Source organism: Rosa chinensis, chromosome 4 (genome assembly GCF_002994745.2).
Source record: "Rosa chinensis cultivar Old Blush chromosome 4, RchiOBHm-V2, whole genome shotgun sequence".
Classification (NCBI taxonomy): Eukaryota; Viridiplantae; Streptophyta; class Magnoliopsida; order Rosales; family Rosaceae; genus Rosa; species Rosa chinensis.
Genome location: NC_037091.1, coordinates 4,848,197 through 4,920,285, shown reverse-complemented (window position 1 = coordinate 4,920,285; position 72,089 = coordinate 4,848,197). Strand labels below are relative to the sequence as shown.

Genomic DNA, 72,089 nt, shown 5'->3' with positions numbered 1-72,089 from the left:
AGAGGGTTGATAATTTCGTGATGGCGAAGCCCACTTGATTGGCGGTAAAGAGCCAAAACGAAATGTCTGTTCGACCTCTTCATGGAAGACTTGGATGCCACATTCCTCCTTGCATCGCGAGCATAAGACCACTGGTGAAGCCTCACTGACCGGTCTGGCCTTCTTCTTTGTTGGGACGTCATCCTTATCTTCTTCTAGACCCTTTGCAGTCAGGTCCAGGGTTGGTTTCCTCTGGTTCTTTTTGGTCCAATTCACATCGACCATATTGACCCCGGTGTCAGGAAAAGGGTTCAGGTCTACTAGCGCTGCCGCGATCGCCAGAGCTTCCACCTACAAACTACCCTTATTGAGCCATACCTGAATCTGATCCTTCAACTTCGCACAATCAGCTGTGTTATGATTCCACAAGTTGTGGAATTTGCAATACTTTTTTCCTTTCAGCTGATCTAGTCGAGGGAATGGTCCAAAATCTGTCTTCACCATCTTCGCGGCTATCATCTCATCTAAAATCTCATGTGCCTTATTGGCATCATATGTGTATGTCATGAACTCAGGTTTGGTGAAGGCTACAGATTTGAGCTTGACAGGCTCCTTGGATATTTTCAACTGCTTGAGGGCTGAGTTCTTCCTTCCTGTCAGCTCAAACGTGGAGACATCATTCTCCTTTTCGTCATCTTCATCCTGGAAAACTTCTTCACCTTGATAATAAGGATCATATGTGGTCGGCTGATAACTTAGGGCCGCCACTGTACGATGTTTTCCAGGCACGTAGGTACCCTTAGACCCATTCTTTCTAGAGTCGGTTTCTCTGAGGAGATGCTCAAAGCTCCTCACCTCCATGATAAGCTCCCCCATTGATTGGATCATGTTGCCATGTTGTTTCTTTCGCTAGCATGGCTCCAAGCCCTTGATCGCCAACTTGACCAGTTCTTTCTCAGGCAATACCATACTCAGCTTGGCCTTCTGAATCTGAAAGCGTTGAAGATAAGCAACAGTGGATTCGGTGGGCTATTGGGCCATCTGGGTTAGAGAAGCCAAGTCAACTTTAGGTTCAATAGCCCCGAAAGTTTCTCGGAAGAGCTTTTCCATTGCAGGCCAATCTGCTACTAATCCTAGTCAGAGTTTAGAAAACCATCTGAAAGCAGCTCCAGAAAGAGAGGTGTCAAAAATCCTGCACTTGAGTATGTCATCATTCTGATACTGGCCGTATTGCACCCTAAACCTGGCCAGATGAGTAGCCGCATTCTCAGTATCCTCTCCTGAAAAAGTAGAAAATATGATATTTTTGTAGCCTCTGGGAAAGGGCGCAAGCATTATATGCGGTGGGATGGGCCCCACATAAACCCTATCAAAATGGGCCCGAGAGTTAGCCAACCTAATCATCTCCTCAACCTCTTTGCGTCTGACATACTCTGGGCTAGGAGGATGAGGTATTACCACAGTCTGGTGAGCAGTTTGCATGGGTATAGCTTGGCTAGCAGTCGCTGTTCTTTCCTCCAGACGGATAGTCCGGGGGATAGTGGGTTGCGGAAGAGTCACCGCTGGCATGGTGACATCCTTTACTAGAGCTATTATCTTGATTGGATTGCCTGTCTGATCAATGCCATAGTAATTTCCTAGAAGTTCTTCATACACATTTTCCGCCCCGTCACTGTCGTATTGAGTAAACACAACAGGATCAGGAGTACCCTCACCGATTTTCAGAGTCTTACTTTTCTGCACTGCCAGAGGTGTAGACTTCTCGTTGCCTCCAATTACCATAGCTTTATCCTTGTTTTTAGTTGACGAAGCGGCAGCGGTTGCAGATGGTGTAGCGGGGTTGCTGTTAGCCTTCTCGCGAGCATAAGGTGGTATGTATTTACCAGCGCCTGAGGGTTGACCAAGCGAACCAAGAATGGCATTACAATCTCCTAAAGCCTTGTTCAGCACTTGTTTAGCCTGGTTCAACTCAGAGCTCTGCATGGCGACTTGGGTTGCAAGGTTGGAACCATCTTTGCGCATGGCCGCGATGTCGGCCCCAGTTTCCTTGCTCTAGGTGTTAACAGTGTTAACAGCATTAAGAAGTTCCTGATATTGTGCAAGGTTATTGTCAGCAATCTTATCAGCATGCACTTTGGCTTCATTAGTAAGGTGACGTGCATGCTCTTTGGCCTCTTGGGCATTCCGCTTCATTTGCTGATCAAAATCATGCAGACGCTATTCTGTCCTTGCAATTGAAGCAGCTAACTGTCTCCGATAATTATCATTGTTGATCGTAAGGATGTGGAGTCGCTCATCAATGCTAGCATCCTCTGGGATGACGAGGGCTTCGAACTCACTAGCTTCAGTTATCTGGCCAGCAGCGGCGGCCACAGTAGTTGCGGGAGCATTGACTACTTCGCTCGTTGAGATAGTAGCCGAACTTTCACCCTCAGTAGTGGGCGGCTGATTTGTTCCCTGCTCAGTTAACATGTTGGATGATTGTGGGTTAAGTGAGAACTTTTGAATCACCTATTCTTCAGAAAGACCACCACAGTCTGCATGAGAGTGCGACCTGTAACTGGAGGTTGGGTGGTTTGGGCAGTTAACGTAAAAATTTTGGTAAGGGTTTGCGCCTGACTTCCCAATGGTTGCAATCACGAAGAAACGCTATGCAGGTCCTACTGGGCGTGCCAAAATGTTTGGCTCCAAAACCAGTCTGGTTGCAAATAATCTCTTTTGAGCGTGTGCGCAGGCATGCCAGCACCGTGGGGTGCAGTCGTTGGAGAATCCCTTGACCTGACTTCTTCTCGAGCGTTGTGGACAAGGAGAGCACCAACCTTGTCACCAGGTTCTTTTCTCTGACTTCCGGAAAAGGACTTCTTGCCTTACGGGTAAGGGTTTTGGTTGTGATTTCTTGCGTTCACCGAATTGATACTTAGTGTTGTAGACTAAGCAGAGCAATCACTGGGAAGTTGGGAGAAAGCACAGGGTTTGCTAAAGCATGACTTTAGCTTCTCTGGGTTGCGAGGGCGTTACCCTTGCTTCGCTGGTTTGCAACTAGGTTGCAGGTACGTTTGCTCCGAAGAGGCTTTGATAATCATTGAGATTGATTGATTGAAGAGTCGTCGTTTTTTCGTCATTGAAACCTGGTATTTATACTCTAGGGTTTCGACTGTTCCTTGCCATAGAAGGATTAATTATTGATTGAAGTTTCCTATTCAATCTCCACTACCTAATTCCAATAAGGGCTTGTTTTCCTTATGGATCTTGGAATGGGTGATGCTGTGACTCAAACCCAAGTAGGCCTATTTTTGGGCCGCAGGTATCGGCCCGCTATGCTAAATCCCTCTTGCCAAAAATACTTTTGGGCTCAAATAGGACGTGATGCCGTTCTCTCAAGCCTGCTCTTTAAAGTTCACCAAGATGGACTACGTTGCAAAGGTACGAGATTTTCCTTCGTTTTTCAATTGGGTTAATCAGAATCTGAAGAAATTGAAGCTGAATATGTTCGAATTGGGAATGATCGGTGCATGATCCGGAGGAGGCGTCGAAGTCGATACCGATCCTACATGTGTTGCTAGATCAAGATATGTTCATTGCACTGTTTCGCATTTAATCGAGAAAGTTTAAATCTTTTTGACTGCTGATAGTTACATGCTGGCATATAGTTAATTTGGCCGGGGTTGTATGCAAATGGAAAATGCTGGGATGTTTTGAAATTGTAATTCATTGCACTGATTCGCAGTTCACCAAGAAAGTTAATTTGTATGTTGCTCCTGCTGATGTCAAATGGTCCTATTATCTAAGGAAAACTTACATTTTAGCATAGATCGAGTTAATTAGGGTTACTTGGAAATGGAAAATGATAGTTATTGATCCCTTGGTAACCATTTAAGCTAATTTAACGGAGAAAAGAAACAGGAAAATTGCATTATTGCTCTACAACAGCAGTTGCAAACTCATATTCATGGGATACTGCAGCTGCTGTTTGTGCTGTGTACCTCGGGAAAGCTGTTGCTGGAGGGACATATGCGCTCCTACAAAGGAACACTTTTGAACAAACTCAATGAAGATGGTAAATCTATTTCTTAATTTAAAGTACTTGGCTGCATGAGCGTTGCAGCAGGACTTGGACATGTTCCAACATAATGAGAGTTTAATCTGGTAGGTTCCATTTGGACCTATATACACACACCATTTGACATTCCATTGATTTGAATAAGCTTTATAGAAAATATGTTCGATGAAGTTATTGAAAACTAATAGTCTGCTCTGCTTTTCACTTGACTGGTAATAATATAATTATATCAACTTACTTCTACCTTTCGAATCATTTTAGAAACCAACATCTAGATTTCCCATCAATTGCATATCCTTTTTTGTCTAGTAAACGATGTAACAAAGACATTTCATATTAAAAAAACCCTAAGCGCCGCTGCACCTTTGCGCCACCATTAAGCCTCTCTACGGCCACTAAGCTTCGATCATGTTTCAAGGCAACGTTCTTGTTTGGAATTGTCGTGGCATTGTTAATTTTGAGTCACAAAGAGCCCTCATAGACATCGTCCAAGCACGTAAACCTAGTTTGATCTTTTTAGCAGAAACCCTAGCGCAGAAAGAACACATCGATGCTCTTACCAGACGCCTTGGTTTCAAAGATAATATCTGTTATCCACAGGAGAGGGAGTCTCAAGGAGTAGCGCTGATATGGAATGATGATACACACGCCTCTCTCCGATCCCAGTCCCCTAATCACATTGATGTAGTTGTTGGTAAACCAGACGAAACACACAAATGGAGATTCACTAGTATTTATGGGGTTGCAGCCCGTGGAGAAAGACACAGGACTTGGACTCTCATCCAAGCTCTTGCTGCTGAACCCTACACCTTGCCATGGCTTATGGCTGGGGACTTTAACGAGATCATGTCGAACAATGACAAATCAGGCGGCCCCCGAAGAGCAGCAGCGCCAATGGCTACGTTTCGAAGAACCATGGCCGATTGTGACCTCCTGGATATGGGCTTTGTTGGTAGTCGCTTCACCTGGAGCAATAAGTACACCAAAGAGCGTCTTGACCAAAGTTTTCAAACTCCACCATGGAGATCTCTTTTCCCGTACAGTCGTGTCATCACCCTAAACCCTAGTGAATCCGATCATTGTCCGCTCTTAATCATTGTGAGCGCTGAGAAGCTTAGGTACAAGAAAGCCACCAATCAGTTTCGTTTTGAGGAGTGTTGGCATGAAAACCCTAGGTGTGGGGAATTAATACAACAGGCTTGGTCCAAACCTTATACAGGCAATGTACTTCAGCAGGTGGCTTTCAAAATCCAAGACACCGGGCAAAACCTCATGCAGTGGCACGCAACTGAGTTTGCAAAACAAAAAGTAGAACTGCGAGTTATTCAAGAAAAGCTTAATGATATTATGAAGAGGCAGTACTCACCAGAACAGTATGAAGAGCAAAGGTTGCTGCATGTGAGGCACAATCAACTGCTATCTCAGCAAGAGAAATACTGGTGTCAAAGATCCAGAGCAATATGGCTTAAAGATGGTGACAGAAATTCTGCTTTTTTTCATCGTAGAGCTACTAATCGCAGAAGCAAAAACCTAATTAGGGGACTTTATGATGAACAAGGTCAATGGCAAGTGGAACCAAGTGAAATTCAAAGACTCCTCCTAACCTATTTCAGGCATGTGTTTTCAACTGAAAACACCAACTCAGAGGCTATAGCAACAATCATGCAAGCAACACCACGTAAAGTATCTCCTGAAATAAATGAGCATCTTATGCAGCCCTACTCCGACGAAGAAATTAAGAGTGCACTTTTTCAAATGCATCCTTCAAAAAGTCCCGGCCCTGATGGTATGTCTCCTTTCTTCTTCCAGAAATATTGGCATATTGTGGGATTTGATGTTTGTGTGGCAGTGCGTGGATTTCTAGAAACAGGAGATATGAGGCGTTCCACCAACTTCACTCACTTATGCTTGATACCAAAGATAAAAAACCCTAAAGAAGCTGCCCAATTCAGGCCAATTGCTCTAAGCAATGTCATCTGCAGGATTTGTTCTAAGGTCGTTGCAAATCGACTTAAGTTTTGGCTATCTCAGATCATATCTCCTCTGCAGAGTGCATATGTCCCACATAGACTAATCTCTGATAATACCTTGGTAGCAAATGAAGTCGCACATTTCATGCACAAACTTCGTCAACAAGTAACTGGCTTTTTCTCCCTCAAACTCGACATCAGTAAGGCTTATGACAGGTTAGAGTGGCCATACTTGCAGGCTATCCTCACCAAATTAGGTTTCCATCCTAATTGGATCACTATGGTCATGAACAATGTGACCTCGGTCAGTTACTCCATTTTAGTGCAAGGTGAACCAACTTCACACATACTGCCTACCAGAGGAATCAGACAGGGTGATCCATTATCACCGTACTTATTTATTCTCTGTGCAGAAGGTCTCTCTGCTCTCATCACACAAGCAGTGCAATCCAATGTTATTCAGGGACTTACTATGTGTCCTCAAGCTCCTACCCTTCATCATTTATTTTTTGCGGATGATTCCCTTCTATTTGGCACAGCTAATGCCGCAGAATGCCTTGCTTTTAAGCATATTCTTAATATATATATGAGCAAGCCTCTGGCCAGCGGGTTAACTTCCAAAAAGCAGTGTCGTTTTTAGCAGGAATGTCCACATTGATCTTCAAAATAGTCTAGCTTCTATTCTTGCGGTGGACAGGAGGGATGAACATGATAAATATCTCGGTCTACCAATGAGAGTTGGTAAATCCAAAACAGCAAAGTTTGCTTATATCAAAGACAAGTTGTCCAAGAAGTTGATTAATTGGAAGTCCAAGATTCTTAGTTGTGCTGGCAAGGAGATACTAATCAAGGCAGTTGCTCAAACAATGCCCCTATATGCCATGAATTGCTACTTGCTGCCTAAAAGCCTTTGTGATGATATACATCAACTATGTGCTTCTTTTTTTGGGGTGACACAGAGGAGAAAAAGAAAATCCATTGGAGAAGTTGGGAGAGACTATGTTTAACCAAGCATGAGGGAGGTATGGGCTTTAAAAACATTTATGCGTACAACATTGCAATGCTGGCTAAACAGGGGTGGAGGATTCTCTCCAATCCTCACTCTCTAGTTGCTCAGTTGTACAAGGCTAGGTACTTTCCACAATGTTCATTTTGGGAGGCTGAAGTGGGTGATTCTCCTTCGTTCTCCTGGAGGAGTATACTCCAAGGTATGGCAGTGCTTAAGGCGGGTGTCCAATGGAAAATTGGGGATGGTGAACAGGTTGATATTTGGTGTGATCGCTGGATTCCTGTACATGCTTCGTATCAAGCCACTAGACCCCAAAACACTTCTTTTAACAAAGTTGCTGATCTTATTGATGCTCCAAACCGGCAATGGAAACCGAGGGCAGTGCATGGTCTCTTTCCAAATGATATAGCCTCTCGCATTCTCTGTATTCCTTTGAGCAGAAATCATAGTCCAGATAGGTTAATTTGGAGTCCGGAAAAGAGAGGATGTTACTCTGTTAAGTCGGCATATTGGATTGCAAGTCATGCAAAATACTCTCACGTCTACCTCCAATGGTGATCCATACAAAGAACTTTGGCGATGTTTATGGAAGGCCAAAGTACCTGGAAAGGTAAGCATATGCGTGTGGAGAGCGTGTAACAACCTACTCCCCACGAGAGAGAGATTACTTACTAAAGGTTATAGTGGAGACACCAGATGTATACTCTGTAACCTCCAGTTAGAAGATGTGACACATCTTTTCTGTATGTGTCAAATAGCTTCAACTATTCTTTCAGGTCCACCATTTCATTTACAAGCTACCCTACTGCCATCGATCAACTTTAGGGATTGGATGTTGGAACGGGCATTAACTCTAAGCTCAGATCTTTTTGCACGTTTAATGATGATAATATGGGCCCTTTGGAAGAACAGGAACAATGTGCTCTGGGCAGGAACCAGGCAGACAGCTCAAGATGTCATATTAAGCAGTTTTACATGGTGTGATGAGTATCAGAGAGCTCGAGGTACTGTGAAGCAGCCTCACAAACAACAAAGAACAAGATGGAAGCCTGCTGAAGATGGGGCCTTCAAACTGAATGTGGATGCAGCCTTCTTACCTCAACAAACCACAAGGGGAATAGGGGGAGTGTTAAGGGATGCCTCAGGAAATTTTGTTGCAGCTTTTGCAAGACCAGTTCAGCATGCTGCATCTCCTAAGCAATGTGAACTTTTAGCCATTAGAGCAGGAGTAGATTTTCTGGTTTCCCTTCAAGTGTAGCAGGCTGTCATCGAGAGTGATAGTACAGTGGCTATTGCTGAAGCTCTCAGCCCAGATCACAGCATGTTAGCTAATGGAGGTTTAATAGATTATATACAATGTGCCATGCAATGCATCCCCAGCATTCGCATTTGCCATCAACCCCGATCTAGTAATTTGGTAGCACATAGATTGGCGGGAATAGGTTTTGAGGCAAACCACAACTCTGTATGGTTGGGACTAGTCCCTGAATGTATTCGTGATGTTCTCAGTCACGATCTCCAATACCTCACTTGAGGTTTTTTTATCAATAAAAGTCCTTTGTTCAAAAAAAAAAAAAGACATTTCATATTTATCCTGAAAATTTTTAGTAGTAAAAGTTGGGAGCCTTTGTTTTTTTGTTTTTTGTTTTTTGTTTTTTCTTTTCTTTTCTGAGGGTCAAGAAATTTTTGTTGTATAAGTTGAGAAATTTTAAATACACATCCCTATTATTTTATATTTTAAATTAGATTTTGTAGGTAGGTTAAATGACCAAAACAGACATCTATGCATTAGAAGAAGAAAAAAATAGTCATATTTTTCTTATATTATTCTATTTATATATAAATAGTTAGATAAATGTAACAAATTTCTATACATGGCCTCCCAATTTAATACAAGAATAAAGTTAGAAACTATCTCATTTAATTTTTTCTAAATAAATTGTAATTAAATGAGGTTAGAAACCATAATATTTAGAATTTCAAAATCAATGGCATTAAATGTTTTTAAAACATATCGCTTTACTCCCATTTTTTAGTTAATTTTCCTTTTTGTTCTAAGAGTTATCATTAATCAATTTATTTTCTAATATAAAACATCACATGTGAAAAAACTTTGTAATTGTTAATTTGTTTGGCCCCTCTAATGACAACTTTTTAGTTCCACCACTGTGGAGAAACTACTGATATAGTTTTGGTTGAATGTTCAACTCATAATTTTATACTTGATTAACATGGTGTTTGGTGGATGAGAGCTCAAATAATACAAAACCTATTTATATGCATCTATTTAAAGGGAACAATAATAAATCTTTATAGCTATAAACCTATTTATATGCTCAAATAATTAGCTATAATGAGCGCATTGTGCCACCAGAGGTACTAATCCTCACCAAAAGAGTGACCTGCGAAGGTACGACCAGGCAGGCTACCGCCCGAGCCCTAGATAGCCCCCAGATCACCGCTGACGCGCCGCGCCAAGATAGCATCAGAAGCTCCAGACGCTGGGAATCGAAGCACATCAGTCCCACATCGAAAACAAGAAGAGGATCAACCTTCTCCTCACCTATAAAAGGTTCTCTCCTCTCTCCTCATTAATTACGCATTTACTACTCATTTATTGTTATGCTGCCTATATGCATTGACTGACTTAGGCATCGGAGAAGTGAAGACCGCCCAACGCGGTCTCCCTCTGACGCCCTGTCTCTCGTGTGACAGCTAGAGGAGGCAATCAAATCCTCAGAGTAGCGGTCCGCCCACCGGACCTGCGTTAAACGAAAGATCGGTTACCGCTGGACTTTGAGCATTAACAGTTTCCTTATGGATCTCTAACTCTTTGCTTTAAAGCAAAGTCATAATCCATCGAAAATCCTTATTGAATTAAAATTCCCCGCACTTTTGCTTCTTTAAGCCTTCTTTTCCTAATTTGCTTCGGAAAACCTAATAAACACAAAAACAAATAAATCAGCTAAAAATAATATAAACTAACAAAGAAAAGCATAGGGTTAAATAATAATAATAACGAAGAATAAATATGCTCCTATCAAATTCCCCTACACTTATCTTTTGCTAGTCCCTTAACAAAATCAAAACAAAGCAATGACTCAAAGACTAAAGACTACAAACTAACAAAAACTAATAAGACTCAAAATTGACACCATAAAATACTACTAAGCCTTCCAACATTTTGTGTCAACAATCCCCTACTTTCATGGCACGGAGATTAGCACTTAACCAATAATTAATCATCAATAATTCACGAGTCAATCAAAACATATAGTCCACATATAAACATATAAGACACGGGAGTAACAGTGGTGATATGGTGGAGCTCAGCATGTTTCGAACAAGTCATGATTCATCCTCTCAAGGGTACGCACTTTTTCTTCTCTCAGATTTCAAAGCTAATGCTTAAAAGGTTATTCACTCAAGTATATGTGAGATAGATCATATTAAAGACAAACAAATAGCTCACATATAATAAAAAGAAAGAAAAGGTTTTTTATGAATTCTTTTCAATTATGACCTCATGAAAGATACCAACTACTTGCACAAATGGACCTAAACCATATGCTAACTCCCACGCACAAATCTCGACAGATCAATAGCTGTCCCCAAGGATCAAAGAGATCTTTGTTAAAGGTTGCAATGGGGCCAAGGGTATAGGTTTCAAGAAAGAAAAGATTGGGAAATAACAAAAGTCCTAAGAGAATTTAGTGGAGCGCCAGATAATGATGTAGAGATATAAGAACTTCAATGAATTTCCTCAAGGCAATCAAACTCGAAACACATGAAGCAAGACTATAATTTTTCTTTTTTTTGAGGCCAAATGTCATCTTTTTGGGCCTTTGCTTCATTCTAATCTCTCCCATAATACAACAAAACCATGTATCAAATCCAAGGAAGATTTTTCTTTTCTAATTTCTCTTTTTTTTTCTTTTTTTTTTCCGCTTGGCTATTTTTTCCTTTTTTGTTTTCTGTTTTTTTTTTCAATAGCCATCATTGCCTTTTTTTTTTTCTTCCTTGGACCAATATTTACAATAGCGTTCCCCCACACTTGCTTACAAAAACACCTTGAACATAATGAATCTCTAATAAATTTGCTCCACTAATTCCTTAGGATAGGGTAAGGATATAACTATACTAGGTTAAAGGGTAAGGAATTTTGTGGTTGGTGAAAGAAAAGGCTAAATGTTGGTTCAAATGAGTTAACTAGGGGGTTGCACATCTCGTGTGCATAAGAGGGACACAGGTTAATTTGGCTATGGTGGTGATTCTTAGTGCCTTTATCCTTTCCGAGGTTCAAGCGTAGTGATAAAAGTTTTGACCGGCATAGACGTGAGTTCTAGTAATCTCTATAGTCCATTAAAGAGCTATGGCAAGTAGTCAATCAAGATGAAAGAATAATGAAGTCATGCAAGTCCATCGCCAAGAAAATAAGAATTATTTTGCATGTAAACTCTCAGAAAGAAAAGCACATATAAGGCTCAAAAGCTCACAAAGGTTATGTATGAATCATAACTTATCCTAGCATGCTCAATTCTGTACCATGTTAACAATAAGCCGCATCTACTACACATACATATGCTTTTTATACATCTCGATTAACCAACGAATTCTTTTGACTTAATCTCAATCTTGTGATCCTCTAGTAGCCATAATTTCAGAAAATATAAGCTCATCCTAGACAGTTGAAAGGCATCCTAAGACTAAAAAAAAAAATAACTTTAAAAGCTGGACTCTTTTTTTTTTTTTTTTTTTTTTTTTTTTGATTTTTTTTTAAGGTGTCGACGATCGATCATTTTGCTTCTGACCCTTTCCCGGCTCAACAAACGATCGATCTCCAACTCGGGGCGATCGATTTCGGCTGACAAAAATTTGAAAAAGTTTGGAATTTTGAAATTTGAAGCATTTTTTCAACACCCAACGACTCTAAGATGACTCTAAAACAAAAACACAATATAAACACAATGTTTTCCTTCCCCCACACTTATTCTTAACATTGTCCTCAATGTTGGACAAAATTCTAAGCATGTAATGAAGAGAATAAAGCATGGAAACAAAAAAACATTCACAAAAACACACAAAACATGAAGCAAATAGAGAACAAGAAAGTAAAGAGGATAAGATAAAGAGAGCAAATCTGATAGTAGCAAAGCTCCAAGCTGCGCCCAAGTCCTCCATCATTGGGTTGCCTCCCAAATAGTGCTTGGTTTTACGTCCTCAGCCTGACAGTACCAATGGTGATTACTCAGAAGGAGCAGAGTCGTGGAGGGGTACTTCCTCCACGTTATGCTCCAAGAATGTCGCATAATATGGCTTGAGTCTATGACCATTCACCTTGAATTTATCATGTGTCCTTAAGTTTTGGATTTCCACTGCACCATGAGAATATACATTAGTAACAAGAAAGGGTCCGAACCACCTAGAACGTAATTTACCAGGAAAAAGTTTAAGGCGAGAATTAAAGAGAAGGACTTTCTGTCCAATAGAAAAATCCTTTCGAGAAATCATGCGATCATGGAGGGCCTTAGTTTTCTCTTTGTAAACTCGAGAATTCTCATAAGCATCATTGCGGATTTCCTCTAATTCATTAAACTGAAGTTTTCTGTGCACGCCAGCCACATCTATGTTCATATTGAATTGCTTGATAGTAAGCAGTTCAATACGCCCACAAAGCATCATCAAGTCTCAAACTCCAATCCTTCCTACTAGGGCCAACAATCTTCTCCAAAATTTGCTTAATTTCACGGTTAGACACCTCCGCTTGGCCACTTGTTTGAGGATGATAAGGTGTGGCCACCTTATGAGTAATGTTGTATTTCCGGAGTAGAGCCTCAAACGTCCTATTGCAAAAGTGGGATCCTCCATCGCTGATTATTGCCCTTGGTGTTCCAAATCTTGAAAATATATTAGACTTAAGAAAATCTGAAACCACTTTAGCATCATTAGTCCAGGTGGCTTTAGCCTCCACCCACTTAGACACATAATCAATAGCGAGAAGAATGTTAAATTACCATAAGATGAAGGGAATGGTCCCATGAAATCAATGCCCCAAATGTCAAAGAGTTCAACACTTAGAATGGGAGTTTGTGGCATTTGATTTCTAGGGCCCAAGTTACATGTTCGTTGACAACGATTGCAGGACTTGCAAAAGAGATAAGAGTCCTTGAACAAGGTAGGCCAATAAAATCCCCTCTCAAGGACCTTAAGAGCTGTTCTCTTTGCTCCAAAATGTCCACCACATGCATAGAAATGACAAAAGGTGAGAATAGAATGAAATTCAAAATCATGAGGGCACCTTCTTACCAATTGATCAGCACAATACTTCCATAAGTATGGATCATCCCACACATATTGCTTGGTTTTGATGAGTTTATCCTTCTGTGCTCGAGTCAAATCATCCGGAATCAGCTTGGAAGCTTTGTAGTTCACGATATCAGTGTACTAAGGATTGATGTTTTTCTATCCAGGCTGCAGATGATCGAACGATCGATCGTTTCCTCTGTTTTAGGATTTTACAAAATCGACGATAGATCGTTTAGGGGTCGAGATTGATCGTTTTCTGCATCTGCCTTCTTTTGCCAAGCGAAAAGTTGCTCGTCCGGGAAGTTATCTCTCAATGGCAATGTATCCTCCTCCTCTTTTGAGCTATGAACAAGCCTACTTAAGTGATATGCAACTACATTCTCACTCCCCTTCTTATCCTTGATGTCCAAATCGAATTCTTGGAGTAAGAGCATCCATCTAATCAAGCGCGGTTTCGCTTCCTTCTTGGTAAGTAGGTATTTTAGGTCTGCATGATCAGAAAATATAGTAACCTCAGTACCAATTAAATAAGAGCGAAACTTTTCAAGAGCAAAACCTACAACAAGAAACTCTTTCTCCGTTGTGGAGTAATTTAATTGGGCATCATTGAGTGTCCAAGATGCATAATAGATGACGTGGGGGATCTTCCCAACACGCTGCCCTAACACAGCTCCCACGGCATAATCTGAAGAGTCACACATGAGTTCAAATGGAAGACTCCAATCTGGTGGTTGAATGATGGGTGCGATGGAAAGTAACTCTTTCAACTTGTTGAACGCAGCCACGCACTCTTTATCAAACTCGAAAGCTACATCCTTTTGAAGCAAGCAACACAATGGCCTAGAAATCTTTGAGAAGTCAAGGATAAACCTCTGATAAAAACCTGCATGTCCAAGAAAAGAGCAGACCCCCCTAACAGAAGTAGGGAAGGGTAAAGAGCTAACAAGTTCAACCTTAGATTTATCAACTTCTATTCCCCTTGTAGAAATTATATGTCCTAGATCTAACCCTTGTTATACCATAAAATGGCACTTTTCCCAATTTAAAACCAAATTAGTTTCTTGACAACATTTTAAGACGAGGGAAAGATTATCTAAACATGCATCAAAGGAATCTCCATAAACTGAGAAGTCATCCATGAAAACTTCAATTATCTTTTCAACCATATCAGAGAAGATACTTACCATGCATCTTTGGAATGTAGCAGGGGCGTTACCAAAAGGCACACGAAGATAGGCAAAGGTCCAAAATGGACAAGTAAAGGTTGTCTTTTCTTGATCCTCAGGTGCTATAGCAATTTAATTATAACCAGAATAACCATCAAGAAAACAATAATGAGAATGACCGGCTAACCTTTCAAGCATTTGGTAGATGAAGGGAAGGGGAAAGTGATCCTTGTGTGCGGTGGCATTAAGCTTGCGGTAGTCAATACATACCCTCCAACCAGTTTGCACACGTGTAGGGATCAACTCATTGGCTTCGTTCTTCACAACTGTCACCCCTGATCGCTTTGGAACTACTTGCACAGGGCTCACCCACTTGCTATCTGAGATAGGGCATATAATACCCATATCTAGGAGTTTAAGGACCTCCTTTTTCACTACTTCCATCATGGGGGAATTTAGTCTGCGTTGTGCTTCTCGAGTAGGCCTTGCATCCTCCTCTAATAAGATCCTATGCATGCATGTGGCTGGGTTTATGCCTTTTATGTCTGCTATGCTCCAACCAATGGCAGTTTCATAGTCCCTAAGCACATGGATCAGCTTGTCCTCCTCAATTGCTGTAAGATTTGCAGCTATAATGACCGGCAATGTCTCTTTCTCTCCAAGATACACATACTTCAAGTGTTCGGGTAGTTGTTTTAGTTCCAATTTAGGTGCCTGAATCACAGAAGGAAGTACCTTTTCATTAGAAATTGGAAGAGAAATATAAGAGAGGCTGCTGCCTCTTCTATGGCGTTATCAAAGCACACGACCCTTTTTGGGCTCTTAGGTAACTCATGTTCAATTCCGTGATCTATAGCAACTTCCAATGCATCCTCCTTTATGACTTCAAAGAATTGCTGCGCTAAAGAGTCGAGGATGTCAATGGAAAAACATGAATGCACATCACATGGATACCTCATTGCTTCAAAAATATTGAAGCTTATAACTTCCCCATCAAATTCCATGGTGAGTGTTCCTTCATAAACATCTATTTTGCGTAAGCGGTTCTCATGAAAGGTCGGCCAAGAAGTAGAGGAGTAGATGAAGAAGATGATGTCACATCCTCCATTTGAAGCACATAAAAATCCGCCGGAAAAATAAGATCATTAACGTGCACCAAAACATCTTCCACAACTCCTCTCGGATAAGCATTAGAACGATCAGCCAATTGAATAATAACACCGGTATGTTTAAGCTCACCTAGGTCTAAGGATGCATAAACAGAATATGGCATTACATTAATTGATGCACCTAGATCCAAAATGGCACGTTCAAACTTGGTGTTACCAATTTTACAATGAATGGTGAAACTCCCTGGATTCTCGCACTTTGGTGGTAGCTTCGTTTGAAGTACCGCTGAGACGTTCTCACTTACCGCGATAGTTTCATTCCCTTGTAGATTCCTTTTGTTGGTGCAAAGTTCTTTCAAGAACTTAGCTTATTTTGGAACTTGTTTGATCGCATCTAGCAAGGGTATGTTCACTTGGACATTCCGGAATGTGTCCAAGATGCTTTTCTCAAGCTCCTCCTTCTTTGAATTAGCAAACCTATGAGTAAAAGGCGCAGAAGAAGGATTAGTAGAAACCGGAACCTCATGAGTTTCCTTGGAATTTTCGGAGCATTTTGGATTTCTGACCAAACAATCGATCGTTTCTGATGTAGGGATTAAACGATCGATCGTTTGGTCTGTGAGATCGATCATTTTGCTTCTGTGACTCTCTGGACCTTCAAATGATCGATCGTTTGGTTCCTGAGATTGATCATTTTTGGTGGCCGGGGCTTCTTCTTGTTCTTCTTCTCCATCAACAGCCTTCCTAACCCTTTTGTTCACCCTTAGAGCATCTAAAACTTCTTTGCCACTTCTTAGGGTAATAGCACTCGCATTCTCAAACCCTCCTTTAGGATTCACAACCTTTTGGCTAGGAAGTTTGCCGGGTTGATGTTGTTGGTCCATCATGTTTGCAAGTTGGCTCACTTGACGCTCAAGATTCTCAATGGCCTTGTCCATCTTTTATTGATATGCTTCTGTCCTCTGCTAATATGTTCTTGTCTTCTGCACCAAATTGGAAGTAGAAATAGTCAAATTTTTAATCATATCTTCTATAGACATACCTTGGCTTTCTTGTTGAGAAGGTGCTTGATATGATGCTTGTTGCCTTGTTTGTTGAAACCTAGGTGGAGGTCGATTGAAGTTATTGCCGTAGGGCTGCATAACATTGTCATTATTGTTCCAACGGAAATTTGGATGATCCCTCCATCCCGGATTGTAGGTATTTGAGAAAGGATCGTGTTTAGCTCGTTGTTGCCCTTGAAACCCTCCAATCGCATTAGCTTGCTCCAAGCCACTTTGATCCATCAATGATGGGCACTTATCAGCTGCATGTCCCATCATTGAGCATACTCCGCATACTTGCTTGGGTAGCACTACCTGTTTCACAAGATTAGTGAGGTTAGCTATTTGCGCTTCTAAATTGGAAGTAGAACTTACCTCATTGACATTTTGGCGTGGCAACACATCTCTCCCTCCATATTGTCAAGTGTTGGAGGCTATATTCTTGCACAAAGCATGTGCATTTGCAAGTGTCTTGTCCACAAAAGCCCCTCCACTTGCGGCATCAAGCATTATACGGTCCGTGCCACACAACCCCTCATAGAAGTAGACTATGAGAAGATGATCAGTGATTTGATAGTTTGGGCATGAGGAAATCAACCGATTGAACCTGTCATAGTACTCTCCAAAGGACTGTCCATGCATCTGTCGTATAGCACATATTTCTTTCCTTATGCTCGCTACTTTGGTAGCCGGAAACTACTCCTCTAGAAAAACTTGTTGCACTTGATCCCATGAATTCATAGACCCTGGGGTTGATTGTACAGCCACTCCCTCGCCTTGCCTTCCAAAGAGAATGGAAAGGCACGCAACTTAGCTTGCTCCTCAGGAACTGCTTCAGGCTTCATCCCCGCAATGATCATATGGAACTCCTTGAGATGAAGATTAGGATCCTCGGTTGAGAACCCATGAAACTTAGGCAGATGATGAAGAATATATGCCCGATTTAAGCTCAAAGCCTTGTGCCCCAGCTGGATAAGTGATGCACAAGGGTTGTTGCACAGCAGTAGGTGCAGTCAATTTCTTCAAGGTATGGTTTCCTGCCATGTTAACCAACTGCTCTTCCTCCTCACTTTCGCTTGATTTTCAAGAGTCCTCAGAGTCTGAATGAATAGATCCGAAAGGAAGAGGTGTGATCACAACTTGTTGTAGCTCAATAGGTGATGGTGGAACCGGCGAATGTGGTGGAATCGGTGGAAAAACGAAAGAATCTGTCGTGTCCTCCTCTCCCACGAGTTGAGAAGCACATTTCCAATGTGACCTAGCTGTGCATTCAATCTCACGATCCAAGGGAACAAGGTTAGTGCTCCGAAAGCTCCGAGTTTGCATACACAGCGACTAGTACCTAAAAACACAAACCAAAAGAAAAATTAGTAACGATAAATAAACTTAAAGAAAAACAAGTACGATTTGCAATTATTAAGGGAAAACAATCCCCGACGACACGGCGCCAAAATTTGATACACCTAAAATAGGTGTATAAATCAATCCCTGCAATCTCAATGGTTATCGATGGTAGTATAGGAAAGAGGGTGTCTCCCACAGAGGATTGTGGCTTAACAATTGCAAAACAGACTCTGAAAACGCGAAACAGACACTAAATAAGTACGAAAATTAAAACTATACCTAGACTCAACCAAAAATTATAAAATTAAATATTCACTAACTAGACACACAGACGAAGATAGATACAAAATTTGGGTGTAATTAGAGTTGAATTTCTATACTAAATAAAATAAATAAAACGAAGGACAGAAGACCAATGAAAACGGAAAACAATTTGGGAATTTTGGTTTTGATCAAATATGAGAAAACTAGTTAGGAACTACTTCTCACCACTGGACAATGATTACACCTATGATGTATTTACTAACATGTTCAATTCATTCGGATACCCTTACTCAAGCTAAGCCAATGATGAGTTGTACTTAACCTATCAATCTTTCTTACTTGGTATGTTAAGAGAATGATGTTTTCAACTTAACTTAGCTTCTAGAACAGAACCTAGAGTGATGTTCTCGCACAACTCTCACCTAGAAGTCATTAGGGTCTAAAAGATTATGAATAAGGCTAGGAAATTTCAGTACTGATGTTGTCCTAGTCTACCTAGACATTGTGTTTGACACGGAAATCCTGTGTGGTACAAACTGTCTCTTTTGAATGCGCGAGCGTGCCAGCACCTTGGGGTGCAGTCGTCGGGGCATCCCTTAACCTGACTTCTTGATCAAGCGTTATGGACGAGGAGAGCACCAACCTCGTCACAAGGCTCTTTTCCTGCCTTCCGAGAAAGGACTTCTTGCCTTACGGATAAGGGCTTTGGTTGTGATCTCTTCGCGTCACCGAATCGATACTTAGTGTTGTAGACTAAGCAGAGCAATCACTGGGAAGTTTGGAGAAAGCACAGGGTTTGCTAAAGCGTGACTTTAGCTTCGCGAGGGTTGCGAGGGCGTTACCCTTGCTTCGCTGGTAGTATCGGTGGCAATAGCACTAACAGTCGGCTCCTGGAGAGACTAGGACTAGAAGTACGGTCGCCGGGTTTCAACTAGGTTGAAGGTTTGTTCCGGGGAGGCTTGATAATCTGTGCGATTAGTTGATTTGAGAGTTGTTTCTGGTTTGTCCTTGAAACCTGGTATTTATACCTAGGGTTTCGATTGTTCCTTGCCAAAGAAGGATTATTGATTGCAGTTTCCTATTCAATCTCCGCTACCTGACACCAATAAGGGCTCGTTTTCCTTATGGGTTTCAGAATGGTAGAAGCTGTAACCCAATTCCAAGTAGACTTATTTTTGGGCCGCATGTATCGGCCTGCTATGCTAAATCCACTAAAGGATCTTGCCAAATTACTTTTGGGCTCAAACATTGCCCCCCAGGCCCCGAAATAGGGCCCACAAGAATGTAACTGATTGAAAGGGACTAAAACGACGTGTCTGATGACCAAAACGATATCATTAATGAGGGTTGCGTCTATTCGCTTGGCAAATTGTCTTTTCGTCGCATCGATTCCCTCACAAAATCTTTTATTTAAATCCCGCAGCCACTTCAAACCTGTCACATCAGAAACTCTTCAGTCTCCTAAAACCCAGAAACTCTTTGTCCCAAACAATTCTCCTTACAGAAACCCAGAAATGGATCCTCCAAAGAAAATAGTTATCGATCAAGAGGAAGAACTCAACGAGAAAGCTGCTCGCTCTTGGGGAACCGGAATTGGTGCCCGCTGTCATCTCCACACCAATATCCAGAGACCACTGCTTCTCAGGCTCCCAAATCAACATGTCGGACTGGGCCCTGCACCGCGAGATTCCATTCCAGACAACGCTATCGCCCTCTACGGCCTACCCATCTGTCGACCCATTCCGGTCCTCCGAAGGACCCCTGGAGATTTCAGTAGTTGGGGTGCGCAAAAACATCAAGCGAAAATAGGGTACTGGCCATCTTCGATCAGCGTGGCGGAGCTTTCTTGGTATCGCGAAGTGCGAGCGCGAGATCTGACCCTCTAGAACGCAGCAGGTATTACCCAAACCATCGATTTATGCTTTCGGCTTCCTCGCGGTGGCAATCGCTCGCCACTCGCTGCCTTCCTTTGCTTTTGGAATACTGCCACCAATACCTTTGATTTCCGTTTTGGCCAAATGAGTATTACATTATTGGATATTCTTACCATTACTGGATTGCCCATCGATGGTGAACCCTATCTGCATGGCGAATGCGATTCTGACAACTTCTCATCAACCATGGCCCAAACTGGTCGCGGCATTCATAGCAGCTCCTATCCACGGTGGCTGGCCTATTACCACAAAGAACACAATGCGACTGGTGGCATTGCTTTTCTGGAGTATTGGCTCTGCAAGTTCATCTTCTGTATCTCCGCCAATAAGCCCACTGGTCCTTGGACTTTCCTGGCCACAGCCCTCTATAACGGCCGCCGCGTGGGGTTAGGACAACCAGTGTTGGGTGCCCTCTACCGTACTCTATACCGGGCCACCATGCATCCTTTCGAGACTAGCATCTCTGGCCCTTTTTGGATCCTTGATTTCTGGATTCAAACTTACTTTCCATTCTTCCGCCGCGACGATATTTCACTGCTACCACCGACTGACGCCCTTCTTGGTCAGTGGCTTTGTTGCGAGGAGAGGTACACATCCCCACCCTATTCTGAGTGTTTCTCATATTTGTACCTCCTCCTGCACGAAATGTCTTACTGTGACTTAGTACTCAATAGGAGATTCCCCACTCCTCTTGAAAATGGGTTCCTTCCTGGGGCTCCTAATTATAGTGATCGAGCGCGCCTGGCTTTTAACCACGCAATCTCTTGCTCAGACATTAGGCTTGCTGCTGATGAACTCAGTTATGAGCTTTACGCTCCCAACCACTTCGCTCGCCAGTTTGGTCTTATCCAACTAGTGCCATTCCCCCTCTATGATGCTTGGAACTACAACACTTCTTGGCGCAGATTTGGTCCCTTGACTGGTCCTCCGCCAGTGCAAAGCATGCTTATACTAGTTGATCTCCCTGACTAGGCTAATAACATCGACCCCGTGGATGGGACTGTTGAAGATTATGATCAATGGTGGTCAAAAGTTTCCGTCAACTGCTGGGGACAAAGGGATAACAAGCTCTTCGCGACCATTTTTGAAGAGCTGAGATATCCTTATGATGCTGATACCGAGTTACTTGCTCGCTTTCCTGAAGATGAGGCGCGACCTCCGCTACCAGAACCGGCTCCTAGACCCGCGCGAGCCCCGCACCCGGTCCAGGCTGGGATTGTCATTCGTGAGCCTCCCCAAGAGGTAATTGTCTTATATACATATATATTTTCTTTTTTACTTCTTGTCTGCTTTTCCCCTTTTGACTCACGCTTTGTTGCATCAGGGAAATGCGCCACCCTCTAGTGGTCGTGCAGTTGATGCTTGTTCGCCACTGGTCAGGCCGCGAAGAAGAAAGCGATAGTGACGGAGCTTGAAGTCGAAAACTCTTCCTCTGACGATGATGACCCACAAACAATAATGCTCTTGTCTTAAAATCTCATAATTCTGACATCTTCTTCGAAGCTTATTTTGAAGCTACTTTAATCCTGACAGATTGCTGCCGCTTTAGCCAGCAAACGCAGTCACGTTGATCCCCGGACTAATCAATGGGCAGAAGATGAACCAGTCGCTGACCGACTGGTAATACTCATCTAAAATTAGCCATGGCGTTTTGTTTTGTTATGTATGATTCTATAACGCTCTTCCTCTGCAAGTTCGTCGTAGGTCATCAAGGCAAGTTGGGGAAGGATCCTCCGCTGCTGGCGAAGGTGTGTCTGGTTCACAAGTCCAAGATCCAAATGGTTCTAATAATCCTCCCTCTCCAATCGATGCTGCAAACAATATGCAGTTGGCTCTGGTCCCAATACAGTTTATAGATGACAGCTCGCCTGAGGTTGAAGAAAGAATGTCGCTCTCAGACACCTCCTATGAGCAACCAACTGCATCCCTCCTTTTGGGACAAGCAGCGCCTGACTCAGTTCCAGCTTCAGGTGAGGTTGCCCAAGAGCCTATGCCAACAGCAATTCTTCGCGAGCCACCTGTTGAAGAGGTACCTTTCTTAACAAAATGTTTTATCACTAACAATGCCTCCTTCTAGGACCCAAATGCTATTCCAAACGAGGAAGCAGCTTTCATAGCCGGAGAGATCGTGGCCGAGAATCCTGCTGAACCTGTCCTCGATGTATTTGGTCAGGAACTTGCCCCCCATGCCCCCCAAGCCATTGAAGCCGGGGAAGTAGGGGAAAACCCTGAACCATTGCCAGAGACAGTACCTCTTGCGGAGCCTCTTGAAGCCCCTCCTGTTGCTGAGCAACCGCCTCAATCCACTTTAGAATGGCTAGCTCGCGTGCTCGAAGTGACCCCATGATGCCAGAGAAGGTCTTCGTGGCCTCTTGGGTCCTGATATTCTGATTCCTAGTGCGCTCGCGAGAGTTTTGGAGTATCTGAGGGTACTTCTCCGTGAGGTTGACCAGCTGCTGCAGGATCTCCCCCAAGGGCTCAATGAAAGGGCGGTCGCGACTGCGCAGGCCAGTCAGACCGAAACACACTACCAGACTCAGTGGCGGAGCCAGAAATTTTAGTTTGCTGGGGCACAAAAAAAATAAATAATTATAGCAAAACATTAAAAAAATTGTATATGTAATATATATATATATATATATATATATATTACAACGAGTACGTAATTTTCTTCGACGAGATTTCATTGGTGTGAAAACCACATGAAAAGTATAGACAAGAGTAGGGGTGGGCGCGGCGCGGTGCGGTTCGGTTTGAGGTCCAAACCGCTTTTTTCGGTTGGTCTATATATCAAACCGCAACCGCATTACAAAAGGGTTGAACCGATTATTTCGGTTACACTATTTTTCGGTGCGGTGCGGGTAGGTTTTGGTTTGGAGTGATTTATTAATTTTAACTAGAAAGAGAGGGCCAAAATCAGGCTTATTTTTACCTAACAATTTCGATAAGGCATAAATAAATTTTGAATGCATTTAGAGTCCACACAAATCGGCCAATGTCACCCAAATATCAAGCAACTTGCAGAAAGACCATAGCAACTTATTACACACACAGAGATATATATATATAGATATATATATATATATATATATATATTTATATTTATATCAATGATCAAGGAAACATAGCAACTTATTACAAACTGAAAACCTAATCAAAAATGGATTTCTTATATATTGAAAACCAACAATTCCATCAATAGAGAAATAATAAATAAATAAAATGTAATTAAAATAAATTCGGTGTGGGTCGGTTTAAATCGGGCGGTTTATGACCCGAAACCGCAACCGAACCGCTTTTATACGGTTCGGTGCTGTGTGATCATAAAACGACACCGTTTTAGTTCGGTGCCGTTGCCGAACCCTTTTTCCTGTGCGATTCGGGTCGTTAACGGCATTTTCGGTACAAAATGCCCACCCCTAGAAAAGAGAGTTAGAAGAAAGCATATAGTACGTATATTAGTATTGTATTGTATGGAGATTTCATAGGTATTGTATATTAGTATTGTATTGCATGTATGGAGATTAGTATATTGTCCCTTTTATATACCAAAAAAAAAAAAACAAAGTAAAGCATATTGCAAGAGTCGAACCAGGGACCTAGTGCCCGCAACAAAAGCTGCAGAACCACTCTGCCAAATTGGCAACTAGTAACTTATGTAATCTAAGTTGTATTTGTATGATTCTCAGTAGGGCACGGGACCCACTAGGCCCTTATGTGGCTCCGCCTCTGACCAGACTCTTGCCCAACAGACGGACGCTGAGCGTGATTTCTTGGGTGACCGGGCTAGTCTCATTAGGGATCTGACTCTCTAGAGAAACCACCTGTGGACCCAGATCCAGGATCTTCAAGCCCGATTAACTGATGTGACGGCTAGGCTTGCCCAAGCGGAACCTCAATTGGAGCAGCCCCTTGCTGGTTTCGAGACGTTGACCCATGACCTGGCCCAAGCTCGCGTAGCAGCCCAACAGGCCGCACAAGCTACCGCTGATGCTAGATTTTGTCTGGATGAACTTTTCCTCCGCTTAACTCATGCAGGCTGAGGATTTTTAGGCCTCTGATATTAGGCCCATTAATTTGTATGAACAACATTACTACCAATAAATTAATTATTTAGCCCACTTTGTTGGCCCAAATTTATTTTATCCCATAGGCAATAGTTCTGTTCAATTTTTTGCTTTAACTACACAAAAACAGTTTCAAAAAGATAACCTCGAAAAGGAGCAGTTATCTCCTTGGAGACCGCTCTCTTGTCCACGCGGATTCAATTCCGTTTATTTCCTAGATCTCAGCATTGAATTCCATTGATATTCCCATTAATGGCGTTGAAACGTCTTCAACTGCCCATATCCAAGGGTTGAAGCCACTGAGGCAGGCCTCTATAAATATCAATACTTTGGAAAGATGAAAACTTACACAAACATGGTTTACCCAGAAATGACCTTGCAGCCTTTCTCCTCTTCCTTCTATTTCTCAAATCTTCTCCATACGATCTCGCCCTTAGCCTCTAGATCTTAAGCTTTATGGCTTAATCTCACTGCCTGTGTAGGCCTTATGGCCTAATCTCAGGCAAACCTCGTGTCTTTGGTCTATGAAAGCCTGGATGGAACATCCAAGGTTTTGGATAGGTTGAAGAACACGAGGAGCTCCTAACGCGGGGCATCACATGCTGGGGAGTCCCTCTCCTCAGATTTCCCTGCGCGGAGCAAAGTGGAGAAGGGCGGAAGGCCACTTGAGGCCGACTATTCTTCTTCTGCGACCTACCTCCGGGGATTGATGAGCCGACTTCTGTTTTCCCCCTGAAGGTAGGTGAGGCAACTGGGTCGCACTCTAGCGCTGATTCCATCTCCATCCTGGAGGATAACTAACTGGAAGGGTTGCGATGGATTATTTCCTTCCCTCTCCTTCCAGTACAAATGATAGCAGATGCGACTCAGATCAGAGGAGGGTGAAGAGAAGAAGAGTAAGAGTGAATATCTCATCAACCTTTCTTGCCGCGAGATCCGGAAGCTCATGGAAGACATGAATCCTTATTAGTTGTTTTAGCCATTTTCTGGCTTTGTATATCGTTAATGTAATTTTCTCATGTAATTTTCTCGAACACATTGTCTTGCTTTTGGCCGCAAAGCCACTTCATGAATGAGATATTCAAAATTTTCTTATTTGCTAAAAACAACAATGATATCATAATAAGGCCTCTGGTATAGGCCCTTACACACATTCCTAACACATATTGTCAAGGATATTGAACGAAAATGTACGAAAAAATTGCCAGATGAATCACTGCAAAAATAATGGCCACTATGAAGGCCTTTATGCATAGAGTGTTGCCCCCCTAGTGTTCATAGGTGGAGCGAAGACAGGTGAACGAGGCCACAATAAAAAAGGCCTAAGTACAAGGGATGAGGCGAGTCAAAGGACACTATGTTTGCCCCCCTGTCCTTGCAACAGAAGAATCTGGGGGATCTTCAAATTCCCAAACACTGGGGTAGTATTTCTTTAAGAACCTGCCATTGATAGGGTTGCGGTGGAGGTCGCCATCCAAATCTTTGAGGTGAAAAGCCCCACGTTCCAGAATTCTATGAATCACAAAGGGCCCTTCCCAGCATGGGGTCCATTTACCACGACCGGTCAACTTCTCACCAAATGGAAGGACTGCCTTCCAAACTAGCTCGCCCTCTCTGTAACTGCGGCCGCGAGTTCTCTTATCATAGGCGCGAGCGATACGTTGCTTCTCCATCACTAAGTTGTCCAAAGCCTCTAAGCGCTGTCCGCTAAGGTCTTCGTGCTCCTGCCACATGGCCTGGACGTAGTCATCACCAATCAAATGATGTTGATCTTGGACGCGTAGGGAGTGAACATTGATCTCCAAAGGTAAAACCGCATTGTGACCAAACATGAGTGCATAGGGCGTTGTGGCAGTAGGAGTTCGCTTTGAAGTACGATAGGCCCACAACGTTTCATACAATGTCTCGTGCCATTGGCGAGGGTTTTCAACAAGCATCTTCTTCAGTAGGGTGATGATAATCTTGTTACTGGCCTCTACTTGACCCGTAGACTGAGCGTAATAAGGTGTGCTGTGGAGAAACTGGATGCCGAAGTTGCTGACGAGCTGCTCCACATCACCACCCATAAATGCTGCCCCCCTGTCCGATACTAACACCTCGGGGACGCCGAACCTGCATATAATATTTCGAAAGATGAATTGGCGAATGGTGGCTCCAGAGGCCTCCTTCAAAGGTTCAGCTTCCACCCATTTAGTGAAGAAATCCGTAGTGACGATGATGAACTTGTGTTGGAGTGACGAATGGGGATGAATCATGCCAATCAAGTCCAATGCCCAGCCTCGCGCAGGCCAAGGTTTAATAATAGGCTGCATGGGAATATTGGGAATATGCTGAACTGGTCCATGAGCCTGGCAATCCTGACAACCTTTCGCGAACGTGATACAGTCTTTCAAGATGCTGGGCCAATAATACCCATGTCGCCTGATGAGCCAACGCATCTTTGGACCCGCCAGATGGGCTCCACATACGTTGGCATGTGCTTCTCGCATCAAACGCTTCGCATCACGGCCAAACACACACCAGAAATCTATGCCATCTTTGCCGCGTCGGTGCAGCTCATTACCTCTGAGGAAGTAATTTAAGTCAAGAAAACGAGTCTTCTTGTCTGCAGGGGCGTTTGGTTGATTTAGGTAAGCAATCAAAGGGATGCGCCAGTCTATATCAATAGGTTCGAGGGCCGCAACGACTGGTTCGTCTGGTGGGTCAGGTCGCGCGAGCCAAGAAGGCAGCGTGCGTCTTTCAACTTCCAGGATTCGCTCGCGAACCCCATATTTCAAAGTAATGCCTGTAGCCAGTTGAGCAAGTTCGTTGGCCGCAAAGTTGCGCTCGCAAGGAATATATTCCAAATCCAAGTCATTGAATTGATCCAGATTTTCAATGGCGCGATTCAAATATGGTACAAGCAAGCAGCTCACACACCTGTACTTCTCTTGAAGCTGATTTATGACGAGTAAAGAATCACCGCGTACTTGGACATGTCTTACTCCGAGCTCCAGTAACACTTCGAGGCCAATAATGAGGGCCTCATACTCTGCTTGATTATTGGTGCACTTAAACTCCAATTGGAAAGAATAAGAAAAACGATCGCCCGCTGGGTTTTCCAGAACAATCCCTACCCCTGCTAGTGTTTCTGTTCTTGAACCATCAAAAAATAATATCCAGGGTTGAAGGGAGATTGTGGCTTGATACCAAATAGCATATTCTGGAATGAGCGCCAAATCTGGTTGAGTTGTTGTTGCAGTCGCGATCTCTAACTCTTTCACTGTGGGGACATCCAACATAGGGTGATGTGCTAGAAAGTCTGCGATGGCTTGTCCCTTCACTGCTTTCTGTGGAACGTATTGTAGCGAGAATTCGGATAAGGCCAATACCCACTTGCCAATACGACCTCGCAGAATAGGTCGCGACAGCATGTACTTAACCAAGTCGGTTTAAGCGATAATGCAAGTGGTAAAGGATAACATGTAGTGTCGTAACTTGCACGCTGAGAAGTACAACGTAAGACACAATTTTTCCATGGGAGTATACCTGGTTTCGCAATCCGTCAGTGTCCTACTGAGGTAAAAAAATGGCATGCTTGACACCTTCCTCATCATCGTGGGCGAGTAGGCTGCCAATGGACGCCTCAGCTGCTGAAATATACAGCTTTAATGGAAACCCAGCTCTTGGTGGAACGAGTACTGGTGGGCTCGCCAGATAGGCCTTAATTTTGTCAAAAGCCTCTTGGTGTTGAGGTTCCCACACAAACTCGTTCTGTCCTTGTAGTCTCAGTAGTGGGGAAAAAGGCTGGATTTTACCTGCAAAGTTAGATATGAAACGTCTCAGGAAGTTGATCTTACCCAGTAATCGTTGCAACTCTTTCTTTGTGCGCGGGGAAGAGGCGTTGATGACTGCGCTTGCCTTATCCTCAGGGACCTCAATACCCCTTTGATGGACGATGAAGCCCAGAAAATCTCCTGCTTGAACTCCGAAAACGCACTTGGCGGGGTTCATCTTGAGCTTATGCAGCCGCATTCGCTCAAAGACTTTCCTGAGATCTGTTATGTGATCCCCGCACTGCTTGGACTTGACGACCACGTCATCAATGTAAACCTCTAAAATCTTCCCCAGGATGTCGTGGAAAATCAGGTTCACGGCTCTCTGATACGTTGCCCCAGCATTCTTCAGTCCAAAAGGCATAACCACGTATTCAAAAACGCCAACGAACCTTGGACAACGGAATGCGGTTTTGTGTCTGTCTTCCTCCGCAACCGGAATCTGGTGATACCCAGCAGTTCCGTCCATGAAGGATAACAATTCATGTCCTGCCACTGCATCTACCAACATATTCGCGACCGGCATGGGGTAGACGTCTTTAGGCGTAGCGACATTAAGGTCTCTGTAGTCCACGCAGACCCTCATCTTACCATTCTTCTTACGGACTGGCACGATATTGGACAGCCACTGATTGTATTTGGCCACCAGAATGATGCCCGATCTATGCATCTTTTCAACTTCTTCTTTGACCAGAACTTGGGTCTCGGAGTTCATTCTTCGAGGCTCTTGCTTCACAGGCCTCTTGTCAGGGAGTGTTGGTAGTTGATGGCAAACCAAGTCCGGTGACAGGCCGGGCATGTCTTCATATTTCTCCGCGAAGTAGTCTTTGAACTCTAGTAATAAATCAATGAGCCTCTGTTTCTCACTAGGCTCTAAGTAAGCGTTGATAGCCACTTCCATAGGTTCAGCTGCTGTTCCAAGATTAACTCTCTCGGTAGGATCCCTGACCTTTGGAGGGGTGTCATCCAGCGCTGCTGGAGCCAGCTGAATTTCTTATTCGTCTTCTTTTTCTTGGTTAGAGAACTCCTCATTGACAATTTCCAAGGTCGCGACACGATCATAGGCCTCTTTTTCCACCAGGTACGAGGATAGTCTTTCGTACAACGAGTGGAAGGCCTCTATCCCTTCCTCCGGAAGGTAGTAATCCATTAATCGTTTAAGGGTTTGGGCACAGCATGGCCAGGCCTTTCCAAGCCCTCTTTTGCGAGCGTAAGCCCCCACTGTGCCAATTCAGAGGCCGTCACCCTTGTGGGGTGGCCTTTATCATCGATGCCACTGACTTGCAATGGAGTAATTGGCTCCAAGTAGTACCTGGCATCTACATAGTTTGCGGAAACTGGGAATGGGCGAGGATCCTCTTTAATCATCACAGCTTGATCGGTTACCCTATTCCACATCACCAGCTCCTGGTGGAGAGTTAAAGGAACACAATAGCTCCGATGAATCCAGTCGCGCCCTAAGATGGCGCTATAGGCTGCGTAACAGTCTGTCACAAAGAAAGCATAGACTCCCTATGCTGGTCCTACCTTGATATGTAGAAACAATAAGCCCAAAGTCTTTGTGACTGTTCCCGCGAAGTTCTTTAGCGTGAGGGATGTAGACTGGATCTTCTCTTTCTTGATCCCAAGTAAATGCATGGTTCTTGTGGTGATAACGTTGACAGCAACCCCTGTGTCGACCATGACCTTGCTGACTTTAGTGCCAGCAATCTCCACTGTTATATATAAAGGTCGCATGTGCTGAACCATCGCGGGCATTGGTCTTGTGAAGCTCATAAAGAAACCTTTACCCTCAGCGTCTTCAGTTTCAAGAACCATTGCCTCTGCTAAAGGTGTTGTTACAGCTGATGTGATTTGCAGAGGCTGATCGGTACCTTCTTCATTCTCCACACACTCTTGCGTGGCAATTGGTAAAGCATATCTCGCGGGAAGTACGTAGACCGTATTGCAGGAAGTATCAACCGCCTCAATTTTGTCTATGTCGTCCTCCAGGTTGAGCTTCGGCTCTCCAACCGGGATGTCAGTATTGAACTGCTTCGCCAGCCGATGTACCAATGACTCTTCTGTAAGGCCCTTTACCTCACACTGTTCTTGTTCCTGCTGTTCGGCCATCAACAATGGCGAGTTTGATCTTTGTTCCCCTACAAGTATCTCCTTTGGGGGAGCGACCACCTGACTTTGGACTTTTTTAGGTCTCCACTGTAAAGCTTCTGCAGTGCTGCCCTTGCTCTCCAATCTCTCGAAAACTGAGGGTTTGGATTTTGGTTCCTCTCGAAACAACTTGCGCCTAACATGTGGCCGCGTAGTTGGCGAGTTGTCCTTCCTAGCTAGCAGAGGTGTCCTTTCTGTCGTGATCCTGCAGAAAACACTAGGCTTAGAGTCTCCTGCTTCTGAGCGCGCCTGTTTTTGAAAACTGCGAGGAGCCACCAATGGCTTAGCAGCTAATGCCTCCATCTCCTTCTGATATTGCTCAGGAGATTTAACCAGTTGTGATGGCTTGATCAGGCCCTGGTCCAGAGTTTCCAAGGCGCGCTTGGCTTCTCCGAACCTGCGCTGCAATTTCCTTTTTCTGGAAGGGCTGATCTCCACTGCTTTCCCCTTCTCTCTGGTATACCATTTGCCTTCCTTGATGGTGGACGTTGAAGCAGGAGGAATGTAAGTTTTGGTCACGACTTCTTTGTGCTCATTCCAAGCCCTTCCTTCTTGTTTCTGATCGGTCGCGGCCGCTTTCAATTTCTTGAACAAGTTGGAATCCTTTGGGGACGGTGGTGACTTTACCTCAACTCTCACCTCTGGGCTAGAAGGTTGGTAGTTTCGTGATGGTGAAGCCCATTTGATTGGCGGGAGGGAACCAAAACGAAATGTTTGCTCGACTTCTGCGTGCGACACTTGGATGCTGCATTCTTCTTTGCATCGCGAGCAAAGGACCACTGGTGAGGCTTCGTTGACGGACTTAGCCTTCTTCTTTACAGGGGTTTTCTCCCCTTTATCCCTCTCTTCTTTCCCCTTTGTAGTCAAATCCAGGGTTGGTTTCCTCTGGTTCTTCTTAGGCCAATTCACATCAACCATACTGATTCCGGTATCCGAAAAAGGGTTCAAGTCTACTAGTGCTGCAGCGGCCATCGAAGTTTCTACCTGCAAACTGCCGTTATTGAGCCATACCTGAATTTGGTACTTTAGCTTCACACAATCAACTGTGTTATGGTTCCACAAGTTGTGGAATTTGCAGTACTTCTTCCCTTTCAACTGATCCGGTTGAGGGAAAGGGCCAAAGTCTGTTTTCACCATCTTCGCGGAAATCATCTCATCCAGAATCTCATGTGCCTTATTGGCATCATATGTATATGTCGCGAACTCAGGTTTGATGAAAGCCACAGACTTGAGCTTGACAAGCTCCTTAGATATCTTTAACTGCTTGAGGGTTGAATTCTTCCTACCCGTCAACTCTAGCGTGGAGACGTCGTTCTCCTCTTCTTCTTCACCCTGGAAAACCTCTTCCCCTTGATGGTGATAGTAAGGATCATAGGTTGGCTGTAGGTATCCAAGAGTTGCCACTGTGCGGTATTTCCCGGGCACATATGTTCCTTTGGACACATTTTTCCTAGCATCAGTCTCTCTGAGGAGATGCTCGAAGCTACCCACCTCTGTGATCAGTTCTCCAATTGACTAGATCATGCTGCCATGTTGCTTCTTTCGTTGGCGCAGTTCCAAACCCTTGATCGCTAGCTTGACCAATTCTTTTTCAGGGAGCATCACACTCAGTTTGGCTTTCTGGATCTGAAAGCGTTGAAGATAAGCAACGACAGGCTCGGTGGGTTGTTGTGACATTTGAGTAAGAGAGGCCAAATCGACCTCGGGCTCAATGGCTCCAAAAGTTTCTCGGAGAGCTTTTCCATCGCGGGCCAATCTACCACTGTTCCTGATCGGAGTTTGGAAAACCATCTAAAGGCGGCTCCAGAAAGAGAAGTGCCAAAGATCCTGCACTTGAGGATGTCATCATTCTGGTATTGGCCGCATTGCATCCTAAACTTGGCCAGATGAGTTACCGCGTTCTCAGTGTCCTCCCCTGAAAAAGTAGAAAATATAATATTCTTATAACTTCTTGGAAAAGGCACGAGCATTATATATGGCGAGAAAGGTACCTCCTAGACCCCATCCATTTGGGCCCTAGGGTTAGCCAGCCTGATCATCTCCTCTACCTCTTCACATCTCAAATATTCTAGACCAGGAAGAAGAGGATGGTTCGCCACAGTCTGGCGAGCAACCTGCAAGGGTACGGTTTGGCTAGCAGTCGCTGTTCGTTCCCTTAGGTGAATAGTCTAGGGGTTAGCAGATTGCTGAAGAGTTACCTCTGGAACGGGCGGATCCTTGACTAACGCTGTTATCTTGATGGGGTTGCCTGCCTGGTCAATGCCGTAGTAATTGTCTGGGAGTTCATGGTAGACATTCTCCGCCCCGTCGCTGTCGTACTGAATAAACACTACGGGATCAGCTGGAGTACCATCACCGGTCTTCTAGATCTTATCCCTTTGTGAGGCTGATGGAACGGCCTTGCTACCACCAATCACCAAAGCTCTTTCCTTAGTTTTGGTTGATGCGGCAGTAGTCGTTGCAAGAGGTGTGGCCGTACTGCTGCTAGCCTTCTCGCGAGCGTTTGGTGGTATATACTTACCAGAACCAGAGGGCTGACCAAGTGAGCCGAGGATGGCGTTAGGATCTCCCAGAGCTTTGTTCAATACTTCTTTAGCCTGGTTCAATTCGGCTCTCTGCATGGCGACCTCTGTTGCAAGATTGGAACCATCCTTGCGAAGACTTGCCAATTCTGACGCAATCTACTTGGTTTGGCTCGCGATGGCTTTCATAATTTCTTTTTGATGTTGACTCTACTCATCAGCGATACCTCTGGCATGGGCCCTTACTGCATTCTCCGATCGTGCGATTTGTTGCTTAGTATCCTCAGCACGTTGGGCAATGCGCTGGTCTAGTTCGTGTATAAGTTGGTCTGTTTTCGTGGTTTCCCTGTCAAAGTCAGCGGCTACCTTCGCACGATGGGTCTCGATATTCTCCATGATGATTTTGAGTTTTTCCTCGAAGGTCGCTTCCTCTTTAATAGGCTTTGGAACGAAAGCCTCTCTTTCTACACTTTCCGCGGCATCTGAAATAACGGTAGTGTTGACAGGCGCACTTGCCTGGTTAGTAATGACACTTTGACCCTCAGTAGCGGTCGGGTGATTCTCTCTCTGTTCAGTTGACATGTTGGTTGATTGTGGGTAAAGAGAAAACCTTTGAGTCACTTGTTCTTCAGAAAGACCACGACAGTCCGCGCGAAAGTAATTCAACCAGCACTTAATGATGTACAGTAGAACTAGAACCATCAATGTGGTAGCACTTGTAACTGATAAAAGTCTCCATACTGCGATGGTAATCAGGGCACTTCATCGACTCTGGAACCTTTCCGTTAGACTGCGGAATGTCCAGACGGCAGCAAGGTCGACTAGCCTGACTAATCTTCCCATAATAGGCCTTGAAACAAAACTCAAACCCTTTCTCCTTGACTTGGTCGTTCCATTTCTCAAGGTCCTCTACCACCTTCAACACCGAGACACCATGAGCTGTGACAAACACAGTCGACCACCCTTTGCTAAGCACCGCCCATCCACTTTCGTTTTTGTAAGAGAGAAGGTTCTGAATTTCTTGACTGACTAAGTCGACCTGCTTATGGCCTTTGCATGGTGAAGAACAAGCTCTCTACTTTGCTGCCTTCTCTGAAGTATCGATATAAATTAAAATGAAGATCAGCTTCATGTACTAGAATAGCTAGTTCCACTTCCGTACGTGTAATTGTAAGCCTATCATAGACAACTGGTCAACTGTAAAGTAATTCTACCATTTTATGAACTTATTGGTCCACTAAAAGTAATTCTACTTTAATTACTAGACAACTTAAAGTAATTCTACTTTAATTTATTAATCCAATAAGGCACTAACTGATAACTTGATAAGTATGTAATCTTGGCAAGAGGGAACAGTGAGTTTAAATATGCACTTTGATCAGTTGAGGAGAATTACGTACCCAAGTGGGCACAGATATATGGGTGAATTCCTTCAACAACGTAGCCAACCATTTTCGTGCATGAGAATGTGACAGTTCTTCTGTTGTCTTTGTGAAAGGGAAGGCCATGACTCCCCATACCCGAATCATGTGGAGACAGGAGACCATTAGGGTGCTCGACCTTTCCTTGTGGCCTGGTTCATCACCACCACTGTAGGGTTCATCACCACCACCACTGTAGGCTTACACTTGAATTCCACTCCTCCTTGATGAACTTGATGCCTGCTATATGTCCAGAGTACTGCACCGTAAACCACGACATCTTGTTCTTCAAGATATGAAACTTTTTTCTCAGGTCATCAGTCCATTGCACCACAATTGGAATCCAGAGAATCTTATACTAATTGTCTCTCTTTGTGGACTCATGGATCGGTTTCAAAATCGAAATGTCATCATCAGAAACGTCTACGCTGGAAATGGACAATAACACATTCTTTCTCCTTAGGATGTCGATCTTAACCTGTTAAACCAAATATCTCACAATTACATTCCACTACAGTAGCTGATATACTTCACTGAACGAGAGCAGTAAATGAGTAATGCCACTATAGATATGAGCAAACCATTTGCTTAGTTGAACCATCAATGAGTGGCTGAACATTATCCTTTGTAAATATCAATCCCTTGAAAACCTAATTCCGTAGGGGTTCGGAACAATTTGTATGACTAAATTAAATGATAATGTGCATAACTGTGCTTGTAAAAATCATTTATAATTATAATGCAAATCTTACCGCGCTGTTAAAATTATTGTGTATATAATTGTGTGAAACTTGAAAGACGTTTTGACCTTAAAGATAAATATTCAGAAAAGTCATGCATCTGTTTCAATTTAAATTTAAAGAATATTTCGCGTTTTGTGCTACATATGTCTGGACAAACACGCTACCATCTTCAATGGAGCCCTTCTAATGATGACCACATTAATGAGAATTAGTTGAGGACTTTCTCTAAATAACGGTGTAGGAGACCCACTTTTCGATTACATTACCGTAAATTAACTGTTAGATGTTTATGTATACATGAGTAGATCACTTCTGAAAATTTTCTTCCAAATTGCTAATCGTGAAGGTATCGAACTATATCAAATCAATGGAAGAACTAAATCTGTTAAACACGAATCATTCATGTTTATAACTGATAAATTACGATTATGAATTTCTTAACGATTTTCAATTTGGTTTAAAAATTGCATAAATAATCTACACATAAATATATAAACATCTAAAGGTTGATTTGTAGAAATATGATCAAAAAACAGTCAGTCTCAAAGAAAAAAAAAAAATCTTCAACTAGTACTCATTTTAATAGTCCTCATTAAAAACCTCTACTCCATCTTTAATATCTTTTGGACTCTGCAGGCAAAACCCTAAAACCATGGATCCCACATTAAAACAAATCCGCAGAGCATGTGCACGCGGAGGTTTTTAGCCATGGGTCCATCAAGGAAATGACCCAATTTTGACAAAATCAAACAAAACCCATTTCCACCCATATTCAGCAGCCCGGTCTGTCAGAGAACTGGGGGGCTCGGGCCAAGGAGAAATGGAGACCCAGCAAGTGACCCAAGGAACCCATACCTCAAGCCTGGCCCAACAAAAGATCTGTGATTAGCAAGAGGGTTAACGCATGTAGATGTGAGTTTTTTGTCTTGTAGAATTCATGACCAGGGCCGGTCCTGAGACTCTAACAGCCTGAGGCGAAGAATGTGGCCCTTCATGTGTGTGTGCGTGTGTATATATCACCAAAATGCAGTATAAAATTTTGTGTAGAATTAATAACAAAACAAAAATATATGAATGTTGATTCGTATATAAATTTCTGAAATACAAAAAGTAGTTAAAATAATTAATATATAGGCTAGGATTTTTGGTCAAAATCTTTATATGGAGAAGGAAATGAATTAGTGATTTATATGAAAAAGGAAAAGGAAATGAATTAATTGTTTGATTTCATATGAAAAAGGATTAGAAAAAAAAAATCAGTTTTCATAAGGAAAAGATTTTTATATGGAGAAAGAAATGAATTATTGATATGAAAAAGGAAAAGACAATTATTAATTGTCTGTTTTTATATGAAAAAGGTCAAAAAAAAAAAGTGAAAGGAGAATACGCCTACGAGGTTTGAACCTTGGTTGGTTCAGAAAGAGACACAAAGCTTGCTGCTGGAGCAACAAATCAATCTGTGTCCATGATAGCAAAGAAAATATATATACTATATATAACATATATACATAATTAAATTTCTCCGAGGCCCCCGGAAACCGGTGGCCTGAGACGGCTGCCTCAGGCAGCAGCCCTCAGGGCCGGCTCTGTTCATGACTTCTACGATTTTGGTTTTGCAGTAAACACAGGCCTCTCATAAATCTTTTGATGCTAAAGCTTGTCATATGTTATTTCCTTTAATTTTGCTCAAGAAAGTCTTGCTCGTAACTACATGTATAGAAGCCACAGGGTACTTATCTCAGCATTTGATGCAGCTGGACGTTGCAAGATTAGAGAATCATACATAGATGGAAGATGAGGATTAAAAAGAAGATGGAACAGAAAGACGGAGAGGTAGAGATGCGGGTCGCCCAAAATGGTATCCCATCGCATAAAAAGTCAGATATCATGGGCTCATGGCCAAGGTGTTGGTAGAATTCAAATGAAACAAAGATGCTGATGTGGAGGATATAATCTCTATTCTTCCCTTGGATCTTGAAAGCTATGTGAAAAGTCGTATGCCGCGGAGTAGGCTGAGGAAGTTAAGTTCATTCAACCTATGCTACCTATTGAGATAATATATAGTCTAGCTATCTCGCAGTAGCAAGAGACTAAATGGTTTATAACAAATAATTCTTTCCATTTCATTCTAGTTTACTGTATTTAGTGTATTCTAGCACACTATGCAAACTAAACTTTGTTAGATGTGCTCTTTCAAATATATGATGGACTATCGTACGGTGAGAAACAGAAGCAATAATTGAAGGGTCTACTGTGTTATAATGTGCAACAATCTATAAACAAAAAGCAGTGCCGGCCTACTGTGTAACCAGTCTGCTACTGCAAGCTCCACCACTCCTCCAAAGATAGACGACAAGCTTCGACAGTTCAACTACGTACGAAAAGGAAAAAATTGGAGCGCGTAGGACAATAATCTATGAGCCCACGTTATTGAAAAAAAAAAAAAAAAACTGAATTGTGTTCTTAACTGATGTAAAATTTACCTTCTTCAACATTTGGTTGGTTTAATTGAAAAAAAATGATTTTAAGTTTTAGGTATTATGGGCACACTTTGCGAATACAAATTGTGGTGCAGGTGCAGCAGAACTTTGTGGCTTTCTAGATCTTATATAACTAATATCAGGTCATGGTGGTAAGGATTAGTTCCTAAATGCCTTCTTACTGAATCTCAATTCTTGTTTCCCTTGCAAGATTTGCATGGATTTTAATAATTTACTATGCTTCATAACTGTCCTGGTAATTAACGTCGGCAGCAATGATAACAGTATGTTTTCATATAATTAAATTGGACGTCGGCAACCTTTGTTATATACATTAACCTAGAGCTATCTAGAGGTAGTGATGGAAGAAGAGATTCCTTAGATATTAGTAGTGGCAATTCTGCAGGTGCGAAAACAATGACTGATTTTAAGGACTAGTTCCTAACTTCCTTCTCACTGAATATCAATTCTTGTTTCGCTTGCAAGATATGGATTTTAAGTTATTTTTAACAGTATGTTCTCCTATAAATTGGACATCGGCAGCCTTTGTTATATATTAACCTAGAGCTATCCTAGAGGTAAGTGATCAATGAAGAGATTCCTTAGATATTTGTAGTGCCCTTTCTGCAAGTGCGAAAACAGTGACTGATTTTAAGTATTGTCTTTAACTACTAGCTAGCTGCTACAAGAACCAGTATAAACTGGTCCAGTACTTAATCAGCAACTGCCGAACTACAAGAAAATGCTCCAGATGCTTGAAAGTGATCTCAATATGGATCTTATATATGACTGGTTTTCTCAGATTCACATGTTCAGCCTATACCCTTTCTTTACTGGCATGTTTTAGTCTTTAGTGGGAAAAAAGACGCTGCAACTTTCGTGTGCACTACTTTCCTCAATGTGTTTTGCATGGGATGGAAAACCTTTTTGTTTTTTTTTTTTTTGGATATTAATGGGAAGTGTTTGTTTAAGCATGAGCCTGGAACTTTGATTAATCCCCGGCCATTGATTTGTGGTCTGGATCCATGGCCTCCATTGCTATGAGATTTTTATTCATGACACTACGTTTTCTTGTATATTGTTTGTGAGAAGACAAAAATAAAGTGAACGGGTATTGTTTGGGGAGATAGCTTCAAAAGTTACATTTATGCAATCATCTTCAGAATGCATAATGATGATTGAGTTTTTGCGAGTGTTAACAATAGTTCTGAATCCTCTGACCTTGGGTCTTATTACAAGAATACTTAAGAGAAGAATGCGGACCACAAAAGTGGTTCCACTCCTCATGATCATATCTTAATGCGTTAATTTCATGTTAAAACTTGTATTTAAAGAAGAAAGAGATATAACAAGAATGACCATTAAAAAATAAAAGGATATTTTCTTTTATTGCATATAGGTGGTTTAAGTCGAAATACTCATATTTTCAAATTCTAAATCAATCTCTGATAAATCTGGTAATCGTGAATCCGTAATAACTTCACTACTAATCATGCATCAGTTTCTACCATTCAAAAGTGAACTCAACATTCCACACATTAATTATGAAGAAGTACCCTCTAGCTTTTTGCATTTCGAATGGCAAACACTTCTTGTAATTGAAAGGATCTAATAAAGAATTATCGCACTTCTTGTAGTTGAACGTATTTACTATTTTTGTCCCTCTCTCCATAAGTACTTAATGAAAGCTCAATCAATCAAAATCAAATTTGCTTTTAAATTCTAGAGTGGCAAGCCAGTACAAAAATTATGTTTCCTAACTTTTCTTCGAGCCATAGAAAAAGAACAATTTCTTTGTCTCCCATCTCACGCATGTGAATTTTGTTATGAAAGATACATCGAAGAAGACCCAGGCTAGGGTTTATCACTGACTTGATGCATAAACTCTCGCAAGCATACGAATTGTGTCAAGTAAGTAAACTATTTGGATCTTAGTTTATCGTACCTCAAAGATTAGATGTTGGACCTAACCGAGGTAATTGGCTCCAGGACAGCTCGAATGCGTACAATAAAAATATAGCACAAAATAAAAACTATAAAAAATCAAGGCACCAAGCCTTGGTAATGCTCGGCTGAGCTCACACCAAGCTTATTGAAAACCACTAACTTGTAGTCTCAAGGTGACTATACACAAATGAGTCGATGATTTTAATGATTGAGAGTTGATTTGAACTTAACAAAAAGTAATGAGATGTAGAGCGGTAAATATAAATGCAAAGAAATTAATAAAAGTGTAAACAATATGAATGAGAATGTCAAGTGCTAGGGAGGCTCCTTCACGCAAATCTCATGTATCAGAAGCTAATCTAATGTAGATGCAAATTTCTTACTTTGGTGGTATTCGTATCCAAGGCAGTTCAAGACTCAAGGACCAAAATTCTCTTTCATGGTATTCATACTCCACTTCAAGGGTTGTAGGAACTCACTTGACATGAATTATGGCTGGTTCAAGGGTCACTAAGTCACATCAAGAGGCCTAGAGATCGAGTAATTAGACTACTAAGTGATCCGCCCGCGCAATCACGCAACGGGTGTAAATCACTATGCTTATAACCCCTCAAATACGAAATAGAGGGTTTCTAGCTTAGGAATTAGAGGGGGATCAAGCCTCTAACTCCGTCCTAGACATGCTCAAAATACACACCCTAGAGTTGACTAATCTCCTAGACATGCATTTTTACCCAACAAAAATTGATATAAGCATCCATTATATGAAAATTGCATAACTACATTGAATTAAACATCTTTTACACAAATTTTGGGGTAGGGCACACAACCCTAGCCCCCAACAAGGAAATTACTCACAACCCATAATCATGAACATCAAAGATACAAAATTCAAAGAGAAAAGAGTATAAAAGTGTAGGAGAAAACAAGAATAGTCACAAATAGCTAAAAAGGTAGCATGAGTAGTCTTGAATTACAACTCCCACAATTACCCAAGTCTTGAATCTTGTAGAGATAGAAGCCATCGATGAATCCTTGAAGTTTTGGGTGAGTATTCCTTCAATTTCCTAAACTAAAACTAAAACTAAAACAATAAGGAAAATGGAGGAGAAAGATGGGATGAGAGCAGCCCAAAGGCTGCCCCCCTTTTGGTGGTGTGTGGCACTCTTCATGAAGGGAGAGAAGAGTGGTCTTTCTAAATATATCCAGCAAAAATCTTTTTACACCTAGCAACATAGTACCCTTTATTTTAATAAACTAAAAATAAAAATAAAACAAACAGTAATAGTAACTGCACCCAATTTTCCATTAAGTGCACCTGCACTCTCTTAATCAAAAAATTGCATCTGCAGTCTCCATCGAAAAAAATTGCACCTGCACTCCGACGCCTTTGTTCCTCTTCCATCATTTTTTATTCTTCTTCTTTTTCTTCTTCTTTCTATATATTCTTTTCTTCTTTTCGGTTTTCTCTTTTTCTCTGATCTTAGAGACAATCTAGATCGGAAAAGCAATCTAAGTTTTAAAGCCAGCAACTTGGATTGCTCCACTTTATCTCTCACCTCTCATTTTTACTTTCATAGTTTCATATATTGTTATTGATTATTTTTCTAACTGATAAACAATTACATATATGTATAACTTGTATGTCCAAACTAATGAATCAACAACGAGATAAGTAAAATTTCATACAAAGAACCAATTTCACCTAAAAAAAAAAGCAGCAGCAGGAAAAGTAGAAACCTCTGTACGAGGCCTTGAAGAAGATAAATGAAGATTCTCCCTCCCTTCAATGAAGAAGGTTTTGAGACTCTAAAATGGAGAGTGTAACAGCCGCTAGCGAATGAGAAATATGGGGAGGAAGAGACAAACACACGGCGGCGGGGTGCAATTTTTTATTTTAAAATTTTATTTAAACAAGGGGTAAAAATGAAAAATTAAGAACAAAATTGTGCTGCTGGGTACACTAAGAATTTTGCTGGGCAAATAGCAACACCCTTAATTGTGGTGGCTAATGTTTCATTTGTGAGAGGAAAGGATGGATAAGGACCATGTGGCAGCTTGTGAGTGGACAAGGAGAGAAGAAAGGAAAAGAAATAAAAGAAGAAGGAAATAAAAAGAAGAGCACGTGTAGGTGGTGATGGCTAATTAGGGCATCTCCAACATACTACTTATTTCAAAATAAATATAATATTTAGCTAATTTTAGGCTAAAATTCTACTCTAACAGAATACCTAAATAAAAGTTAAATTTAAGTTTTGCTAAATTCTCTAGCTATATTTAGCTAGGATGAGAGAAAATTTAACTAAAGCCTAAATTTAACTTGGGATTTAGGTATTCTGTTGGAGCATAACTCAATAGCTAACTAGTTATATTTCACTTTTAGCTATGAATATAAGTATCACTGTTGGAGATGCTCTTAAGCAGGTTGATTTCAATCCTTTGACACACGTGCAATGCCATGTTTGTTAATTAAACAAAATAATTAAACATTTTCTTTAATTAACAATTCTCCATCATCATTTTTTTTTTCTTTCCTTCTTTTTCTTCTTTTCTTCCATTTTCTTCTCTTCTTCTTTTGCTTTTCCCAAGCTCAAACTAATGATTTTCACATATTTGCTTGCATTGACTGATTGACCATTGTTGACTTTTCGTTTTTTTGTCGATAACTCCAATTAACTCTATTTTTGCACAACTTCTTCCGAAATCCACAACTCCACTTATTTCTACACAATAAAAATAAATAAATTAATTACATTATAAATTACTAGAAAATTAGATTAATTCTATTATTAAAAATATAATTATGCGCATGAGGTAATCAATCACATCTATCATAATCTCAATAATGCACTGCATGAGGTGTAATTTTCATGTACATGCCAGCTACACTTTCCCAAATGGGTAGTAGAATCTTTGGTCTAAAACGACTTTGCATGTCCTCTGCTTCAAGATAATTCGATATAAGAGCGTTTTGTCTAAACCACTTACATCATTGTCAATAGAAAGAGACGAGGCTAGATTTTAGATTTTTGAGTAATAAAGAGAACAAGACAAGCTTCATTGATTATTTTGTTACATGTTGGGTATCTACTCTCACTTTGTGTTCCACGTTATTATAAGAACAAAAAAAAAAGCTTAGTTATAGATGACATACGTACGTACAAAGATTCAATATTGGTTGTCAACTAATTAACTAAATTCACCACCCATCTCACTAAAATGTTAGCACTAACTAATTGAAAATTTGTGTGTGAAGATTTTGATTTTATTTTTAATTTTATTTTTTGGTCCTACTTTTTGCAAGAAATAAGGAAAATAAAATGGGAATCCTCCTCCACCTTTCTTTATCTTCATTTTTAATTAATTAAGTTTATTCTTTGTCAAAATCTAGCTAATCCTTTGCTATACTCATTATCCCAATCCACAAACCACGATATTCAAATTTGGGTGCTCCAAACAATAGATATATGTGTTTGTCGAAAAAACAATAGATATATGTGGATGGCATGTGGTTTCACATCGCTTTCTGTCTTTGACATGATCCCAATTTTTGTTTTTGTTTTGAGCACATTTGATAGTCCTTAAAGATTCCCTTGTTAAAAGGTAATGTGAGAAAAAGTCATGTTCCAATCAAGTCAACAAGGTAGCTTATCATTGAAATATTGTATTTATTTAGCAAGTTTGTTGAGTATTGAGCAAGTTGTTACGATGCTAAGTAGGTTGGTTTAGAGAGATAAGATTTCCAGATTCTTCAAATGAAGAACATGTGTCACAAATGTAGAGGTGAAGTTAGAGTATTAGTTACATCATTGAGGCCTATATAAGGAGTTATTGTCATCCTCTGAATTCTTACAGCAACACATTGTACATAAATATCAGTATTAGATAACTGTTGCTCGTCTTCTTCTTCTTGTTTTCTTTAGCTTCTATTTTCGTTATTTTTCATCTTCTATATTAGTTCTTTGATACCTAAAATTCAAGCAACCCTTACTATTATGAAAGCATATGAAACAATGAATTTGATCAATCCATTTATTGTTATTTGAGGAACTTTATAGAATGGTGGTTTTGTTCAAACCTCTAAATTTTGTATTTAGACATCCTTTAGTTTTTTTTAAAATTGAATCACTATTTTACCCTTAAACAAACTTAAAAAGAAAAAAGAATTGAAGAAGACCGATAGATACAATCGTGTTTTCCTCCCTCCCATCTCTTTCTCACATCTCCAGCCAAAAACACTAAGAAATCAACCTTCGGCATTCCAATGGTGGGTTTCCAAGACTACCACTGATGGCAATACCCATCTATCATTCGAAGCTCATAAAAAAAGAGAAAGTATGTAATTATTTGGATTAAATACAAATAGTGAATCACTGCCAAAAACCATGATTTGGGATCTAAGAAGCTCCAAAGCATATGGAACCCATAAAGCAAAGAACGTTCTTCTTAATATATAAAATTATATAAAATTTGTAGTCTCCGTATAATTAGCATGATGAAAAAAAGTCAAAACTTAGTTTGACACTTTGGCGAAGATATGAAGCTGCAGTATCACACCAAAATTTTTGGGTTCTCTAGATAGGAGAAGAGGGAAGGACGGAAAAGATGGTTGTACATGGTGTCATGGAGCGTCCTCCTGTTTCAGTTTCTCACTCTATTTTTTCTCACACATTTAGGGGTAAAATAGAGATTAATTTTAAAAAAAAAATTAAAGGATGTCCAAATATCAAATTGGGAGATCTAAATAAACGCATTCAAAGAGATATTATTTAAGTAATTTCAGTTATTAGAAATTTATCTCAGAAGAAAGCACTTGACCCCGAAACCAAAAAATGAAATAAAAGGTAATAAAACCTAAAAATTCATAATCTCTATTTTTTTTTTTGGGAAGATGAGCATAAAACTCCCAATATCCAAAAACATAAACCTAACTCAACTCTGACTCCAGATTTTTATACAAAAATTACACGGGACTTGAATCCAAGTAATTGGAGCCCAAAAAGCCAAACTTAAACATGCTATCTTGTGAAAACCCTATCAATATGTCGAACAACCAGCCGAGGTCATCTGAAAAGCACCATTTGTTGCCGGTGTCAGGTACAACTCCTTTAGCAGTAAAGCCACCAACAGAATATGTGAAATGATGAAAAACAAAAAACTCATCGAAAAGATGAGTTTTTGAGTAGCCGCGGCCAAACACGCCACAAAGTACGTAGAACTAAACTTTTGAGATGTAGATCGTTAAACAGGAAATTCTTGTCCGCCACTACAAGCAAATTGAAGAGACTCAATGTTGACAAATTGTTGAATTAAACAAATTACAGTTGAATAATTTCATTGATAGGAAAATTACAGTATGAGTAAAATCAATTAAGTACGTTGCCACATGATATAGAATAGAAGTGACCAATTTTATTAATATAATGCCCTCGCCATGCAAATTAAGAATTAATATATGCGAGAATCAAATTTCGATTGAAAAAAAAAAAAACAAAAAAAAATACAAAAAGACAAAGTAGTATAGCTCCGGGAAGATAATTAGCCATCCCAATTATTTGGCAACTCATGATTAATGGTGCTGCAACCTCCGACTTCAAAATTCAAGAACCTATCTGTTTCTTCCCAAAACTTCGAAAATTCAGTTTGGAGGAATTCCGACATGTAGAGTTGGCCTCCATTCAAATCCATTATCGAATCGTTCCAGGTCATAGCGTTATAATTGAGATCATCCCCAGCTGGTTCGATATTATTGTTTGCCCCGCCTCCGGTTCCGTCTCCCACTCTGGGACTCAGTATAGTAGTATCAGTACTAGTACCGCCAAGACAACGACGCTGATGATCTTCTTCTACATTAACATTACTGGCAAAACACATCAATCCTCCTCCTCCGCCAACAACTACATCGCATTTGGTTAAATGTTGATTACCATCGTCCCCAACGGGGGATGGCAAGTTCTCCTTGATCATCTCGTTTCTCGACATTTCTGATTCCTTTTCTTTCTGTTCTGCCAGCTTCTTCCTTAGAGTGGAGTTCCAGTAGTTTTTTATTTCATTGTCTGTTCGGCCCGGAATCCTTCCTGCTATCAATGACCACCTGCAAAACAAATACATATTCTCAATAGTTAATAAGTATTTATTAGGTCTACTTTGTATTAAGCTCTGAAAAGAAGTAAGTAGATTTTCTATGAATTCTTAAAAAAAAAAAAACAAATATTGATCAAATGTTCATAATTAATAAGCTTAGATTCGAAATTAGCTCTCCAGGACTTGCATGATAACAGGGTAGAAATTAATTATATTGGGACCTAACCACCACAGGTGGTCGAGTTGGTAAGAGCCTCCAGGTGTGGAACCTCTATACCCGGGTTCGAATCCCGCCGACGTTTATTGGAGTTAAATCCCAATATATTCTTGGTGGCCAGGGGGGAGGAAGCGTTCTAACAAGATCCCCCGAGCACGGATTAGTCTCTGGGCCTAGGAAGCTTTTGAGGACACCGTGTGATTGAACAATAAAAAAAAATAAAAAAATTATATTGGGACCTGTTGCCTACGAGTTTGTGCATCCTGATAATAAGGTCTTCTTCATCTTCTGTAATGTTGCCTTTCTTGATACCGGGCCTCAGATAATTCAACCATCTCAGTCTCACACTCTTCCCACATCTCTTCAGACCTGCACACGCAGTTAAGCAGTAATTAAGCAACCAATTAATCCATTTGCCACCGGTGTAATTCTGGCTTGCAATGCATGCTTGCGAATTAAACGTAAGATACAGAGGGTCGTTGTTAATTAACTGAAATAATTGATTAATTTCAGAAAGATTAATGGCGATTACATTTATTAACTAAGCACACTGCTGTATGTCAAAAGTAAAAATGAAGAAAATTAAGAACTTGCCAGTCTCCCTTGCTGTTTTTCCCCATTTGCCTGGACCGTGTTTTTTGACGTAGTTCTGGAGAACCTGGTCTTCGCGAGCAGACCACATACCTTTCTTCAATCCCTCCTTTTCGAAACCTGAGTTTCTTCCCATTTCTCGACAGATTATTTCTCTTTCTCACCGTCTCTATGATTTCTCTGTCACTCGTACTATCCCTGGAAACAGTCAGTCCCCAAGTATATGGGAGGGTAGGAGCACATTAATTCTCTTATACAGGGGACCGAGCGCTATACACAAGCAGCCTTGTGGTATTTTGTTTGTTTGTTAGGGACTAATTAAAGCAGCCAGCACGATTCTCTGTCCTCACGTGCATGTTTCCTCAGATTCTTCCTACCATTTTGCAAAAGAGTAGCTTTTCTATGAATAATTATTCTATGATCCCAAATTATCACGTAACACTGTTATATGGCGTTCCGAGTCAATAATATCACTCGAATTTAGTGAAGACCATGCAGGGGATGAAAAAAATAAATAAATAAAGATAATCAATAAAGAATAAGTACATCTCATATGGACCAATAAGTCAATAACATCAGTGTGAGCCCCCGAAAAAATTTGTTTACTTTTTGAAGGTAAATTTTTCGCTAATAAGATTTTTCACAAGGTCACTCAAGTGAAGGAGTTGAGTTTGAAGATTTCTTTGGTGACGGGATTCTTTAATTTGGGCCATGTAATTTAAGTTTGGGCCAATGTTCTTTTATTTGGGCCTAAATTGTTACTAGAATTTATCGAGACAAATTGTCGAAGTAAATTGGAATAGGATACGAATTGGGTTGTAGCGAATTTGAATATTGAGTCTGTTAGAGAAATCGTTGGTGAAAAACGAATAAAAGTTACGAGCCCGAAAACCCGAAAGTGATTAGCAGGGAGTATTACGTAATTGGACGCAAGGGCAAAATGGGTGTTCCACAAACATGGGTATAAATAGAAAACTTGGAAACGACCCTAGTCTCATTTGTCTTCCTCTCTCCCTCTCGGCCGCATCCTCACTCTCTCTCTCTCCCAACCTCTCGTTCCCTCTCCCTTCTCCTTCCCTCTGCAACCACCGGAGAACACCACTTCCGGCCACCATCTCACCACACCGCTTTCACCAATCGACGCAGCATCAAAATCCGACCTAAGCCCAAGCCTCACCACCGGCATGCACCGCTGGTAGCCTCCACATGCAACCACCGCAGTTTCCGCCACCATGCCTAACCGGAAAAGCTACTTCCGATCACTTCCACCACTCGATCCAGCACCCAAAACCGACCAAACTTGAGCCTCACCTTTCGACATACACGCCCACGCCCACAGCCACCGTACCCAACCACCACAGTCGCAACACCACTGCCCCTTCCTCGTTCATCGATTTTCGACCATCACCTCGCCACATCGACACCACCGTCAGACTCAGAAAGCCCTAAAGAGCAAAACCTAAGCCGTAGCCTCCATCTCCGACGCCGGGAAATGCCGTACGAGTTTCGCCCGAACCTGTAGCTCTGCATGCCTTCATTCTCCGGTCTCTAGCTCGAATCGAGCTAAACCACCTCCATAGTTCGAATCAGTACCTCGCAGTCCTCCAAAGCCCCTAGTTCTGACCTCCGATTCCAACTAGAGCCGTCACACGTGCTACACGCGCCGCCGCTGGCGCGTGAGCACCCCAACGCTATCATGTAATACCGCCGATGACCTCTCCTTGCTTCGCTAAGATGAGCTAAAAGCCCTCTTGGGTAATCGATTAAGTTTTAAATCCAGATTGGAATGGGTTATTAATCTTGAGTTCTTTGGTTGGCGTTCTTAAGTCCTGAACATGGAAGCAACGATGGGATTCTGAAGAAAAAGGGGAGTTTCTGGTAGTGTCATCTGATGGGTTAAGGAGGATGATAAAGAAACGAGAAGAACTGCAGGATGCAGTATGTCATAGAGACTGGTCTCGAAGGGGTCGAGTTAGGGTAAGAAATCCTAGCCTTGAACTTATGATTTCAGTTTTGTTGGGATATTGAAATTGATTGAGGACATTAAGCCTGAATTGTTGGGTCGAGGACATTAAGCCGAGGCTACCAAAGAAAGGATTTGGAAAGGTTATGACTTATGAGAAAGGTAATGACATGATGAAGGAAATGGATTTCTGTTTACTGTGCTTGTATTGTATCACTTGAAATCGAAAGAAATAAGTGGAAATGGATAATTGCTTACTTTAATAGTACTCGGCTGAATGTGAATGAGTTGGTGTGAATGAGTTGGTGTGAATGAGGTTATGTGTGTGTGAATGGCTATGTTTGGCATAAAAGGAAATTGATTAATGAGAAGGGACCATTTTTGAAAATGAGTTAATGTTGTGAACAATGTTAAAGAAAGTAAGTAATCACCGATGTTGAGCGGGGTTCGGAAATGAAAATGGTGGATTTTATTTGTTTGAGTTAAATTAGGATATTGGATTAACGTTCATGAAATAAGGTTTAAAATCGGAGTATTCTAGTGTTGCCATATCCCAAAGTTATCATAAGAAAGTGATCATTCGGGAATGGTAATTACTATTTGTTTGCTAATATTTAATGGTTAAGTTAAAAATGGTCAAACTGGTTGACTTGAAGTACATTAAGGAAATAAGTATAATCGCCATATCTCAAATGGTTCAAATGCCATTTCATTTGGATTATTTGAGAATGGTAAGGGTGGTTGTTGCTTAAGAAAGGAATACTAGACAATGGCATCAACTATTTAACCCGAATTTTATTATCGAAAGAAGTATGATCACCATATCCCGAATGAGCTTACTTTTCAAAGTGAATTGTTCGGGAATGGTTTTTAATAATTATCGATCATGGGTTATTTGGTGAATTTTAAAGTGAGTTATGAATTAATTACTTATCGGTATAATTTCTATTAAAGGACTCGAGCGTGTGCACATGAAATTGGAAGAAGTATCGAAAGTCGGAAACGAAGCTAAGTTTGGGCGAGCACTCCATATCCAGGTAGGGCGAGCAGTCCCTTCCTTGTTAGAGGCTTTTCTATGTGTGGAATGCACTAGTAAAATAGTATGTTGCCTGTAAATACGTTTTTGGTTGTTCATTTGGTTGTTCATTAGTCGACGCCTCGCGATATCTGTGTTTCCATAACTGATATTTGCTGATTGCGAAAACCGAGGCTAGACTTGTATGTTGAGATACTGTACCCCATTGTATGTTTATACTTGTGACCTGAAAGTGAATGGGGCCTAGACGCTTAGATTCCTAGGGATCCTACGGTGTCGATAACCGTGAACCTCCGGAGGGGGCTGTGCTCTTATGTTTGTCGAGGAAAGGTAAGTACAGACAGTGAACCAGTCATAGGAGACTCAAGGCCAGGAAATGGACACTTTCGCTACTTGTAGTTACAAGGACTACAGAGTAGTTGGCCTGTTCTCTAAGGATGACGAACCAGGTCAGTCACCGATTTGTTTGAGTTTAGCCGGCAGGTAAATATCTCGGAGCTCCAAATTGTGTGAAGCATACTGCATATGCTTTATAAAAGAAATAAATGTTTGTGGTTGCCTATTTTTAAAGTATTTTCGATAAACGTGCACAATATTATGTAGTAAATATTTTCAAGAATATTATCTTTCAAACCTAGCATGGTTGGGTCGGCCCCTATTGGGCATGCAAGGACAAAAGCTCACCCCTACAATAGTGTGCAGGTTTCGAGCATGTGGTCGGGAAGCGTACTTGGGAGGCACATGGTCCGGCTTGGCGCACTTCTCTTTGACCCTGTTAAAAGGAGCTTTTGGCCCCTTGTTGGGTCTTGAAATCACTTGTTTGGTTACTTTTTATTTATTTATTTCTTACTCGTTTACAAAATCTCGGGAGACCCGTAACCCTGGGGCGCGTCTCCCATGCTTGTAGTTACTTAGTAATTTGTTTTATCTTCCAAGTTGGGCTCCGATTGCAAGCTCAAAACTCATAGCTCATTTCAAATTCCGCTTTTGAAAATGTGTTGTTTGGTTGCTAGAACAACTTGTCCAAGAAATTGTTTTGTAAACCAACAGTTTGAACCCAAAAAGGCCTTGCGATTTCGGGTTGATGAGTTATCGGGATGTCATTCTTGACATGTCGGTTTCTCATTGGCTCGGGGTCGCGGCGCTGTGGGACCCCCCTCTCGGGTCTCTACAATTAGTCAGGACCACAATATGTACTACGGTCCGGTCCGAAACCTATATAATAATTTTTCCTTTTTTGTTTGAGAAAATTATACAAATAGTACCCGAACTTAAGCTCATTCTAAACTTTCATACCCGACTGTGCAAAATTACAACTTTGGTACCCGAAATTTAAATCCCGACCTAACATTCATACACGTCATGATGGTGTTAACTAACAATCCACATGCTAAATTTGGATGGGTATTTGGGTCATTTCGTTACCCAGACCTAATCTTTTGCAGATCCCTTCTTCTTCTTCTTCCCTTATCTTTTACAGATCCCTTTTTCTCTTTTCATTCCCTTTCTCTCTCTTCTATTCTTCTTTTCCTACTATACTTTACTCTCATGATCCAAGGCCAAGGCTTACGATAGCGTTGTTTCCATTGAGATCCTTCAATTTGTTTGATTACTTTTGGTTGATTTTATCATTTTTAACTGGGCTTGTTCTTCACCCCTCGAATTTGGGGATCTGCATTTTGGATTGCTTCATGCTTTTCTGGGTGTTGGTGAAGAATTGGAAGTGTGTGGTGTGGTCTTCTTATTCAATTATATGAGCCATGACCAATTTGAGTGTAAAGAAGAAATTGGCATGGCCGACCCATGTTTGTTTCCTCTCGTCAATCATGTCAATCAATGGGCTCTTGTAAGAGATGTTAATTGAACAGTAAACATGTATGAAGCTCTCATATATAACTCAACTAGCTCTCTGTCATCCTGATCCTTCCATGAGCTTGTTACCTTCTTAAGATCTTCAATTGTCACAGAGAGAGAGGTTGGGGAATTAGTGGTGATCATGTGAAATTAAGCTGATGATTTGTTTATTTAATCCAACATTTTTGTTTCTTTGAGTTTATGAATCAATATTGAATTCCAAGTTTGATGCTTGCTTACCTTTGTGTGTATTCATTTATGGAGTATGCCTCTGAGTAATGAGAAACGCTAGGTATCAATGTGATAGTTTTGAATAGTCGGATACGAAAGTTTAGAATGGGCCTTAATTCGAGTACTGTTTGTATAATTTTCTCTTTTTGTTTATCTTATGTCCTTTTACTTTTCTACCTTTGAGCTCCATGATGCATGTTCAGTTATTTTTCAACAACCACAAACCTCACTTCAACAAAGATAGATTTACAGTTCAGTTACAGAAGAAGTGGTCACTGGTTTCAGAATGCACAAGAGGATAAAAAATGAAAAAAAAAAAAACATAGAAAAAAGGGTGAAAAAATGGGTAAAAAAATGAACAAAAGAACCAAAAGTCAAAAAGGATGGCGTGTATGAATGTTGGGTCGGGTTAGAAACTCTGGTTATCAATGTGATAGTTTTGAATAGTCGGGTACAAAAGTTTAGAATTGGCCCTTCGGGTACCGTTTGTATAATTTTCTCTTTTTGTTTATCTTATGTCCTTTTACTTTTCTACCTTTGAGCTCCATGATGCATGTTCAGTTATTTTTCAACAACCACAGACCTCCCTTCAACAGAGATAGATTTATAGTTCAGTTACTGAAGACGTGGTCACTGGTTATAGAATGCACATGAGGATAAAAAATGAAAAAAAAAAAAAAAAAACCAGAGAAAAAAGGGCAAAAAAATGGATTAAAAAAAAAAAAAAAACAGGAACAAAAGAACCAAAAGTCAAAAAGGGGGAGAAGAAAATGGGGAAACGACAATGAAAATACGCATGAAAGACTCGAACCAGTGTTGGTATTGTTATGCTTTGCCAACCGAACCAAACTTGACTTTGATTGAAAATGAGTACATATACTATATATATTATAGAAATAATTTTGGGTTGGGCTACAATCCAACTAGCCTCTCAAGTGATTACACCACTGGGACCAATAATTCCATGTTCTGGTTCTTGTTCCCTTCATCATTTGGATTGTACGTAGCAGTTGGTAACTATTAGCTATCTGTACGTGTATGCATGCATGGATACCAACAGATGGGCAGGGTGGATGAATCATGGACTATATTGCAGTTTACCCGGTATTTATTGATGCTTTATTTTAACTTCGAGTACAGACCCCACTTCAACCGCACGCCTCCGCCTCCGCCGCAGAGCCCAAGCTCTGAGATCACTTGGACATCCACCACTCTGTCGCCGCCTCCACCATCCACGTGGGATTTCTGGCACCTATTTGTGTCGTCTTCGTGTGGGTTGGTGACTGAGGAGGAATGGGAAGCTACGACGACCGCGTCGAAGGCGATGGTTACAGCCGTCACAGGGGCGGCGAGCACAAAGGAGCCTGATGAGTATTTTCTTAAAGCTGCCGGTGCTGGTGGTCACTTGTTTTTCTTGGAAGTCTCCTGGATTTTCTTCTCAGATTCATGGGGTAAGTACGGTAAGTTTTAGTTTTGAATTTTGACATGTTGTTTAGCTCATGTTTGTTTGCTGAGAAAATTGAGAGAAAAAGGAGAAAAGGGTCTTTTTTCCGGCAGGTAAAGTTCATAACCATGGTTATAATTTGAATACCCAATGCCATCTACATGAATGGACATGGGGTTCAAGTTCGAAATTTAGTGGTTTCGGGAAGATGGGTTGCCACAAAATGGTATATTTTAAGTCATTTAGGCAGCGAAATTGGGACTGATGGTGTGGTACATATAGCAGCCATTGTTCGTTCAACTGTGGAGAGGCCCTATGCTTGGGAAAAGAAACTAAACAAGGAGGTCAAGGTAAACTTCTTATTCAATTTTATTTTGGTAATTTCAAACTTATTTAATGCATGTGATCATGTAAATCCAATGAGATTTAATATGTTTGTTTTTCTTGGGTGGTTTTTAGGCTGGAGAGACAATAAAAGACAAACATTTATGCCATGCCAGTAAAGAAAGTAAAGGCTGAACCTGTGAATCTATGAAAACCGATCACATGAACCATATGGAGACAATGAAATGGCTGCTCGTACAAGCATCTTGAGCCTTTGCTTCTTTGCTTGGAGTTTAGCTGTTAATGAATATAGGTACTGGACCAGTTTGCAGCATTATATATCGATCTAACTGTTGAAGACAATACTTAAAATCAGTCATTATTTTAGCGCATGCTTAAATGGTCCTAAAAAAATCTAAAGAACCTATTCATCAGTCATCACACTACCTGTAGGATAGTTCATAGTTATATATGTACAATGATAAATTATAAGGCATGCAAGGGTATCAGATATATTTTCCGATATATATGATAGAGCTTGCTAATTAAGTAAACTTGATAGATAGCTAGTTTCTCATTTTCTTCTTCCATGGTTTAAATCAGACAGTAATGTTACGATTTTACACTGTCTCGAGTCGGATAATCTAAAGGACGGAAGTAGCACCCGTTTCTGAGAAAGCAACCGGTCACATACATAGAAAAAAGAATTTTGGATTGCATCATCGGCCCCAACTAGGTGCACGATAGCCTTCTCCACCACCATCACAATTCGAAACTCTCGATCAGTTTCCCCGCTAGAGAGAAAACCCTAGAAGAGAGAAAAAGCCGACTCGAGGGATGTGTCAGAAATTTCAATCGAAACTGACCCATGCCAGTAGCTCATTTCTTCTCCAAAGCTTCAATTTTCCAGATTCCACAAACCTCAATTCCAAATTAAACGGTAGTGGGTTAGGGTTTCTGTTAGGAACCTAAGTGTTAGAATTCTCATTTCCTAGTTACTTATTATTACTCAGGACACCCATGGCACTTGTTTTGACACCCAAACGAGTTTATCCTCCAGCTATACTACCTGTACCCTCTCCAGCTATCCTGCTTTAGCCTTTAAGTATTGTAATGACTGCCATATTTGGATATCAATGAAAAACCATCTTTTATCGTCTTATTTTCTTTAGCTTTCCTTTAATTCATTCCCTTTGTGATGTCGTTCCATGGCTTCGATCCCAGGGATCGTAACAACTGGTATCAGAGCCCGCACTTGGGGCCTTTCCCGGCGAGTCCGGCGGCTTACGGCGGTGGGATTTCCGGCAGGTATTACAGCTCTCCTTGTCATTCTTACGGTAGCTCTACCCATGAGTCTACCCAATTTTCATCACAACCAAACCCCTACCCACCATTACAACTCAACCCTTCTGCAACCATCATCAATGGCCACTTACTCCCTCATCAATTTCCGTGTGTTCCTCAGACTCACTCACAGTTCTTCCCTCCTCCATATTTGCAACCGATTCATCCTATTGCTCAACAGCCGCTCACCATCACTCCTCGAAGTCCATCAATCCCTCATTCTAACCCAAATCCATGGATATATCCTCCAATTTCACAAAGCCTATGTTATGAGCCTCATTCTCAGTCCGTCTCCACCAAATCCATGACTACAACACCTATTTACCATTCTCCTCCTCCACCTCTCACTTGTGAGCAACCACATACAATTGCAGATCCAAAACCACTATGTCCCATACCCGAGTATGACCGAATTTCTCTTGAAACTAACAGGGTACATAATTGGGAGCTCCCAATTGTTGATTCTGGCTTTTACTCTTTCACACCAGAGCCTATGGCCAAGCTTAAGGGGGTTGAGAAACCACAATCGCCACCACGAGGTTCCGGTGAATTGCAAGTTGACAAATATCACACAGATGCTAAGCTGCGTAAGATGCAAAAATCTTTTAAGAGTTCGATGGATACCTTCATGTCTGAATTCAGGGAGGAGCTGCAGTTGTTAAGGGGTTCGTCGCAATCTTCGGTAATCCAAGTTGATAACACACCGAAGTTTGGGTCACAACTGGATCCTACGATTGCTACGTCTCTTACAGCGTCGGGGAAGCCATTATCGTCAACTACCGCTACAGCTGGAGGTAGTATTCAAATCTCGGAACCAGATTTTAATCTATCACCTCATGAAGCAATATTGGAATTGAATAATGATGTATCTGTTGTGGTGGTGTCTGGAAGTAGTAGTGAAGATAATATTGATGTTGGTATGACTGAAAAACTTGTGTTAAATGTTGATAAAAATATTGTTGGAAGTGCTACTGGAGTGAAATTGTTTGATAGTCACGGTAGTGATGTTGCCAACAGTATAGTGTGGAGGAATGATGCTCAAACTGAACATACTAGCTTTAGAAATGGGTCTTCTGCAGGGTATGGAGAATTGGGATCTCATAATCATAATTTAGTTGGAAGTCTAAGAGTTGATTTCCATGAGAGAGATGAAAAAGAACTTGAAGATGAAGATGGTGAAGATGATAATGAGGATGAAGGGGGAAATGATGGTGCAGAGAGTTATGGAGACGGTTCTTTGAGTAATAGTGATGATTCTCAGAGTCTTGATGGGCAGATTGTGACAGATTCAAATGACGAAGTGGTTATTGATGAAGAAGGAAGCAGACTATGCATTAAAAAAGAGGCATTGCTTGGAGACTCTGAGTTTATTCATGACAAAGACCACATGCTTGAAGATCATAAGCAAATTATCATTGTGACTGATTTTCCCCGATTATTGTGGGATGAGGGAAACTTTTCTCAGGTAACGATTCTCAATCCTAAATTGGAAGCCACTTTGTTGAATCGAAACTTGGTTGAATCATTTACGACAATAGCGGTGTCAATGCTTGATTTCTCTAAGCATGCAAGCAAACACAAGACCATTGATTTTGAGCAGTTCGTATTGTATCATTTTGGTATAAGTGAATTAATGGCAACTCTTGAGGTAGCAAACTTACAAGCTTGTCTACCTAACTGGAAAGTTAGAGTAAAATTTTCAACTTCAAGTCACAAAGGAAATTTTGAATATAACCTGCATATTACAAACTTGATTGAGAGCATGAGAATAAATGCCCAGAATCTATTTGTTCACATGCATGAGAAGCAAAGTGGAACCAAATCATCAGCCCTGCATCGTTTTGGTTTCATTAATTCAGTTAGCAATATTGGTATTCAGACCATTGTGCCATCAACTAGTCATGCCTGGGATTTTCAACACTACACCAAAAACTGCATCACACGACGGTGAAAAAACGTCGTCTGATTTGAAGACTCACCGTCGTCTATCTCGATGTTGTCTGATGAAAAATCAGACGACGGTGAATTCACAGTTGTATGATACAAAATCAGTCGACATATATTTCTTAAAACCGTTGTCCAAGAACTCGACAGATGCCGGACGCACCCATGCGCAGCAGTTCACACAACAGAATTTGCTTTTTTGCCGTTGTGGGTTGAGACTTTCATACAATGGTTTTGTAGTATAGCTGTTGTGTGATTTAGACTAGGACAACTGAGTTCTAGTCTTTTCTGTTGTATGAGATTAAAACTAGACGATATTACTTATTAAAATCCATTGTGTGATATCTATGAATGCGTTGTGTGAATACCCAAATTCTGAATGGATATAATAGTGATCAATTGGATGAAAAATTGAATGCAAACCATCAAATGATCAATATTTGTACCAAAAGCATTGTGATACATCAATTCATCAAATATTGAATTTAAGGAACATTGCTAAAGCTAGCATTCATACATATCATAGACTAAGAAGCTTTTAAGTTTCCTAAGTTTTGCATGATGAAAGAAAGTATAGCTTTGTAGTCCATGCTTGATCTCCCAATGACCCTTGCTTGATCTTTACTATTCTTTTTTTTGGTAGCTCCGGCTCCTGAGGTCTTTCTAGCTCCGGCTCCTTGGGTCTCTCAGGAGCATTGAAAAGAGCAGCCAAAAGTGCTTTTTGTAGATCAAATCTCTCCTTTTCTTTTCCAGTAGATTCTACTGCATTTGTATTTGAAGCCCTATCTCCATTACTGCAAGAAGACAAACATAGATAAGTCAGACTTATGATTGTATAAGCCAAGTACTTTAAGTACTCACCATCTCCTCCATTCCCCTCTTCGCATAGCAAAGACGGAAATAATAATTAGCAAGTATAACAAAAGTAAGGATAGAGCAATTCTCTCAAATAAGATAGAGAGGTACTAGGTACTAGAATAGCAATAACTAATTTGTTCTTGACAGATTTCTACCTCTTCTCTTAGTTTGCATTTACTAGTATGTATATTGTATGATGACATAAAAGTAAAGGCTACAGAAATGAGATCCTCTTAACAAGCAGTTTATACAAATCTATGACATCTTATATCTCCTTAAATCTGACGTTGACAAACTGATCAGATTTTCTATGCTCAGTAGACAAAACAAAACAAAGAAAGAAAGACACAGTAGGTGTCAAGAAACTGCCTTTGGGGTAAATTGCTGACAACCTAATCAACTATCTGCAACAAAAAGCACTAGACTCCAGAATTCTAAATGAACTAAAACATAGCTTCAGTATAGTTTCCTCTCAACTCCATTAATCATAACACAAACTCCAAAACAAAACACACATCAATTAAAACTTGACCAAAAAGGCGGACAGCATTCCTTGCTGGGTGTGAGACAAGTAACCAAAAGGTCAAGTATGAAAACTAATATACTACTTTTGAAGAAACAAAATGAGGCCTCAAGATGACAAGTATAGAAATTTCCTGGAAATATGAGCAAGACTATATTGCTACCAAACAAGTAACCAAAAGGTCAAGTATCATTAACTTATTCTTTCCATCTGAAACCTTTGTATATATATCTTCCAAGGAAATACTAGTATCACTACCATCCAAGAGAAGCAAAGCCCCTATTTCAACCAAATACCTATAAAAGGATTGTTACAATATACTAATAGTTCAGTATCATGACATGCAAGGAAGGGCCAGAAGGTAGTGAATAAAATTAGAGCTTTCATGTACACAAAGCACCTACTAAATATATTTGACAGTCCCAAATTTTTCTTTAGGGCAGGTCAATTGTAGCTCACATTAAAATTTCGTTGACCTCATAATGATAACTACAACAAAAACCATTGAAAAGGAAACAACTAAAAGGCCACATACACCATGGAAGTTTGAAAGGAAAAACTTTAAGCTATAAACAAAATGTTCAAAATTTAATCTCTGAATAAGTCAATGAAATCAGTTGTATGAAGAATGAACAAGTCCAGCTCTTTCTAGTCAAATCTATATCCCCTATTTTTCATAAAGTTTAAAATCCTAGTAATTTGCCAGAGAATCCCACCAAAAAAAAAAAAAAGGATGTAATCAAAGCAAGAATCACAACAAAAAGAAGTTTTCTTTGCACTTACAAAACTTCCTCAATGGAGATATAGAGCTTGCCATTACGAGAGATTCCCATGGTCCTCCAAATTCTACCCTTTGGAAATATGACAGCCATGCCCATCTCATCATCCCAGTAAGCCTTGGATACACTAGACCTCCTGCAAGAGATCCCAGAAAGCTCAATATGTGAGCATATATAAAACTCTCCTGTAACTTTTTCACTGAGATGGTCAGTTTAAGAATACCAATAGTTGAAGATAATGATCGATCTTGAAGTACTGATTTAAGTAAAAACCCTACCTGGGTTGCATCTTGGATATGGCACGAGATGCATAGTGGTTTTCCTCTTCTTCTTCATCATAGTCATTGATATATTCTTCATCTAAACATTCTTCATTCATAATCGTTAATTTTTCAGCTACCTGTGAAGATTGAGAGTAAATCTATAAAGTATAAAATCAGGCAAAACAATAGAAAAATATTGGATCACTGATATCCAAAAATAGCCACATACAAGCAAGAACATGAAGGACTTCAAATAAATAAAATCCAGAGTTTAATCATACTCTAGCAACGCCATTCGAACTAATTCGATTGCTGATGGTTAGGCACACATGTAAGAACACACACAAACTTACAAACCTATATATTCACTTTATAGTACTTATCCATAGAGAATTCTTGAGTTTCCCCACCAGAAGCATAATATATAAAAGCTCCAATATATCAATCCATTAAGATACAATCAAGTGCTCTCTAATGTTACAAATTAGAGTAGCAAAAGCCCACCTCCTCATCACTTCATCCTCTGCCATAGTGTTGAAAAAGAGCTCATCGTCATTCAACATCTGTTCAGAATCATCTATGTCAAGAGGTTCTGAGGCTGAGGAAAATGAACAGAATAAACAGATTCTCAAACAAAATTAATGACTAAAATATCCACATTGTTGAAAAATAAGTGACTGTCAGCTGAGAGATTTAATTAGGTGAGTGGAATTTAAAGTACCGGTAGAGTGAATACAGCAAGAGAATATATCAGCACCGAGTTGCTCCAATTCGGTTCCCTTTTCACTTTGAATTAATCTATCGTCAACACGGCATTGTTCTGACTTCCATCTTTTAATAGTACGCTTTTCAACAGTAAATCTCTCCACACTTGATGGGGAGTGTTGAAATGGAAAAAATACAGACCCAATTGCAATGAATTTGTTCATTGAAAGAAATATGAGTGCTTTAATTTAAATAAAATTAAAAGCATTTTATTTCGAGAAAAATAAGGGACGAGTTTGATAGCTAGTGAAACTCTAAACAAAAGAAATAATTAAGCTGCTTATATTGGGTTTGCGAAGCATCTGACTTCTAGCTTGTTTGAAACTCTAGACAAGCAATTGAAAAAGAAGTTGCAGTCTTCACGTCGAAAGAGAAAGGAGATAAAATATCCAACGAGTTCACTTCAAGTTGAACTCTAAAGCTTTCAATGTTGTACACAAGCCAAACTCATCTATAGTTCACTATATAAGTGCTACGTGAAAAGAAAAACGGGAGGACGGAGGACAACAACGTCAGGAGCACAGCAGCGTGGACAAGTAGCGAAGGCAACAAAACAGCTTGGAAGACGAAGCTCAGAGAGATATCCAAGACACCACAAAGGTTGAGATTACCTCCCTTCCATGCACCACCTTCTCTTTCAACGTTTACAAGCCTCACCTCCTCTTTGGATGTTCACAAGCCTTTCAACGAGGCCATACCAAAGTAAAAACAAAAGAACAAAAATACCATGCCGGAGCAGCGCCTCCGATGACCATGCCGGGCAGCGTCCCGATGAAACATGCCGGGCAGCGTCCCGATGACCATGCCGGGCAGCGTCCCGATGAGCCATGCCGGAGCAGCGCCTCCGATGAGCCATGCCGGAGCAGCGCTTCCGACGAGCATATCGTAGTTAAGACTCTGACAACAGTCCTTTTTCTCTTAAAGCCCAGCAGTGATGACGGTGGTTTTTTAAGCCTTGAGGTTTCTTCGCAATATCAGCTTCTTTGCAATTCGAAAACGAAAGGAGCTCCACTTCGGAGGTCACGAACTCTTGAAGTATGATGCAGCAATTAAAGAAAAAATATAAAGCTGGGTTACACCGTGGCTTCTAGCATGAAGAAATTACACCACAGCTTTGCTACTGTGGAATAAAGAAGACAAAGTTAAAGATGAGATGGCACCGTTCTGGCTTTCATAAGCTTCACAAGTTAAAAAAATGTGAAGTCAAATTTGTCGCTGGCCTGGGGAAAAAAAAAACAAATAACAAGTCAAGAAGAAGTGGTCTTCTCTTGCCAAGAACGAAGGCAAATTCACATCTCCCAATTGCTTTGAAGAGGCTTCTGCCCATCTTCAACTCCATCTCTAATTTCGTCCTCAAGTCCCCGTTGACCAAGAGGAATTGCAGAAGCTCGTGTGTCCAGTTTAGTTTTGAATAAGGCGTGGAAAATAAAAATAAAAGACAGAACAGCTGAATAGGAAAAGGATAAAGAAGAAATAAGAGAAGGATGAAAATAAAAGCACGTGAGAAGAAAATAAAAATAGCAACTGGGTGCCCTTATTAAATTTGGGTCTCTGATGAACTTCTCCCGGGTGTCCATAATAAGTTTGGTGCCTGAAGAGAAAAAGACTTCATAGGTGACTCCAGGTTCAAGATGAAAACTGCAAAAATGAGGCTCAGTGTCCACTCAGCATTACGGGTGCCCATATCAAATTTGGGCCCCAAAAGCCTTGATCGGTGTAGACCAAGCAATATAACTCTCAAGCACAGCCCACGCTCAAATTTGGGCCCAATTAAAGAGCTAGGTTTGACGTCATCGGTGTCTGACAGAAAAGCTTGATGGTGCCTCCAATCATCAGAGGAAAATTTAAAAAGTGCGACTCGGAGTTTACTCGATGCTACGAGTGCCCATATCAAAAAATACCCGAGCTTTGGTTTCGTTAAAATACTTCGAAACCTAAAAAATATCCTTTTGGTACAAAACCAAGAAAGCTCAAAGCCACAAAATATATGAACTACAATGGTTTGATCCCTTCACAGGGTATGTAGGCAATCTAACGACCCACTAGATGCAACCACAAATTCAAATCGAATCCCTGACTCCACCAGTCAAATTCACCCAAACACCAGAAAAATCAAATCATTCCCAAATTACCCAAATGCAAATTCAAGGGCTCTAAACCCTCAAAAATATCTCAAACACAAATCCAAAAATAAATGGGTCATCTACCCATTTAAATCCCAAAGGCTGGAACTACATGTGGTTTGATCCCGCAAGGGTATGTAGGCAATCTGGAATCAAATAATCTAGATGCAACCGCGTCCTAAACACTATTCCTATTCCAAAAATCCAAGCCTTCCAATGGGTCATTCACTCATTGGAACTCTTGAACTACGAGTGGCTTGATCCCTTCCCGGGTACGTAGGCAACCCGTTCCAAAATTCGGGTGCAGCCGCAAACACAAACAACCACACACTGGTTTCTTTATAAATGGAATCAAAGGGTGTTCCCTTGTAACAAGGGATTGTAATTAAGAGACACATTCTGTCTTGAATGGGTCGAACCCGAAATAATTAAAACTCTATTCTGTTAATGAATACGAGTGAAATTACGTTGGGTGACATTTTCACTTTGTGCAATTTTTAACCTAACAGGGAGTCCACACTCTGACCATTTCTGCTTATATAAAGAACTAACAATGTCTTTGCAACACCTCCACAAAGACGAGTAGCACAATGAATCTCTAACCAGTCCGTCAGTAGCTTATTTCCATCACTATGTTCCTCTGACAATACAATCACCGCATATTCAAAGTGAACTAGAGCTGGATGATGGCGGTAGGCAACAAAGTCCACACCATATTTAACTCCTGGAAATTTTGTTTGTCTCTACAAAAAGACAGAGAGATTTACATGAAAACATCAATCACATCAAGTAATAAAAGAAATTCACAGTTTGCTTACCCCTTGAAGATTTCTGTGGTGTCTGCATCCAATTTAGGCAAAAATCAATACATAATCTAGAACAGCAATCACTTCTAACTTGGAATTAACACGATGTAATAGAGGGTTACTGCCAAAACAAGAACAAAGAAATCGAAACTATTACTTCTTAACGACAAAGAGAAAGCCTTCAACAGCCCCAGAATGAGCTGGAGAACGAGTCGAGGTCTTCGATGGAGACTATGCCAAAACCCAAAAATGTTGTTGCAGAATGAATCTGTTTCTGCACATCGAGGTCTTTGACGGCGATGACGATAGCTAGACTCAACCCCTAATTCCATAGCAGAGAACACTACGTCGACGAAAAATCACTCAATCAAAACAACGAATCATTAGGGAAAAGGGGAAAATCTAGGGTTTTGAGATGGAGAGAGAAGAGTACCTGACGGCGAGGGGGTTAACGGAGTGGCGACAACGTGCGGGGAGAGGGAGGAGAAGCGCTTGGCGAAGTGGGTGGAAGCGGTAGGGAGTAGTGATCGGCTGTTGCAGCAGAGGGGGTGGCCGGATGGTCGGAGAATCGGACGGTGGTGATGGGTTCTGAGTGCAGAAGAAGAAGAAGAAGAAGAAGAAGAAGAAGAAGAAGAAGAAGAAGAAGAAGAAGAAGAAGAAGAAGAAGAAGAAGAAGAAGAAGAAGAAGAGCGAGAGAATCAGAAGATGAAGAAGAGACGAGTGGTGGAGGAAAGAGAGGAGCGAATGAGAGCTGCTCGAGAGAGAGAGAGAGAGAGAGAGAGAGAGAGAGAGAGAGAGGCTCGGTTTCGTGGAGGCTAGAAACTGATGTTGAGATAGAGGGTCGAGAGGGTAGGTTTCGCACTTTCGCTTTCTTTCTTTTTTTCTTTTGGACACAATGTGGAATAGGCTTTAAACCTCAATTAATTCTGAAAGTCACTCCCACAACAGAAACGTAATAAACTGTCGTAAGAGTGTACTACTGAAAACAAATGCCAAAACATGGAGGGAAACATGCCGCCTGCTTCATTTTGGCTCAAAAATTTACCGCCTATGTTTCTAGTTCAGACAACAGAATGGCTAAAATCCGTTGTGCAATTTCTGCGTCTTGCACTAGATATACCTAGTAGAATTTGCAACCAAGAAATTCAAGCGAGTTTCCTCAAAATTTGGCGCCCAGCTTTCAATCATACAACAGAAATAGCTATACCGTTGTACTTAGTAGCCCAAATTTCATACCATCTGAAGGGAATTATGACTCGAGAGTGGAGGGAAATCTGCAGCTAATTTTTTTAAGACTCAGACAACGGACAATACTTAATTGTGTTGTGCAATGTAGTTCTGAGAAAAAAGTTATCACTTTGTTGACATTCACACAACAGAACATCACTAGTACCGTTGTACAATAGAGTTCACTTAAACATACAACAGACAATTTCTATTCTGTTGTGTGATTAGTGTTGTGTGATGCAGTTTTTGGTGTAGTGCAAACTTATCAACTTGGGCCACCCTTGCCTACTTCTGGTCATTTTGAGGTGATAAATTTTGCAAAAGGGCTTCTTGCTTTCCAGATCTATTTTTCAGTTGGTACCATTGGTTCCAAGATGACAGTCATTGCTTCCATAGGTGAGATCTGCAATCAAATACTACAACCTCAAATGTGCAATTCTATATTTGCAGCAAATTCTACCAAATTGAGCCCATTTGTGCTTGTTATTCTGGACATTGAGCTGCACAATCAAGAGAGTTTGTCTAGACCATTATTTGGTGCTAATCCGCTTCTACGTTCTTCTTTGGATAGTGATGATTTCCGGTCTGCAGTGTTCAATTTTTTTCATCACTAGCTTTGCATTGTTCTTCTCCAAGCATTTGCAAAATCAGAAGGCTTGTTGAATCATGATCTAGAGGCTCCAGGACCTCATGAATGGTTGGCAGGAGCTATTGAAATTGGAAATCCTTATGCTTTGATTTTGGCTCAGAAAATGGGAGAAAAAGTTTATGTGGCAGTGCAAGATTTGGGAAACTTCTGCCAGACCCATTTATTCCCAGCAAACTATTCTATACTGATGAAGATATTGCAAAGACTTTCCCGTGCAATTGTGAGGTGATTATTGAGGGATCCCATCTCCCATCATCTCATGATTGCAAACACTTGCCTTTTGATGCTCTGCTTCTTCTCGTACCAAGGTTACCGGGTTCTCATATACCATTTTGTTTGTCTTCCAAAGTTGTTCAGTGTATTACTGTTGTGATTGCCTATGTTGTGTTTCTAACTGCAGCTTATGTCCGCTACAAATTAAGTGTTTGTTGTTGCACAGAAAAATATTTAAAGCCTGCAAAGAATGGCCGCAGTGGTTCTCTTTTCCAGAAATATATTGGCAAGATTCTTCATGTTGCTTCAATACTGGTAATCAATGATGAACTTGTTCAAATTAACAGAGTAGCGAACATTTGTCTTGAGCACTGCATAGTTTTTCTTGAGAAAAAAGGTGTAAAGAATGTGCACAACTGGGGTTGGTACAAACTCCGAATTGTAGCAAATGCTATAATGGGAGTTGATTACTTTTTTCAAGCTGCAACTTTGAAAGAATTCAGACAAGAGGATGTAGGAAATGGTATTCCACTAGTCTTCGCACCTAGTATACAAGACAATGAAGAAGATGGTGGACTTATTGTAAATGATGAAGATGTGAGAGCTGGTGTTGTTTTACATGATGATGGAATAATGATTGTAGAAGATGATATTACTGATGGGGACAAGGAACCTACTATTCCATTGCTTTGGAATATGTTTGTTCATTTGCAGCTGCCTCTTTTGGTCAAGAAAGCAACATTAGCTGATGAAACATGCAAAATTCAAGAAACTATGGATGGCTCCATTAATGCTGATTCTCCTCCAATATTTTCAAGCTTTCATGATCAAGCTCTGATCATGATTTTGTACTCCTTGCAGTTGATTAGAGCCTGGCACAAAAGCATGGGTTACGTGCCATTTGAAGACTCCAATTATCCAACAATGCTTTGGTTCAGTTACATTTTCCTTGGCCTTGGGGTTACTCTGTGTTCAGGACATATTGCTGCAGACACTGCAAATGGTTATGGGTTTCAAATGATATCTTGCAAAGGTGCCCAGATTTTGATTCAGAACATGAAACTTGAGGACAAGTTTGTTTAAAGGGAGATGGATTGTTAGGAACCTAAGTGTTAGAATTCTCATTTCCTAGTTACTTATTATTACTCAGGACACCCATGGCACTTGTTTTGACACCCAAACGAGTTTATCCTCCAGCTGTACTACCTGTACCCTCTCCAGCTTTCCTGCTTTAGCCTTTAAGTATTGTAATGACTACTATATTTGGATATCAATGAAAAACCATCTTTTATCGTCTTATTTTCTTTAGCTTTCCTTTAATTCATTCCCTTTGTGATGTCGTTCCATGGCTTCGATCCCGGGGATCGTAATAGTTTCTCAATCCAAATCAAAATTGGAGGTTTCATCAAAAAGAGGACACGACAGTTACCTAATCGAGAAGGCCTGAAAATCCGGCGATCGTGAGCGGTGGAGTTACGGTGGTCTACGGGCCTGGGGTGGCGCGTGTACTGGTTCTGGCCGGAATAGAAGGTTGAAATTTTGGGGCTTTGAGAGATTGATTCCATTCATGGAGGCCATGTAGCCTGATTTTGACCGGGGGTTGGAGAATGAGGGGACACAGAGCTAGAGCTCCGACAATGCTCGAACGACGTCATCAATCGTCTGCGGATGAAGAGGACAAGAAACGGGCGAAAGCTGGCGAGCAGCGCTGTCACGACTTCGTTGGTCGCGTGCGGAGGTTGGATGTGGTGCATGCCGGTAATTCTTGTTGGGTTTGGGTCGGGTTTGAGTCTTGATTTCACGGGTGGTGGCGGTGACGTGAGGTGGTGGCATGGACGGACACCATGTTTTCCGGCGAAATTCAGAGGGAAGGGGAAGAAAGAGAAAGGTCGGGTTCGAGAGACCCGGTGTGAGAGATAGAGACTGTTTATCGGTTTCCTCAACCTAAACTTCATATTTATACTTGTGTGTGTCAAATGACAATTCTAACCTTGTGATGAATTACGCAATTCTCTTAGCTGACCTCATTCGGGTTTTCGGGCTCGTTTCTTTACTCATTTTTCGTCAACAACTTCTTTAATAACTTCTCAACTTTATCTAGAGTCCAAAATTCGATTTCGTTAAGACTCAAAATTCAAAATTTTTTACAACCCAATTCGTCTTCTTTTTAAATTTGCTTCGACCATCTTTTGTCTCAATAAACTTTAGTAATTTTTTAGGCACCAAAAGGAAGGACTTTGGCCGAAACTTATATTACACGGCCCAAAATGTGATCTCGAGATTGAAATAATCTCCAAAATCAGTTCCTTCACTTAAATCACCTTGCGAAAATCTTACTGGCGAAAAATTATCTCCAAAAATTAAGTAAAATTTTTCGGAGCCTCACATATAGAGAGTCATGTGAGTATGTAAATGGATACTAACTAAATAACTATGAATACGTGGAGCATCAGGACTGCAAACCCGTGTGCTTCCACCACCTCATATAAAGTAGCTTATCTTGTTTGAGAAAACTAGAAAAGGATATAATGGCCAGAAGCTAATATGCTTGCTTGTTTCTCTGTCTTTGCTTTCATTGAGAGTTGTTTCCCTTTCTCTTTCAAGTTGAGCTTGAACATCATTAAGCAACTTCTTCCGACCTTCCTCTATCAGCCACTATACTTGTAACTCTGACTTTATTAGAACTTAGCCTCTCTACTCTTCCTCTCTCAGCAGTCTCTTCCTCTTAACTTTTTTAGCTCCACCTCCAATAGTAGGCAAAAAGTGACACCACACTGAAAATGCATTACAACAAAACCACAGAACAACAATTTATGCAAGGTATCCAGTCGAAATGAAATCTCCACATTCCCATCAATCCTTGTAACAATTGTTCATGGATTACAAATGAAGAGTACCAGAAACTTTCTACGTCGGACCTAAGTTCCCCAGCCAATTTATATCTGAACTTCCTTAGCACCAGAAAATTTCTACTTCTCTATAAGCAAAAGTACATAACTTAGATCACAACCACCGACCTCACCTTCCTTGCTACAAACCAAATCATATACACACAGAGGCGGAGCCACATAGGGGCCTAGTGGATCCCATGCCCCACTGAGAATCATACAAATACAACTTAGATTACATAAGTTACTAGTTGCCAATTTGGCAGAGTGGTTCTGCAGCTTTTGTTGTGGGCACTAGGTCCCTGGTTCGACTCTTGCAATATGCTTTACTTTGTTTTTTTTTAATTTTTGGTATATAAAAGGGACAATATACTAATCTCCATACATGCAATACAATACTAATATACAATACCTATGAAATCTCCATACAATACAATACTAATATACGTACTATATGCTTTCTTCTAACTCTCTTTTCTAGGGGTGGGCATTTTGTACCAAAAATGCCGTTAACGACCCGAATCGCACAGAAAAAAGGGTTCGGCAACAACACCGAACTAAAACGGTGTCGTTTTATGATCACACAGCACCGAACCGTATAAAAGCGGTTTGGTTGCTGTTTCAGGTCATAAACTGCCCGATTTAAACCGACCCATACCGAATTTATTTTAATTACATTTTATTTATTTATTATTTCTCTATTGATGGAATTGTTGGTTTTCAATATATAAGAAATCCATTTTTGATTAGGTTTTCAGTTTGTAATAAGTTGCTATGTTTCCTTAATCATTGATATAAATATATATATATATATATATATATCTGTGTGTGTAATAAGTTGCTATGGTCTTTCTGCAAGTTGCTTGATATTTGGGTGACATTTCCCGATTTGTGTGGACTCTAAATACATTCAAAATTTATTTATGCCTTATCGAAATTGTTAGGTAAAAATAAGCCTGATTTTGGCCCTCTCTTTCTAGTTAAAATTAATAAATCACTCCAAACCAAAACCTACCCGCACCGCACCGAAAAATAGTGTAACCGAAATAATCGGTTCAACCCTTTTGTAATGCGGTTGCGGTTTGATATATAGGCCAACCGAAAAAAGCGGTTTGGGCCTCAAACCGAACCGAACCGCACTGCGCCCACCCCTACTCTTTTCTATACTTTTCATGTGGTTTTCACACCAATGAAATCTCGTCGAAGAAAATTACGTACCCGTTGTAATATATATATATATATATATATATATATATATATTACATATACAATTTTTTTAATGTTTTGCTATAATTATTTTTTTTTTGTGCCCCAGCAAACTAAAATTTCTGGCTCCGCCACTGTATACACAATCCAAACCCACAGTAAATGTATTAAAGCACGTCCAAGCTACTAACCCTATCGGTAAAATGCAAGATAATTGAAGTTACTACCATCACAATCACCATCGGACCCTCCAGACCCGAACTTAGACACCGGAATTCTAGAACCAGCGTGTTTCTTAAGGCTGACGACCAGGATTCTCGACCTAATGCCGGTGACACAGATCTCTGGTGTTTTTCCTTCTCCGAAGAGACCTCATACATGAGGAAACAGATTTGCAAATGCGGCTGCGTAAATCTACGGGTACGTCGTACCGTCGTCAGAGCTATTGAAGTAACTCAAGACCGACGGGAAGGCCGTCAGAGGAAAGCTACTTGCCAGAGCTTGTATGCGACCAAGAGTGACAATGATCCTGTTAGGGAGGAGACGCAAGTATAGATTCGGCAGTCTGAGTCGCAGGAGAGCTGGGTCGAGAGCCGAAGGTCAATGGCAGTGAGAGAGTGGCTAGTAATTTTATAATTAAGCTTTGTCTAAAACAATCTTTTACTTTTAAATGGGGTAAGTGGGCACACTAATAAGCTTTGGAGCCGGAAAGCTCGTTCTGGAGCACGAAATCTCATGTACGTTTATACTATTGGGGGCACAAAATCAAACTTCAACTCACTGCACATCATCAACTAACCTCACATCGCATATTGTCAATCCACACTATTGAAACCCACAATCAAATCTGACTATTTCGCATCAAAGAACGTAAATTTACAATTGAACCATCGCAAAAATCCCAACTTGGAATGGTTTTAAGATTTGATTTCAAAATTTTAAAATCACATTTTTGAAACCTACTATAGCAAGTTACCATGCGGTGGACGCGTATCTACACTCACATATGCACGTTCGTCCATTTTAGCCGTGTAAAATAGACACCCCATGCAATTAAGAATTTTTAAGGTACTGATACCTTAAGGCACTCACTGGGAATCCCAGTTATAATGTCTAAACTGACTTTAAGTTTGGCGTTGGTAGACGGTGTAGATAATTTCAACCTCAGAAATCTCAAAGATAAGAGTTCATCCTTCATAACTATATACTGCTTCATTATTGGTCGGCTTAATAATCATAAAACATTTCGACACAAATTCATAATTAATGCTTTCATGGATTAGTTTCAACATACTAAGTGTTAACCTCATATTTGTGCATCGTGAAGATTTTTTTTCGTCACTCACTTCTCAATTTTTCCATATTTTTTTTTGTTTCACCCACTACTAGGATAAAGTTCATAGACATCAGTTCACAACTGATGTTAAAAAAAAAAAATTCCGATGTCTTAGTGGGCGATGTTAAAGATCGCCAAAACTAAGACATCGGTTCACAACTGATGTCTATTTTGCAACGAGACATCGGTTTAATGTCCAGAACCGATGTAAAAACGTTAATGTGATCACCATTTTGGTGTGTTTAGCTATTGTCAAACCTTCATATTTTGGCATTAGATGCTTAATGAAATATAGGTCTAACAACACAATTATCCATTTTAACATCGTTTCTGATTTAGAAACGATGTCTGATAATATTTTACACATCGGTTCTCATAAATTTTTGCTTGTGGTTCATAAGTTTTTCGTGTGTTTGGTACATAATATTTCACTAGACATTCAATCTACATTCTATAGTATAGTTTGAACTGATGTCCATATTTATACTAGACATCGGTTTTGTTTATATATCAATGTCTATAGTTATTCTAGACATCGGTTTTTCTTTATATATCGATGTCCATATTTATTCTACACATCGGTTTTTGTTTATATCTCGATGTCCATATTTATCCTAGACATCGGTTTTGTTTATATATCGATGTGCATATTTATCCTAGACATCGGTTTTGTTTATATATCGATGTCCGTAGTTATACCAGACATCGGTTTTTGTTTATATATCGATGTCCATAGTAATCTAGACATCAGTTTTTGTTTATATCTCGATGTCTATATTTATACTAGACATCGTTTTTGTTTATATATCGATGTCCATATTTATCCTAGACATCGGTTTTGTTTATATATCGATGTCCGTAGTTATACCAGACATCGGTTTTTGTTTATATATCGATGTCCATAGTAATCTAGACATCAGTTTTTGTTTATATCTCGATGTCTATATTTATACTAGACATCGTTTTTGTTTATATATCGATGTTCATAGTAATGCTAGACATCGGTTTTTGTTTGGTAACTAATGTATTTTCGCATTCTTGACATCAGTTTTTGTTTCCAAACTGATATATTTTCTCTTTTCTGACATCGGTTTTTGTTTTCAAACTGATGTAATTTCTGTTTTCTGACATCAGTTCTTCATCAGTAACTGATTTTTTTTTCATAACCCTTTCCTGCTGTATTTGGTACTAGAAAGCTGATCCACAAATAACATGAAATTCAAATATACTTTAAATATTAGGGAATTGTATTAATTTCTATCCAAAATTAGAGCTTGAGGTAGTTTCAAAAGTTTTGCACAATAAACCCTAACCTACTTTAAGGCTAGTGTAGAAGATACCACTACTGCAATAACTACATGCAGTATAATTTGTTCACAATTCATCCTGATATTACCACATCTACTACAAAATGGTCAGCAAAATCTAGCCTTTCAAATACTCACATCCTCTATCGGTTCAGATCAAATCCTCACGGGCTCCACCTCTTCAAACTTAATGAACTCCCTGATCAAGACCTTCTTCTTCACCTTCACCGGTAATTTTCCAACAAAGATTGTCCTCAGAAGCTTACTTTCGTAGGATATGTGTTGCAACTATGCTAAGTAGCCACTTCTAATCATGAACAGTGATATGTGGAGTCTCCTTTATCTTTGGATTCCTGCAATAAATCAAATGAATCATACTTCTCATACTTCAAAACATTGCAATTGCATATGAAGTCAGCAGAGAAAAGCAAGTTTAATTGTATCTAGACTTAAAATATTTTCAAGAAATTCTTTCCTGTAAGCCTAAACCTCTGTCATGGAAGAAAAAGTTCATAATCTGCATTGGAAAACCAAAATACCAGCAGGCCCTTGCTTAAATATACGAAAGAAAATGTACAAATTGGCAGGCCAACACTTTTTGATCAAATGCACCACATCAAAACCCAAACAAAATGAAATATCCTAACCAACCAACTCAACATATACCCGATCACATACTTCTATACATTAAATATAAAGATAGGAAACGGCAACCTGATTTAAGCAGAAAAGATTAACAGTTTGGCCTGATAAGTCTAGTCTCATAAACCCCATATTTTCCACT

The 72,089-nt window shown here is 40.6% G+C and overlaps 2 protein-coding genes and 1 pseudogene across 3 annotated transcripts; all 3 read right to left on the bottom strand.

Annotated features, from left to right (window-relative positions):
* Positions 1 to 12,262: 12,262 nt before the first annotated feature.
* Positions 12,263 to 12,652, bottom strand: LOC112198666. The gene has a single exon (XM_024339797.1). It carries the CDS (start codon positions 12,650 to 12,652, stop codon positions 12,263 to 12,265), a length of 390 nt encoding a protein of 129 aa, XP_024195565.1.
* A 32,056-nt stretch (positions 12,653 to 44,708) lies between these two features.
* LOC112199927 (transcription factor WER) lies at positions 44,709 to 46,434 on the bottom strand. 2 transcript variants are annotated; one of them, XM_040519265.1, is made up of 3 exons: positions 46,316 to 46,373; positions 45,871 to 46,000; positions 44,709 to 45,424 (listed from the first exon to the last, which is right to left on the bottom strand). In XM_040519265.1, the coding sequence occupies exons 1-3, from the start codon at positions 46,356 to 46,358 to the stop codon at positions 44,869 to 44,871; spliced, it is 729 nt and encodes a 242-aa protein (XP_040375199.1). In that variant the 5' UTR covers positions 46,359 to 46,373; the 3' UTR covers positions 44,709 to 44,868. The 2 variants fall into 2 exon arrangements, with proteins under 2 accessions (XP_040375199.1, XP_024196687.1); XM_024340919.2 differs by having other exon boundaries at positions 44,714 to 45,424; positions 46,226 to 46,434.
* A 24,772-nt stretch (positions 46,435 to 71,206) lies between these two features.
* The window catches only part of LOC112198665, a 3,012-nt pseudogene continuing 2,129 nt past the window's right edge, over positions 71,207 to 72,089 (bottom strand).

Excerpts from the sequence above, each read along its gene's own strand:
- LOC112198666 (XM_024339797.1), bottom strand. The coding sequence starts at position 12,652 with ATGAACATAGATGTGGCTGGCGTGCACAGAAAACTTCAGTTTAATGAA.
- LOC112199927 (XM_024340919.2), bottom strand. The coding sequence starts at position 46,358 with ATGGGAAGAAACTCAGGTTTCGAAAAGGAGGGATTGAAGAAAGGTATG. Across the intron at positions 46,001-46,225 it reads AAAAACAGCAAGGGAGACTG|GTCTGAAGAGATGTGGGAAG; the intron begins GCAAGTTCTTAA and ends CTGCGTGTGCAG. Across the intron at positions 45,425-45,870 it reads CACAAACTCGTAGGCAACAG|GTGGTCATTGATAGCAGGAA; the intron begins GTCCCAATATAA and ends TTTGTTTTGCAG.